We start from the raw sequence: 72089 nt of genomic DNA, 5'->3' as shown, positions 1-72089 counted from the left end.
TATCTTAACTTTTTTTTTAGTTACATTATTTATCTAAAAATCTTTTAAAAAATTAAAAAAAATCAATTTTTTTATTATATTTTTTACTAAACGAACCATCTTTCTATACATAACACACGTAAATAGAAGCTTTTACAATAAAAAAAACTCTAGGATTTTCAAGTTAATTAAATTTGGATTTTATTATTTTTAATAATGCGTGTTCTCTTTCTATACTCATATATAAATATAAAATTTTTGAATATTGAAAAGAGTCATTAAAATTTTTAAAAATTTCCTTCTTTTTTTTTAAAAGAAAAGATCATTTTTATGATGCGTTATTTGAGGAAATTCATCAATATCACAACGTTATCTTATATAAAAACATTTTTATTATAAAGTTTATGGTTTTAAATTATTTGGATTGCATAATGTTTGAATGAATATGAGAACATTGTAATACACACTCGAGGATTTCTTAAACTCTAATATTATAGTCATATTAGAAATTAATAACCACAACTATAGTTGTAGGGATAGCATATTCGAGCAACGAGTTAATGTGTGTGAGTTAATGTGTGTTGTATATACATCAACAAATGTTATTCTCAACTATATACAAGTATTTAAATAAGAATTAACATCAATACATCAATGATTTATGCATCATACTAAGAGTTTGATCAATGTAATGAATTATGTCCTATGATAACAAAATAAAATGTTAAAGAAATAATTATATATCAATAAATAATATATGTTAAAGAAATAATTATATATCAATAAATAATATATTATCTTTTTATGGCATTGTATATATTAATATATCATATACGCTTTTAGTTACGTAGTGTTAACTTTACTATGGTGATGCATTTAAGTGTTGAATTAAATATGAGTATAGAATCATCTAGAAAAGGGGTTGAATTGACTTTTAATCAATTTGAACAATAATGTCTAGTCACATGTGATTCTAAAGTAAATAAAACTTAAACATGCAATTTTATATAAAAAATAAAAGAGAGGATAGAGAAAGTGCACACTGATATTTATACTAGTTTGTGCGTCGTCGCTTACACCTAGTCTAGTCTCCAATGATAAGCCGTTGTAAATTGTTGAGTCTTGCACTAACTTGACAATTTATAAAGTGTATTTAAATGTAATAGATAATTATAGAAAAACTTAAAACTTAAAATTGCTACTAAGTAACAAAATCTAATTCTTAATTCTTCTTTTGAAGTATAGAACTCACTAGGCTAGAAGTCCTTCAAGCTCTTCACTCACCTTGAATCAGTTCACCTTATTAGAATCAAAACACTTCAAGATTTCGTCCGCAAAAATATTCACTCAGTTCTACAAAATTTCCCTTATCTGGGTCTTTGAATTGCCAAAGAAAAAAGAAACTCCAAGAGTTTTTTCATATCAATCTTCACTTTATCCTACCAAAATTTTCTTGGGGAAGAAACTCTTATTTTTCTTCACTGGATGCCAAGTTTCAAAAATTAGAATCACAATCTAAATTCTTCAATCTGAACAACAAAAATCTTCACAAAATATTAGAACACTAATGAATCCCTTCACTATTAGATCTCACACTCTCTCTTAGAGTTGAAAAACACTCAACAATGGTTTTTTGGCTAGAGATCGAAGATGAAATTTCTCATGACGGTTCTCACACAAACTTACTTCAAAACACACGAAAACAACAATAGAAATGAGTTTTCTTCATGACTTGAATTACATGATTCGAGACATGACTCGAATCAAACTCATGAAATTTTAATTTTCTTATCTTGAAAATTAAGATTTCACATGTTTGCTCAGAGCTATGTAATTTGAGTCAGTCCAATCTATCACTCTAGTCAAATTTCCTAAAGTGAATTCCAAATGGAGAAAACTAGTCATGATTCAAGTCAGGTGAACCTATGACTCGAGTCACATAACCCTTGAAAAAAATATATTTTTCTAATCATGTTCATGATTTGAGTCAAGCAATTCTCTTACTCGAGTCATATTTCCTTAACCAAAACTCTGGGAAACATTAAAGTTTATGATTTGAGTCAATATTTTGTCTGACTTGAATCATTTTATGTTGACTTTTGGTCAAAGACATATTTTATGCATGCAAAATACATTTTAATGAAAAATGGTAAATCCTATGAGATATGAAAAGAACCTAATGATGAGGAGACGCAACTACTAAAACGATAATTAAATAGATTAACATCAAAAAAACCTAAAACCTCAACGATACCATGGGAGCAATTTCATATTGCAATTTCCTAGGATTAAATGACACGATTGAGATTACTATAATATAATGCATCAAGAAGAAAATACATCAAAATTGAAAGTTTTAGAATTAAAGCTTATTAAATATCATATTGTGCATACACCTTTGAAGTTTCTCTCTACAATTGCAGCTATCACGAGCATTGGTACATAATGTACCATCCAATCAAAAGAATTACATATTTCCATTCTATCATTTCTATTGCAATGTGAACAAACACACACTAATCTCCATCAAAAGAAATAAAATTGGGTTAAAGTTCTCTGTCAATCCAATATTTTCAAAACTTTTTATTTTCAATAACATACCAAATAGGATTATCCACAACTAGGGGTGAAAATGGGGATATCCACCTTTTTAAGATCCGCCTTGCAAAAGCCCACAAGAAAACAAGGCGGGGCGGGAATAGTTGAGGGTGCAGACCTAAAACCTTGGCCCGTTGTGCAAAAAATGAGGGTGCAGAAGGGCGAGCCCGTGTGACTACATTTTTTAAGCACAAAAGTGCAAAAAATCATGTTAATGCACGCGCCCACAAATAAAGGACATGATGGCCATTAGAGGGTGTGAGCCTAAAACCTTGGTCCTTCCTGCATTAACTCGTCTTGCAAATCATGCCATAACATACGACTTCATACCAATAGAAACATAAATTACTCTCTCCACTTACTTATGAGAAAGTTGTTGTATCTCGCTCAACATCCATTCGAGATTGATTCATCAAACTCGTTGATAATAATAATCACCACACACACATTAACTCGTTGCTTGCATATTCTATCCCTGCAACTATAAGCATATGTTAAAACAAGATTTTATGTCTACAATTCATCTCTAAAGTTTTGAGGATAACAAAGGATGAAATAAATTGGTACCCTAACGAATTTATCTAAGTGCGCAGGACTCCAATAGAAAATGGAGCAGATACACAACATCTGACAGCATGCAAGTCCATAATAGCTGACTTAGAGTCAAATTAAAGCAGTCGCTCTAACTCTGAAGACAACAATGTTCACAGCGCTTGAAGGTTGTAAACTCAGATACTCTGAATCTGAAGAATTCCACACAGTTACTCTGCTGATTTGTACATCTGAAGAAGGTTCTGCAGAAGACATATCAAGAGCTTCTTAAGAAAATCAATTTTGAGCAACTATATAAAGAATACATGTTTAACAAGAAGATATGGTTTCCGCACACTCTGACTCAAGTCAAGCAGATCAACCACAAGACTTAATAACGAAATATTCCATATTTGGTATGAATCCTTATTTGGAAAAGAATAAACACTATTCGAAATTGCTATGGAAAGGACAACGAGCTTAATGTCAATTAAGTTCCATCATTGCCAAGATACTACATTAATGCCTCGGCCAACAGTCTCATATTCAAAGCATTATATAAAGGCAGAATCATCATCATACCAAGCACGAAGTTATCACACAAAAATACTACAAACTCAATTCTCTATTTCATTCATTCTTGTTCAAATTTGTTCACACGAGTTATTGCTCTAAGTGTGAAATCTTAGTGTTCTTATTGTGTTCAAATTGCTTATCTAGAAGCACCAAAACACTCTTTGTATTTTTCAAATAGTTGTTGAAAATTTCCTCAAGTAAGTTGTGAAGTCTATAGACTTAAGAGGGCTAAGAGATATTTGTTCTCGTAGATGCTTTTGCTATAATATTTCTAGATTATTGGATTAAGTCCTTGTTGGAGGCGAAATCACCTTGGTCGGGTGGACTGAAGTAGCTTTGAAATTCAAGCGAACCAGGATAAACGTTTGTGTTGATTGCTTTATCTTTTGTGTGTGTTTTGTTTGCAAAAGTTTTTATTACCTGTGAAAACAATTCAAACCCCCTTTCTTGTTTTTCTCTACCTCCAATTGGTATCAGAGCTTCAGCTCTGTTATTGATTTTCAAATCAAACACTTAATAGTGTAGAGTAGATCCAGTGTGAGAAAAACATAATGACTAACACCAATGAAAGAGACAGCTACAACGCTAAACCTCAAGTGTTTGATGGAGAAAAGTTTGATTATTGGAAAGACAGAATCAAAATTTTCTTCCTCGGTTATGAAGTTGACCCATGGGACATAGTTACAATTGGATATGTACCACCTGTATTTGATGCTGGTATTGCTACTGCCAGAAATAAAATGACTGATGATCAGAAGCGTGATTCCAAAAATCACCACAAAGCAAGAAAAATACTGATGAATGCCATATCCTATAATGAATATGAAAAGATCACCAATAAGGAAACTACTAAAGAAATACTCGACTCTTTAAAGATGACCCACGAAGGCAACTCTCAAGTCAAGGAAACAAAGGCTCTGGCTCTAATTCAAAAATATGAAGCATTCAAGATGGAGGATGATGAAGCTGTAGAGGTAATGTTTTCTAGATTTCAAACTTTAATTGCAGAACTCAAGGTTTTGGATAAGGGTTACACAACTGCAGATCATGTCAAAAAGATTTTCAGAAGCTTTCCAAAGAAGTGGAGACCTATGGTCACTGCTTTGAAGCTATCAAAAGATCTGAACAACATAAGCCTGGAAGAACTCGTCAGCTCCCTTAGGAGTCATGAGATAGAACTAAAGGAAGACAAGCCCCAAAAGAAAAGCAAATTCGTGGCTCTGAAGTCTAGATCTGAAAGACGCAAGCCAGAAAGGAATAAAGCTCTCCAAGCTGAAGAAGAAGACAATGATGACTCTGAAAAGGATGATTTCGATGATGAAGAAGAGCTATCTCTTCTAACCAGAAGATTCAAACAACTTTGAAGGAAAAGGAATAATAACTTCAGAAGACCAAGACAGAGGGGAGAACATTCAGAATCAACTTCCATAAGCAAACCAAACAAAGAGGTAACATGCTATGAATGTAAAGAACCAGGACACTATAGAAACTAATGTCCAAAGGTCAAGAAAGACAGTTCTATAACAGAAGGATTCAAGAAAAACTCCTTCAAAACTAAGAAGGGACTCATGACTACCTAGGATGACTCTGAATCTGATGACTCTGAATCAGACTCTGAAGAGGAACAGGCAAATGTGGCATTCATGGCTACCACACCGGGAAACACATTTGAAAGAGAATCTGATCCTGAAGAGGTATTTTCTGATCTCTCTCGCTCTGACCTTGAGTCTTGCTTATCTGAATCTGTAAGCTCCTATCATAAGCTTCGACAGAAATTCAAGGCTTTAAAGAAAGTCCTTGAAGAAACTGTTGAAGAATGTGATAAGCTTGAGGTAGAAGTTTCTGAATTAAAAGGCAACTAAAACTTGAATAAGCTCTATCTCAAACTCCACAAACTTCTAACACAATCATATACAAATATGAAAAACATTTTTTTTTGAAATATGGGCTAGAAAGAAGCAGAATGGCCTTTATGGTTTATGGAGTTAGTCATAATAAGAAAAGAGGAATAAGATATGACTCTGATGAAGATGAGAAAATACCTTTTGCAGATAATAAACCTAAATCTCCTTTTTCTTATCACTACACACACGCTCAAACACAAAATTTTACTAATGCCAGAAAATCCAAGGTTTCCAGAAACCCTGGGAGAACTAATCACAAAGGACCCAAAAGATTCTGGGTACTAAAGGATAAAATAGTCTATGTTGCAGATATCCTATGCAATAGAGTTAAGACACCAATCATGGTACATGGACTCTAGATGCTCACGACACATGACGAGAAGAAAGCATATGTTCCAAAGCCTGGAACTTAAAGATTCTGGCTTCATAGGTTTTGGAGGAAATCAAAAAGGAAGAATCAGAGGCTCCGGAACAATTAGTAATGGATCTTTTCCCTCTATCTCTGATGTTCTCTACATAGAAGGATTGATGCATAACCTGTTATCCATAAGTCAATTAAGTGATAACGGTTATGATATAATCTTCAATCAAAAACATCCAAAGCAATTAATCAGAATAATGGGATAGTTCTTTCCATTGGCAAGAGGAAGAACAACATTTACAAAATTAATCTTTCAGATCTAAAAGATCAAAATGTAAAATGTTTAATGTTTGTAAATGAAGAGCAATGGGTAAGGCATAGACGCTTGGGTCACATTAGCATGGGGAGGATTTCTTAGCTAAATAAACTCGAGTTAGTCAGAGGTTTACCTAAACTGAAGTTTTTTCAAATGCTCTTTGTGAGGCATGCCAGAAAGGAAAATTTTCTAATACATCCTTCAAAAATAAAAGTGTTATTTCTACCTCTAAGCCTCTGGAACTCCTTCACATTGACTTCTTTGGACCTGTTAAAACAACTTCAGTCAATGGTAAGAAGTATGGACTGGTCATTGTTGATGATTATAGTCGCTGGACATGGGTAAAATTTCTAAGACACAAGAATGAGTCACACTCTGTATTCACTAGTTTCTGTTCAAAAGTGTAAAAGGAATTTGAATCTAAGATCATCAGAGTCAGAAGTGATCATGGTGGAGAATTTGAAAACAAACTTTTTGATTCAAATGGAATATCCCGTGATTTCTCCTGTCCTAGAACTCCACGACAAAATGGGGTTGTAGAGAGGAAGAATAGGACTCTCCAAGAAATGGCAAGAACCATGATCAATGAAACGAATGTGGCTAAGCACTTTTGGGCTGAAGTAGTAAATACAGCTTGTTATATTCAGAATAAAATCTCTATAAGACCTATTCTGGAGAAGACTCCTTATGAACTGTGTAAGGGAAGAAAACCCAACATTTATTATTTTCATCCTTTTAGATGATCCTGTTTTATCCTAAACACTAAGATAATCTGAAAAAGTTTGATTCAAAAGCATATAAAGGTATTATGTTGGGATACTCAGAATGCTCTAAGGGCTACAAAGTATACAATACATAAACTAAAATTGTGGAAGAATCAATACATGTAAGATTTGATGATAAGCTTGACTCTGAAAAGTCAAAGCTAGTTGAAAAACTTGCAGATCTGAAGATAACACTTGCAAGTTCTGACGAAAAGACTAAAGAATCTGAGGAAGCTGGAAGGCAAACCCCAGAAACAACGGAAATCTCAACTACATAGAAAAGATCAAGAAATAGACTAAACGTCTCTAAAGAATTGATTCTGGGAAACAAGGATGAACTTGTCATAACAAGGTCTACAGTCAAAGTATCTGAGGAAACCCCTCTGGGATTAGGGTCTCTGATAAAGCCAACATCTTGTGATAAGGCACTTTAAGAAAAAGAATGGATTTTGGAAATGGAAGAAGAACTTGATTAATTTCTAAAGAACGACGTTTGGGATCTTGTACCAAAGCCAAAATGTACCCACGTTATTGGAACAAAATGGGTGTACAGAAACAAACTAAATGAGAAGGGAGAAGTGGTCAGAAATAAAGCACGTCTGGTAGCACAAGGTTATAGTCAACAAGAAGGCCTTGACTACAACAAAACCTTTGCTCCAGTCGTCAAGTTAGAATCTATTCGTTTACTTGTATCTTTCGCTGTAAATCATTCCATCAAATTATATCAGATGGATGTCAAGAGTGCATTTATGAATGGATATATTTATGAAGAAGTGTATGTTCATCAACCTTTGGGTTTTGAAAGTTCAAATTGTCCAGACATGTTTTTAAATTGAAAAAATCTCGGTATGGTCTAAAACAAGCTCCTAGAGCTTGGTATGAAAGACTCATCACTTTTCTTATGGAACATGATTTTATCAGAGGTAAAGTTGACTTTACACTCTTTTGTAAAAATATCCGAAATGACCTCATGATCTGTCAGATATATGTTGATGATATAATCTTTGGTTCTGCTAACCCTTCTATTTGTCAAGAATTCTATGAGTTAATGCAAGTAGAATTTGAAATGAGTTTGATGCAAGAACTAAAATTCTTTCTGGGAATTCAAATCAACCAAGCTTCAGACGCTACATATGTATATCAAAGCAAATACTTCAAAGATATTCTGAAGAAATTTGAAATGTCAGAAAGAAAACCAACAAAGACTCCAATGCATCCTACCTGCATTCTGGAGAAATAAGAGGTAAGTCAAAAGGTTTGTCAGAAGCTCTATCGTGGCATGATAGGCTCTCTTCTCTATCTGACTTCTACACGGCCAAATATTCTCTTCAGTGTTTGTCTCTGTGATAGATTCCAATCAGATACAAGGGAATCTCATCTAACAGTTGTTAAGAGAATCCTAAGGTATCTAATAGGAATACCTGGTATTGGCCTGATGTATGAGAAAACATCAGAGTATAGACTTTCTAGATATTGTGATGAAGATTACGCTAGAGACAGATTGGAACGTAAAAGTACATCTGGAAACTGTCAATTTCTGGGAGGAAACCTTATGTCTTGGGCCAGCAAAAGAAAATCAACCATAGCACTCTCTACTGCAGAAGCGGGATATATTTCAGCTTCATTATACACTACTTAGATGCTTTGGATGAAGAATCAACTTGAAGACCTTCAAATATATGAGAGTAATGTTCATATCTTTTGTTACAATACTGCTGCCATATGTTTAAGTAAGAACCCTATTTTGCACTCCAGAGCAAAGCACATAGAAATTAAACATCATGAGCAAATCACATAGAAATTAAACATCATTTTATCAAAGGCTATGTTCAAAAAGGGGTAATTACCTTAAAATTCATAGATACAGACCACCAATGGGCTGATATCTTCACAAAACCCCTAGCTAAAGATAGATTCTCATTCATTATGAAACATCTAAACATGGCAAATTTCCCAAAATGAGTCAAAAATATGTGCTTATCTGAAATGGCAAAATAGGCTCTAACTTAAAACTTTTGGCATCTGGATCTGACTTTGATATTTCTACCAGTTAGAAGTTTTCTGAATCAGAAATCCTCAGGACCCAATCTCTTGGTATTCCCGACGATTAGATATATCAACATGTGGCCTCTCTTGCATTTAACCTTGGATCTTCTAGACAACTGTCTAGCACAGAACTGAAGAGCCAGACTATTGAGATCTCCTCGAGCAGTATGCAAATTTTTGGGATTAGACATCCATCATAAGCTGTAACTAATTTTCCCACGTGTGTCAACTCAATTTCTATGCTATTAATTAATTACTGTTTTATACTCCCATTAAGTGATATCGTTTTGCATGCTAACTTTGTGTATATATACATGCCATAACTCTCACTTTCACACTTTTCACTCACATCCAACACAAACCCTTGCTCTCAACCTCTCTCTCTCTCTCTCTCTCAATTCTTCGGTATTCTTCAAGCGTTCTTCATCTTCTTCATGAATTCACAACAACAACAACAAGTGTACAACTTCTCTCAGCAAATGGAATCAACGGAACAACATACAATTGTTTCCCAGTAAACCTCCACTATAACCACTGCTATATTAACTCCAATCTACAAGGAACCTCACATCTTGGATCATCCACCTCACATTCATCTTGCAACTCCTTTCGACAAACTAGAAGTTCTTTGTAAATCTTTGGTAGACTTTGAAAATATGAAGAGAAATGGTATTAACCTAACGAAGGAATTGAGAAAGAAAGGGTGGGAAAACTACTTTCAGAGACTTTATTGTCCTATCTACACCTATCTGGTCAAGGAATTCTGGAGATTTACAGATTCAGATGACCATCACATTGTGTCATACATTCTAGGGGTGAAGATGGTTATCACTGAGAAGTCCATCTCTAAACTTATGAATATGGAGAAGACAGGGGGAAGAAGAATCTACAACATCAAACCTAGGGCAAAATATATATCTCAGGAGATTATTACCACTATCTTCAAGCAGAGCGCAAAAGGAAAATCCTCCAAGAACAAAGAACTTCACCAGAATCTAAGGGTTTGGCTGAAGATTATTCTGGGGACTATTCATCATCGCCCAACATCAAATTCATCAGATTACATAGACACTGACCAGAAATGCATCCTTTATTGACTCCACAAAGAACTCAAGCTGAATTTGCCAACTATTTTGTTCAAGTATCTGAGGGACTCCGTCACGGACACCAGAAACAACATGAAGCCCAGAAACTACATTTCTCTGGGAAGGTTAATCTCTGATGTTCTGATAGAAAGCGGATTGGTGGATCATCTGATATCTCACAATCTGATGGAAGATGTAACAGTAGACACCGGTGGGCCTCTGAACTCAAGGAATCTGAAGAGCACGGGTATCATTGAGAAAGTTCTGGTCAAGCCATCTCTGGACACCTCCTGGGAAGCTTTGAAGGATCAGAGGAAGATACCCAATGGTCTCTATCTGTTCTCTAAGATAGACCCCCGGAGGTTATCGCCCACTATATGCAAGACCTGGCTAATTAAGGGGTAGACATTTATGACTTTTCAGTGGATTGGCTACCTGAACATCCACCCAATTTCATGAAGAGGATGCGAGATCCATTTGAAAGAAAGTCAAAGAAGAAATCTCAGATGTTGGGGGAACCTTCTGTATCCAGACCACTTGTGCCTCTGGTCTCCTCCTCCTCCTCTCCAAGTAAGTCTCAACCCTCTGACTCTCCTACTTTACATTTAATGAAACTGTCTTGTTCCTTACATCAACCATCCCCTATATACACATACTCTGAACCCACAACCTCCACCATAAATCCTTCTAAAACTCATACCTCTAGCCCATGCTTACCTCCCCTTCAAAAATTCAATCTAACAACCACAAGACTACCAATATCTGAGGCTTAACTATTCAATGAACCCATATCACCACCCTTCTCCACTCCCTCATCTCCATCCTACTACAACATTTCATATGATTCTGATCAATCTGAACCATCTGACCCTCAATCCCCCACTCTTGCGCAACTCCAAGCTCACGCCCTCTCCACTCAAAACCCATATGAGCCAAAAACCTCCATCCTTTTTCCATCTGAACACCCAACAACAACACCCTTTGGACATCTCACCGAAAATCCCTTTGAAAACCCTGTCACCCAAACATATAACCCTCCCACTAAAACCATCCCCACACCACCAGAACCTATCCCTTCCACCTCTGAACCAGAACCTGAACCTACCTCTGAACTTGAACCCACCTTTCCCACTCTGGAAGAAGCAATCACCTTATTTGCTGAGTCTTCAATGGATAAGCTCAGATCACTGTCTTCAAACTCTAAAATCAGTGATGATACCTCTACTGTAAGGATTCACTAGAATAGAGTAATCAAATGGATGACATTTGTGGCTTTCAAGCTGAAAGGCCTCTCTGAACAAGTCAAAAACGACTTTATTAAAGAAGCTGGAGAGAGGTTAAGCCAGAGAGGAAGAGGAAAGAGCTCGTAAAGAAGCTAAGGAAAATGCTCGCTTAAAAGAAAAAGAGAAAGCAAGAGAACCTATAGAAAAGGTCACCACTGAGGCTGCTGCTGAAGCTGAAGCCAAAGCTAAGGCTAACATATAAGAAGCAACATGCATTTCTGTGGAAGAGGCTGCCAAGGCTAAGGATGTTATTCTGACTCAGGAAGAGTTATCTCACTCTGATTTCTCTCCATTTGTGTTGAAGACTTTGGAAGAACTACAGAAAGAGAAATATATCGTGAGAGAAAGACTGGATCAACAGGACTCTGTCAACTCCAACATTCAGAATCCGCTGACTCAATTGTTGCAAAGGATGTTGCCTCCTCCGAACCCTTAAGCACACTTAGGATTTTTTTTCTATTTCTCTAAGTGCTTATCTTCTATGTTTTTCTCGTAAGTGTTTTCTTTCTCTTTTATTCTCTTCTGTATTTGTCTCTTATCTATGACATATGGTTTGCCTTAATTACTTTTCTAAGTCTTTTTGAGTCTGACAAAAAGAGGGAGAATAAACTAAACAGCCTCTGATGAAATATTATCTAAGTATCATAATGCATTGCGCACATTTAAAAACTATTATTATGAAATCTAAAGCTCTGCAGGAAGCATCTGTGTAAAAACATCTGAAAAACAAGCTATACAACATAGGGAGATCTGGTAAGAACATCTAAAACTTCTTAAGCATCTAATTTAGGGGGAGATTGCTTATCTCAGGAGGAGTCCTCATACATCTAACTCTGAGATAACTCCTTTAAATTTTTATGAAGTATCATTGTTTCATCATCAGTCTAAAGTTTTTGTCATCATCAACATGGGGGAGATTATTAGAACAAGATTTTGTGTCTACAATTCATCTCTAACGTTTTGATGATAACAAAGGATGAAACAAATTGGTACCCTAATGAATTTATCGAAGTGTGCAGGACTCCAACAGAAAATGGAGCAGATAGACAACATCTGACAGCATGCACGTCCAGTATAGCTGACTTAGAGTCAAATTAAAGCAGTCGCTCTGACTCTAAAGACAACAATGCTCACAACGCCTGAAGGTTGTAAACTCAAATACTCTGAATCTGAAGAATTCCACACAGTTACTCTACTAATTTGTACATCTGAAGAAGGTTTTACAGAAGATATATCAAGAACTTCTGAATAAAATCAATTTTGAGCAACTATCTGAAGAATACATGCTGAACAAGAAGATCTAGTTTCCGCACACTCTGATTTAAGTCAAGCAGATCAACCACAAGACTTAATAACAAAGTATTTCATATTTGGTATGAATCCTTATTTGGAAAAGAATAAACACTCTCCGAAATTGCTATGGAAAGGACAACGAACTTAATGTCAATTAAGTTCCATCATTGCCAAGATACTACATTAATGCCTTAGCCAACGGTCTCATATTCAAAGCATTATATAAAGGAAGAATTATCATCATACCAAGCACGAAGCTATCACACAAGAATACTGCAAACTCGGTTATCTATTTCATTCATTCTTGTTCAAATCTGTTCACACGAGTTGTTGCTCTAAGTGTGAATTCTAATTGTTCTTATTATGTTAAAATTGCTTATCTAGAAGCACTAAAACACTCTTTTCATTTCTCAAATAGTTGTTGAAAATTTCCTCAAGTGACTTGTGAAGTCTGTAGAACTAAGAGGGCTAAGAGATATTTGTTCTCTTAGACGCTTTTGTTATAATATTTCTAGATTATTGGATTAAGTCCTTGCTGAAGGTAAAATCACCTTGGCCGGGTGGGATGGAGTAGCTTTGAATTTCAAGCGAACCAGGATAAACTTCTGTGTTGATTGATTTATCTTTCGTGTGTGTTTTGTTGGCAAAAGTTTTTATTACCTGTAAAAACAATTCAAACCCCCTTTCTTGTTTTTCTCTACCTTCAGCATATACCGAAACACATCACTTTCTTTACCATTACAATTTTTTCCAATATTTGACCTTGCAAAGTCCATTAAGCCCTTAATCATTTCTAAAGATCCTTTTCTTATTTGTATTCTTCTTATTTTTCTCCTTGTTCAAGAACGATGAAACACAAGATGATAACTCAGAACCAGACGATGATGGTGGTGGAGATGAATGAGTGTGAATCCATAGTAATTGAAACTTGGAATATACGAAAAATCTAGAAAAAGATAAAATAGCTCACACAGAGGCGCAAAAAATAAAAGCTCTTCTTCCATATTAAAGGGTATGGAAATTAGAGAAGTTAACTCATTGATAACTTTGACAATGGGTGTTACTGTTTCCAAGTCTGCAAAAAGTTTCAAATCTAGGGGAAATATGATCCATGTACCTAATGAAAGTGTCATTATGGGGTTCCAGATTAATGATGATATACTCATCCTAAAAGTATGTAGACACCACATCATATATATATATATATATATATATATATATATATATATATATATATATATATATATATATATATATATATATATATATATATATATATATATATATATATATATATATATATATATATATATGAAGTTTGAGTCTTCACATGGCCTGATAGTTTGAGTCTTCACATTATTTTTATGTTGTTGATGCTATTATATATGGTGCACCAATATATTTTTCCCAAAGCTATTTTGAGTGTGGGTGTTAAACCGATCAAAGTGGAGCATGATGTAAACCGAATGAAGTGAATGGTGATCTTAAACCATATGAAGTGAATGGTGTTGTTAAACTGGGTGCTCAGCCAGTTGTTGTCGAGCTAGATGTCCGTGCATAATTTAAAAATAAAGAAGAGTTTATTGTTCGTGAACATATGCTATAATGGGTTTGCATGGAGGGTGAGAAATTGGGGATTGACATTGTAATCGGAAGGTCCTATAATGGTTCGGATAGAAGATAAGCATTTGTAACAATGAGATACAAAAGAAGTGGCACATACCAACCACATATTAGGAAGTTGAAACGAGATGACACTGGATTGAGGAAATCTGAGTGTATGTTTAAATTGCACGGATACCATATGATGGACGAGGCATATAAATTTAATGTGATTTATGGTATACATAATAATGCCTTGATCGACGAGTTAGTCAGTCATCCCATTATATTTCACCTTGTTTCGGAGAAGGGGGAACTTATTTCAGACATGACATTGGAAATGGTGGCGCCGAAAAAACATACTCGCATCTTTGAAATGGAAAAGACCTCTAAATGTTTCAAATATAAAGAAAACATATAACATGCGTGCTCGAGACAACAAGGCGGTAAGAAGACCATGATCCTAGATGTAGAAACTGTTAAAGCTTTTAGAGAATGACGACTATGTTTCTAGGTACAAAGTTTATGAGTATAAAGTAATAGTTTGAGATATGTTTTGGAGTCATCCTGATTCCATCAAGTTGTTCAGCACATTTCCCACTGTTCTCATAATTTATTCACCATACTAAATAAACAAGTATAGACTTCCACTCTTGGAAATTGTTAGTGTTACTTATAAAGAGATGACTTTTTCAGTAGGTTTTGCATTTTTGGAATTCAAAAAAGAGGACAATGTTACATGGGCTTTGGAAATGTGAAATACCATGTTAAAGTACCAAGAAAACATGCCACAAGTCATGATCAGCGATCATGACACAACACTGATGAAATCGGTTGCAACAATATTTCCTACATCATCTGTATTACTTTGTAAGTATCATATAACCAAAAATGTAAGAAGTCGAGTGAAACCTACAGTTAGAACGGAATAAGTCATATGTGAAGATGAAAAAATTGTCAAACTTGGTATGGTGGTGAAAAATATAATGGATGCATGGAATTCTATATTAATGGATTTGAAACAACGGATTTGAAACCATCGCCAGAATCGGTTAAAATAAAGGGTGACCATAAAAAGGTCAAACTGACACTCAACAAAGGATCTGATTGAAGTGGATGTGATGATTCAAAGATTACTTAAAGATATTATAAATATGTTGCAACGTCTTGAACCACGCGTTTGTAATGACCTGTAATGTTAAATTTATGTTAATGTTAACAATTATTTGTGTAATGTTTATTTCGATGTTAATGTATGTTATTTTTACATTCTTCCATTGTCTCTTGTTGTTTATTATTTGAACTAACAAGGTATATTCCGGAGTTAAATCCGAAAAGATCATTGAATACTGAACTAAGAGTTTTTACGGAGATACATCTCCTTGTAGCGGTAAATTCATGATCATTAAACTATGGATAAACTTAACGTCAACAAAACCAAAGTCACCACCACACTTTTATTGTTTCCAAGGGAAAAAGGGAAAAGTACGAACAAAACCCAAACATAAGAAGTTTTCAAATCAAAACTAATAAAATGCCAGAGATTAAAGGTAAGGGGGGTTGGTTACACAGAGGGAAGGTGTTAGCACCCAAAGTGTCCTAGGTACTTCTAGGGAGCCCTTTTTGTGTGTATATGTGTTTGTGTACAAAATGATGTTTGAAATAAATAGAGTGTGGGGATGAGAAAAGAATTCATTAATTATATTTTTGTGTTTGACAAGACCTTAGGACTTGTGCCTACGTACCAACATAAAATGAGGGATCAAAACGTCGTAGTTCGTGGTATAAATTTCAAAGTGAATGAGTTGCTTTTAACAAAATTTTAAGTTTAAAAGAGGAACAAAAGGCCTAAAAAGGTTTGAATGGGTGTTAGTTCTTTTTGTCTTTTGAAGTTTTAAGTCAATATGATTAAGTTCATTTACAAGTTTGATTAAGAAGAGGAGTTTAAAAATGCAATGGCATAAGGCCAAACTTTCTAATTTGCAAAAGAGTCTAAGTTTAGAAATCACAAGAAAAGAAGATTTTTAAACAGAGGGAGAGATTTGAAACTAAATAAGTGGGAGGAGATGAAGAGACTAATCCTAAGCAAAAATTAAAAGTTAAGAGTTGAAAAGATCTGACCAATGGGATGGAATCCAATAGACAAAAATGTCATATAGAAACCCAATTTTCCATTGGATTTTAGAATCAAACAATATCAATACACAAATAGCAATATGAAGAGCAAGATATCAAATAAAGATGGCCACATCCAAGCTAGCAACTTCATGATCTTCTTCATAACTCCCATGTATCAGATGACAATACTCCTTGAACGGCTTAGAATAGTGCATTAGACACAGGTTCACAATAACAGCTTCAATAAGACCATGTAGCATATGAACTCAAATGGGATCTCAATACTTGCATCAGATGAAAGTTTACTTCACAAACACTTGGTTTCATGAAAGTTGGCATTAGCCAAGTCCTTTTACATATGGAGTGTTTCCTAATTCTAAGTCCAATGTCTCAAATCAAAACCAACAGTCCACACAAATCCTTTTTTAGGGATTTTATTGTTATTATATGCATCAAGATCAAAATACCACAAAACCAAACAAGATACACAAACAAATATATACAATCACAATATAATCACAAGATATGGCTCAAGTGAGCAAAGTGAAAATGGCATTAAAATAAACAAGTTAAATGGTATGAATAATGACAAATGAATAAAGACTTAAAATTAAAGTACATAAAAGTAAATGACTTTAAATTAAATGTTAGTTAAATGTTAGTTGATTAGAAGTTAGTATTGCTTTTTCTTTTGTTGTTTTAAGTCATTCTTTGGAGAATACTCAACCCTCTATTCACAAGCATGGATCCTTGAACCAAGACATCTTCCAAAGGAAGGAAAAAAGGCCAAGTTTCCACACAATACCATGAAATAAGGGAGACTTACAATCTCACTTACTAGAATGTTATGCCTTTTGTGTCAAAATTTAGCGCTATGTTAAGCAATCGTAATTGGACTTATGTAGAAGACACAACTATTTGAGGTCGGGTAATAGAATTTTTAGTGTTAATGCATGTTAGAGACATGGTATTATGAACCATACTTCTAAAACATACCACACTTAAAAGAAAATGGTAAAGGGATGGACCTAATCTCATCCATACTTATGTTCATTTTGCAATCAACTAGCCTTAGGATATAGAGATATCATAGGTCCATGAAATGAATGAGAATAGAATGGGATTCATATGAAGAGGGAGGGGAAATAGAATCAACACAAATTGGTCAAAGGAGGACTTTTATCAAATTAAAATCATTCATTCATTTTGGGAGATGAAATGGATATTTCATCAATCCCCTAAATCCAATGATTTTAACTCAACAAAGTCAAATCAACCTTGACCAAGGCCCAACAACTATAGTCAAACTCAATAAGTCAACAAAAATAGCTCAACATAATTTATTTACATTTAAACAATTAAAATCTATTAAAAATACATTAAATTAAATTATGGTTGGTCAAAATCCTAAAACCTCATCAAAACACCAAATAAATGGCCATGAGATTTATCATAGGTCAAACAAGGTCAAAAGACCTTTTAGAAAAAAATTCTTTATTTTTGGAAACTTAAAACTATTTTTAAACAATTAAAAATATGCACAAAAACAATTAAATCATGAAAAATATTAATAGTGATCCAAAAAATAATTTTAATTCAGAAAATGAAAGAGGAATTTATTTGAAAATATTTGGTGAAAGTCCCATATTTTTTGGATCAATATTAAAATTAATATGAATTAATGAAAATAAAGCAATTAAACTAAAAATAAAAAAATGCTAAAATACGTGGACCACTTGATCTCCCTCATTAATTGAGGTGGCAGATCAAGTGGATCTCAGCGCGCGTTCCATGATGGACCTAAGTCAATGTGCTACAGGGATGGTAATCAAAACCAACGCGTAAGATTAAAACAAATTGGATGGATCATGTGGTTCAGAAGCGTGCCAACACACCACCGGAGCTACAACTCCGGTCTTCTTCTCCGGTGAACCTCACCGGACTGGTCCACCCTAAACCATCACCAAAATGAAAAAGGAGGACATGAATCTAAAGTAAAAATGCTCAGGAGCTCGAATATGGCCTTAATTTCATCTAACTCCAAGTATATAAAAAGATACAGGGAGTTGAACTTTAAGGATCATGATCTGAGTTGCTTCGGTTTGACCTCAAAATAACTCAATCTTCTTGCCTACATTGGTAGGACTTCAGACAACCAAAAATCAAGAAGAATTATATAGAATTGAGTGAGAATCGAAGAGATAAAAAATTGAGAAATTCACCTTCACTGCAGGTTCAGATGGCCACGATCTTGCTCTCAATTGTACTTAGCCTTGCTCTGGATGCTTGATGGAGTGGAAATGGATCAAGAAAGAAGCAGGACTCTTGGATATTTAAATCTCAAAACAGTGGAGACTCAAACTCGATTTCCAATGGAAATCCTCAAGGTTATCCTCTGAATGAAGGTGCATAAGGCTAGGGATTTAAAGCTGGCGTGCAAGGGTCCTTAATTCTGATCATAGACATTTCTATTTATAGCCAAGGCATTGTTATTTTCACACTTGTTTCAAACTTTCAAAAATAGCAATTTCACATTGCATGGATGCATGGGCGTGTGATAGGCACAAGTAATGATTCATTCGGGTCCAAAATCATGTGTAAGCATTGACGAAGTCATGTTAAGAAGCCATGCATTTGTGTATGGAAGATGGAAGTTCAATTATGCCAAATGGTGATCCAACTTTAAGCCATGCGCAAGTCACTCATACTTTGTCCAAATGGGATGAATTTATACTTTTTGGAAAGGTTAGATCAATAGGAAAAACTTTCATGTTGAACACTTTTTAATTTGAAGCTTGAATCATGATGAATTTTGAGGTGAAAGTTTGGAAAATCAAACATATCAAAAACATTTCTAAGTACTAAGTCATATGTTCACTTCTTCCACCTTGGGTAACTTTTTCTATAGGCTTCAAATGAGAAACTTTTATTCATCAAAGTTGTAACTGTCTCAAATTCCTTCAAATTAGTCACAAATTTTACCTCATTTGGATTTAGCATGAAGGAGTTATGCATTTTAGAAGTCGAGGAAAATCACTTGTTCAATGGTATTGGCCTAAAATGACCTATAATGTTTCCTCATATCACATGCATTTAAAAGTTGAATTTTCTCTTCCTCCAAACATAAAAGTTTAAGTACACATCTTGAATTTGATCATGCAAATTTAATGGCTTTTATCTCATAAAAATTGAGCAAATTATGGTCTTGGAAAGTTGACCTCCAAATTAGGGTTTAGACAAAATGACATATAATCTTTCACCATAAAAATGACTTTCCAAGCAAAAATAGCTCTAGACCTCAACATGAAAGTTGTTTGAAATTTAACTTAAAGTAACTTTACTCTTGTAATCATTTTCATATGACAAATATTGTAGGAGATAGGGTCTAGGGAACCCCAGTTTTGACCAGTTGAATTCCTCTGGTCAACCACCATGAACCAACTTGCTAGCTTGCTAATCTCTTGACGTTTGGGACTCATGGAGGATCATATATGCATAAGATGATGAAATTTGAAGTATCCCTTGAAATATCTGATCAATTGGTGAAGAAGCTTGTTGAAGAAGTTACACAATATACCCAGATGAGTTAGGGTTTCCAAGGCAAACCAACTCCAAACTCTTGATGCTTTCTTGATCAAAATAACATGTGAAGAACATGGGGATCCATATATGATATCTAGAGTCATAGTAGACCAATTCTTGATTGAACTCCTTGCAATGAGGGTCTTAAACCCTAGATATGAGCTTGATAGATCAAAGGTGAGCATGCACACTACCTACAAAATAGTTAGACTATACAATGACATATTTTTGGTTAGTAAATAAAGAAAAACAAAGTATATACAATCAAATGGTGCTTGGTGATCTCTCTCAATGCAAACCAATGAATGAGGGGTGAAGAGTATGCCAAGTTGTAATCCCAATGCTAATGCATATGATGATAAAAGCATGAGATATCTTAGGGTCAAAATTGGGGTCTTACACTCCCGATTAACCTTGTATGCATGCAGAGATGCATCTTCAGACTAAATTTTAACAGAATAAGGGTTTCTCAACAATTCCATATGAGGTGTGTGTGAAAAAAGTACACCTGAAAATGCATCTCCAGATGCTATGGGCACTTGAGACATTTCATGGTGGTGGGGGAGAACCCATAATGGTAAAAATAGCAACACACTTACTAATGGTTCACGTATCCCAGTTCCCATTGATCATAATAAAGATCCAGACCTCATTCCTCTAAGCCCAAAAACAAGGCCCGTAATCAATCTCTTCTTAGAACTCCAGATGTAGAAGAATTAGGGAAATCCTTCCCTTCATATATTTTATCTCTCATGGTCAACAAGCTCAAGCCTAAAAACCTTTCCATACCTCTATCAAGTTCAACTTCAATGGATGAAAAATTCTCAGGTGGCTCAACATTATGTTGTAACTCTATCACATTTTCTGATGTGTTATAGGGAAATACCCCCTTTTGGGAAATTCAAAAGGAGGGAACAACTTGCAAGGTATGGAATATGGTGTCTTGTTTAGGCATTTCAGGAAAGGGTGAAGAAGAGAAACTTGTGAAGGAAATCAAAGAGATGGAGATCAGGTATCAAGTTAGAAAAAGGCTAGGGGTGGAAAATTGAATGGTAAACTAGGAATATTATGTCACTCAATAGCAAAGAGTGCGAGAATCAGACCAAAAGAACGAGACTCCAATAAATCAGCAATTTAGAAATGGTGGATGTTTGCTTTCTACAAGTGACAAATTTAGAGGCTATAAATGATCTTCAGGTGGCCTATCAATGGGGAAGCAAAGAGGTTGAATGGACTACTGAGTGGGTGCAAGCAAGATCAGGGGGGTTGTTTATTATATGAAAATCAGGCTTGTTCACTTGTTAGCATAATTCAGTGCATGCAACACCTACGTCTAGGGGTGCACTCTACCCAAGAAATGAAATCCACTCTTTAATAATATTAGTACGAATTGTCTTAGATGAACAAACCCATTTCTCAATGCCCCTCTTCTTAATTATCCCCCGGTGTACTTCTATTTAGGACTTCACCTAAATATGAGGACCCCATCACACTTTATCCGGATCACTAACCCTAGTGATCAATAATAATAATCAAAATGATCAATGTTTAATTTACAACTCAACTAAACAAACCAACTACTACGCCTTATGATATGAATGAAGCAATATCGTGGTGTACAAGAAACACAAACAAAAGACTCAAATAAACCCTAGCACAAAGATATTCAATCCTAGTGCACACACCTAATGATAAGATGAGAGTCTCCTTAAATAGAAATGCAATTCTGGGCTTTTTCTTCTTTGGATATTTGATTTGATTTCGTCCAGAATTATAGCTGATGCAGTTGGACTTGATTTGCTCCATAAAATTCTCCAATAAAAGATATGATTTGTTTTTAATTCAAATTTAAATTTAAATCTCCATTTAAATTGATTTGATCTTCAAATAGCTGTTAAACAATCACGCCTCACATTTCTAAAAGATAGTAACAAAACTCGTTGCACTATACCGTAGAAATACGTGCCAAACCAACAACGACCTTGTCCTGCAGACAAGGGCCACATTATGGAACATATTTTCCCACATGTGTCTTTTCTTCTCAAAAACAACTTAAACACTCCATGTTGTTTTTCATAATGTAGCCAATCCAAAAAGAACAACAATTTCTCCCTTTGGAAAATTTTGGCAAAACAACTCTTCAAGGCCTAACATAACTGAGTATCATCAGCAGCCCATACTCAAAACAAACATCAGCAACATCGAAAATCAGAGCAGCGACAAAAAATAGTAGCATAGTCAGAAGTTGAGTAGTTCGTTGCTACACATCAGTTAGTCAGACACACAATGAGGCTCCCATAAACAGCCAAGATATGCAATCATTCATGATCACTTAGTCATATAGGCACACACAATTAGTTGTCAAGTCAGAATCAACAGATACTATTAACAGAAACATATCAACTCACACAAGGGTCAGATGCCATCCAATATGCTCTAGCATGTGAGCACACAACATTCAGATCTAAGTTAGTTAGTACTAATCACACAATCAACAACATATATCAGTTAACTAGGACTCATACACCACAAAGTCAGTAGTCACGCCACTCCACTACACACCATTACTTCCTCTTTTTTCCATAATTTGGCAAAGGTATGACCCATACAAATTAGTAAGCCGGTCAATATAGATGTCAGTATGTTAGCACATATATACAACAAATCAAGAGTAGACAAACATCAACCAATATCACAAATGTTGAACAAGATACTAGAGCATCAAGACAATTATTTACAACAAAACCATGAGGATATCAAACAATTATAGATCCAGAACAAGGAAACAAAACATGCCCAAATACAAGGGTCAAACAAACTAAGCAAAAGCACCTAAAATCAACACCCTTCGGACTTGATATCCAGACCATCCTCTTGAATAAATGAAGGTAACCCAGTCTTCATCAATCTAGCCTCCTTCAGCAGATTTATGATCTCTTTCCACTCAAGGACATTTTTTACTCATATATCTTTCATAAGAAATCCTTCTTTGATAAACATATTTGCACTTCTGAACACTTGTTTAAGAAGGAAGGATACATTATCCAGTGGGGCAACATCTATATTCAAAGGATTCCTTTTTCCACCAACTTTTCTCTTGATGATGGACACAATATCCTAGGCATTTTCTTTAGCATCTGTCTCGGAGTCACTTGACTATACAATATTTCTCTTTATAGACTTTTTCTCATATGATTTATCTTCAATCTTTCTTTTCTTATTAACATGTAACTTTTGAGGAGTTTCCTACTTCACAATTTCAGTTCTTTTCAGGGAGGTTTTGGGAGGAATAATTTTCTTCTTCTCTTTCACTCCTTAAGCCATAAACTTAGCTATACTTTTCATCACTTTAACAACAGGTTGTTCATCATATTTAGTCTTTTCATCTATACTCACCACTTCTCTAGCTTTCACTTGAGAATTTTTTTCTTGAGGTTTGGACACACTTTCAATAATGTTCTGCATGATATGAGCAATGGGAATCTCATCATCACCAGCCTTATCATTTCTTTCCTCTTGACCCTTATCCTCTTAATTTTGAGGATCCTCATTTCTCACTTCTTCATTTGGCTCATGATTTCCATCCAGATTTAAGTCAACAATATGAGTATTAATGGTTTGATATTCTTGACCATTCTTACTTTGAACTTCATCCTCTACATTTTGATGGTTCTCACTGAGGATATCACCAGCAAAATCTTCAGAGGAAACCTAGTTATCATCCAAAACATCATCAACAAGCTTATCAATGTCAAGAGTGTCAATAGGATGACCATCAACCATGACAAGATTCACACTAGTATTTTCTTTAACATGTGTTTCATTAGTGGATTTAGGTGATTTACCAATTAGTTTAGAAGTAGGTTCAGCTTATGGACAACCAGCTGTTGGAACAAATGTGTTAGGTTTCAACACGTGGTTCCATATTTGGTCCCTCAAACATGGTTTCATCATGATCTATGTCTTTCCTACAAGGGTTTGAATCAGCTTCCATATCAACATTCACATTTTCAACAGTATTTTGCACTGAGGTACTAACCATATCAACTAGAACAATCATCTTCAAATGTTTTGGGTCTAGAAACATGATAGGTTCATCATCAATGGCGCTGAAATCAGAAACCCTACACTTCTTTGAAGTTCCCTTGTCGCCTATTTTAACTCCAAGCATCTAAACCCCGTATGAATTTGTAACAGACTTGGGTTCATCAGATGTAGCATCATTTGTCTTTTGGATCATTTTGATACTGGTTTGAGAGAGATAAAATGGAACAAATGTGTTAGCACGATAAAGAGAGGTAGTTAGCTTGCTCTTGCTTGTGGGGAAGGAGTGACTGTGAGAGAAATTTGAATTTGAAGGGATTTCTCTTATTTTACGCACTACAATGATTCCAAGAGAGAGTACTTTTCCCTTTAGTCTTGCATGCTTCCCTTGAATTAATTTCCATAAGATTTCACATATACAAATACTGGTTACACCCATTAGTAATTAAACCTATACATTTTCTAAGGTCTTGGAACAAATTTCTCATAGAAGCTTTACTTCTAGGTCAAGAAAGTATGTGAAACTTCCTACAAGAGTTATCTTAATTTCAAACTTTAAATGTTGAACATAATGTTCAAACATCTTATCTGACATATCAAACCCAAAGTCATAAAGGATTTCCTTTATTGTTCTTCACACATAGATTTCCATTTCTTCTAAACATGCCTTTCACTTATGTGGATTGCATGAGATTCATAGAAAGTAACTTCGGACTTTTAATGAATGTAGGATGTTGAAGCATCTTGTGGAACATCTTTCCTATTTGGAACACTCCACATATTTTGTCTTTTTCAATCATGAGTTTTGGATCTCTTTTTATAGTATCTTCAGATATGATCTCCTTCATGCTCTTGATCTTGGACGAGGGCTGAGAGATCCACATATAACAATTGTCTTTGGATCTTGAACCTTTCATTAACACCTCTTAATCTTTGCTAGAGACAATATATTTAAACTTTTTGTAGCTAACATTGACCTTGATCACATAGTTGACTTATATTGATCAAGTTTGCCGACAATCCTTCTACCAGCAACACATCATCAAGACAAGGGAAACCTAGACTACCCAGTTCGCCCATGCTCTTGATTATTCCTCTTGCTTCATCATCAAAGATGACATAACTATTGGAGTAGCGCATCGAATCTTCTAGATAAGTATTTTCACCAATAATGTTTCTTGAATATCGACTATCAAAATACCAAATTTCTCTTAAGGAAACTCTAAGGAATGCATGAGATATAAGACAAGGGACAATTTCCTTAGGTTTCCTCTCCTTCTTTGCTTGAGTTTACTTCCATTTCTTTCTATTGGACTTTGGCTGACTATAAGACTAAGGATATCCATACAATTTATAGAAAAAAGTATTATATGTTCATATCTTCCACAATGGTGAAACCTCCAAGATTTCTTGTTGCCTTTGTTGTGAGGGTACAAATGTTAATCAGGATGCTGGAACATGTGGTCCTTCATCAGAAACTTAGGTTTCTTTTCAGAAGAAACAAACTTCTTAAAAGGGATTTTGACTTTCTTTTTCATGGAACTGTAGTAAAGCCTTATATCCTTCTTCTCCCCAATATCCAATCTCTCATATAACATATCATAACCACAGTTCAACATACGTACAAATTTAGTCATATTGTCAAGTTTGGACTTTAACAATGTGACTTCCTCTTCCAGGCCTACAATGGTTGAGCCAAGTTTCTCTTTTTCCAGATGAAGAGCACTTATGGTCTTCTTTTATTTCTCTTCTTTCATGTAAGATTCCCTCCACTCAGTGAGAAACACTCTATAAGTTTCAACAAGCTCTTCTGCTGAGATATCTTCATTATCAGACTCACTACAAGAGTTTTTACATTGAAGGCCATCACCTTATTTGTATTTCTTTTTCAATGAAGGTCGTCACCTTATTTGTATTTCTTTTTCACTCTCATCCTCATATTCAAACTAAGTGATTGACATACCCTTTTTCTGCTTCTTCAAAAATGTGGGACATATAGCTTTAATATGGCCAAATTCTTCACATTCATGACATTGAAATCCTTTTAATCGGTTAGGTTTGTCTTCATATTTTCTCTTGCTCTAGGAACTGGTGTCTGACCCTCTGTCTTGGACATTTTTCTTCCATTGCCTGTTCAGTCTTCTCAAAGATTTATTGATTTTCTTCCAATAAGTGTTATAACATATGATAGGCTTTCAATTGATCTTCATCCTCTTTAGTATTTGATACAAAGGAAATGCTTTTGTTCTTCTTTTCAGGTCTATCACTTATACCAATCTCAAAGGTTTACAAGGAACCAATGAGATCATCAACTTTCATGGTGCTTAAATATTAAGCTTCTTCAATAGTTGTTACCTTCATATAAAACTTCTTAGGCAAAGATATGAGAATTTTTCTGAAAAGCTTCTCTTCTGACATCTTCTCGCTTGATTCAAAAGAATTATTGGCTATATCACAAAGCCGAATATTGAAATCAGATACAAATTCATCTTTCATCATTCTCAAATTTTCAAACTTGGTGGTGAAGAGCTGCAACCTTGACATACACATTTTGGACGTGCCTTCATGAGTAGTATTGGGAATTTCCCAAGCATCTTTAGCTTAAGTACATGTGTTGATTAGTTTGAACATATTCTTGTAAATTCCATTGAATATAACATTCAAGGATTTGTCGTTTCCAAGAGCATCATCATCTTCATCTTTGAACCAATTAACTAACTTTAGACTTTAAGCTTGTTATATCATCTTGAGAAATGATCACAAATAGTTTCCAACCATTAACCACAACCTTCCAAGTTTTGTTGTCTATAGATTTAAGAAAGAAAACCATCTTAGTTTTCGAATAATCATTGTTAGCGTCATCCAAGACAGGCGGTCTATTGAGTGACCCTTCATCCTTAGTGTTGTCCATTTGAACAGAAAATATCTTCCCTGAAGATCACCCAAACAGAATATGATGCTTACTCTGATACCAATTGAAATTTTGTTCCTTAGGGGATAAATGTTACACTAAATGTTTGGGATAACTTGCTCAACTTGTTAAACCAAATTTAACACCCTATAACAAAAATAATAAATCAAAGCAAAAACAGTAAAGGACACAAAAGGATTGTTATCCAGTTCAATGAAAACAACACCAACGTTTAGGGGCACTCTACCGAAGAAAGGAAATCCACTCTTTAATAGAATTAATATAAAGTGTCTTAGATGAACAAGCTCTTTACTCAATGCCCCTCTTCTTAGTTCTACTCTCAATGTATTTCTATTTAGGACTCCTCCTATATATGAGAACCACGGCTCAGTTTCTCTCAATCACTAACCCTAGTGATGAACAACAATAATCATAATGATCAATGCTGAATTTACAACTCAACTAAACAAACAAACTACTATGCCTTATGATATGAATGAAGCAATAACGTGGTGTACAAGAAACGCAAACACAAGACTCAAATAAACCCTAGCACAAAAATATTCAATCCTAACGCACACATGAGGTGAAAGTCTCCTTAAATAGCAATGCAATTATAGACTTTCTCTTCTTTGGATATTTGATTTGATTTCGTCCAAAACTATAACTGATGCAGTTGGATTTGATTTTCGCAACAAAAGTTCTAACAAAAATATGATTTGTTTTTAATTCAACTTCAAATTTAAACATCCATTTAAATTGATTTGATCTTCAAATAGCTTTTAAACAAATCACGTCACACATTGCTAAAAGATAGCAATGAATCTTGTTGTACAAATATGCGCCAAAACAACAACAACCATATCCTGCAGACAAGGGCCACATGCTGGAACATTTGTTCCCACATATACTCTTTCTTCACAAAAAATAGCCTGAGAGCTCCATGTTATTTTGTATAATGCAGTCAAACCAAAAGGAACGACATATAAAAAAATTAGAGAATTTCCTATTATATTAAGGGCTCATTGAAAAATGGAAAATAGGAAACCAATTTGTGGGGTGTAGAGACATATCAGATCATTGTCTGATATGCATCAAAGCAAACAATTTAAATTGAGGATCAAAACTGTTCAATGTGAATAATTGTTGGTTCAGGTATAAGGAGATCATCCCTTTATTGAAGAGTGCTAGAAATCGTTTGAAGTGCATGGAAATTATGCATATGTTTTGAAGGAGAAATTAAAGCTTCTGAGAGAGAAGATAAAGATATGGAAAAGGAGGTCTTTGGTTTGATAGATTTAAAGATTGAAGGATCTATCAAGGAGCTTAATGAGTTAGATGATTTAGTTGCGTCCGAAGAAGGAACTAGAAACATGAACATGGCAGATAAAAGACGAACTACATCAGATTTACTCTAAAAATTGTTGCAGTCAAAAGAAAGCCTACTTCGACAGAAATCTAGACAAAATTGGATTTTGGAGGGTGACTCATGTTCGAGGTTGTTCCATGCTTCGTTGAAATCCAGGTTGGAAAGGAATAACATAGCATCAATTAAGAATGACAGTGGACTGCTTGATAAGGTAGATGATGTCATGTAAGAGGCAAAAATCTTTTTTAAAAAGAGATTTCAAGAAGAGAATCTTAACATGCTGACTCTTGAATGGGTTGATTTCACTATGTTGTTAGAAGCATAGAAATAAAAGTTGGAAAAACCATTCCTATTTGTTGAAAATAAAGAGGTGGTGTGGTTAAGCCATGGGAACAAGAGCTCAGGGCTAGACGGTTTCAATTTAAGATTCCTAAAATGTTGTTGGGACGTTATTAATGATGACTTGGTGAATTTTGTGAATGAATTTCACATAAATGCGTCTATCCCAGAAAACAGCCACATAGGAATTTTTAACTTTGGTTCCAAAGGTAGAAAATCCCCAAGAGCTAGATCAATATATGCCAATCTGTCTGATTAGGGTCCTGTACAAAATAGTTGCAAAACTGTTGGCTGCCAAAATTAAGAGGGTGATTGGAACTTTGATCTCCAAATGTTAGTCTAATTTTGTGCCAAGTAGACCGATGGTAGATGGAATTTTGTGCTCTATAAATTAAACTTTACTATCTAAAAATATGCAAACTTCTTTTCTATTTAAATCCTTCAAAATTTTCAAAATCTTAAAAGTTAAATCCTTCAATTCCTGATCCTGAGAGTTATCGAACTTCAAAAAATTCAAGAATAGAACCATTATAATTCCCATAGTCTATCTTGCAATCTATGTATTCAACAACTTCTATACGATATTCCTCAGACATTAAAGAGGGCAAATACAAACTAGGCAGAGAAGCTCTACCCAACCGCCGAGAAGATACTGAGACAGGTTGGAAGGGTGAAATTAAAATCATCATATTCTTTGAAAATGCAGAGGAGAATCAAAACAGCTTCATTTCGGATTGAGAAAGAAGGGTGAAGTTGGAGGAGTTTCACAAGCTTAAAAGCAAAGGCATTATGGTAATGATGCGCTAGGAATTTGAATACAATTATAACTAAAGTCGTCCCAAAATAACTCTAGTAATCTAAAGAAATATGAAAGGCCGAAACAGGTCTTGGGACTTACCTACTCTTCTAATCCAAACAAAGCATAAGAAAACTACTAAATAACATCTTCTTAGAATGGAAGAAATCAATGTGTATGCAATCAAAAATGAAAATTATAGGCCTATTAGCTAAAATTATTAATGTAAACCTTCATTGTTTAGATTTACTTTCTTTAGTAAACAATGTTAATAGCTCTAGAAAAGATCCTTACTTCCAGCAAACTGTTTCAAACAGCTAATTTGAAACTTCCTCATTCCTTCAAGACTTTGCTTCCGGATCATTTCAGACCATAAGTCTACGCATCCTCACCCTCACCCTCAACTTCGTCCTCAGATGTCTCAACATGTTCCCGATATTCAGCCATCATCACCCTCACCCATTCACTACAACTATCATATCCAGCATCATATGCGTCTGAAAAGAACTCCTTAGCTCTTAAATCTTTGATCCGATTATACAATATTTCCAACAAACTTGCCCCGACTTTCAAATTAGAACATCTTTGGATGTTAAGAGATTCAAGAAGAGGACATGCATCAAGAATAGAAAACAATCCAACAACAGTTAGCGCGTTTCCATAAATATCAAGATAGGTTAGCTTAGGCATTGTTTTGGCAATAATAGAGGCCTCAGCATCCCATTTGGAGGGTTTTCCATACCACTTCCCATTAAATGTTAATGATTTCAAAAGAGGACAATTCTGACCGATAACTTCAAGAGATTTCCTAGATAGTTCGCTATTTAAAATGTGGATTTCCTCTAGCATCGAAAACTTCTTTACAAATTCACACCATCCTTCATTTGAAATTAACTTGCATCCATAAAGCCGTATGCACCTTAAAAAAGTAAACTAAAAAACAAACTAAAATCTGATGAAAAACATAGGGTTTCGGTAATCCCCTTCATGGTTTTAAATTGCAGTCATTAGGACGTGCATGGCGGTGATTTATGATTATGATTGAGAAAAGTTTGAAATCCACATATAAAAAATACTTAATGTATGATTTTTCAGAAGTCTGATATGATTTTTAATGTGAAAGGATGCATCACACAGCAATTGCAGTATGATGTGGCCGTTGAGGAAATTACCTATTGATTAATGATAATAACAAAATATAAAACCTATTGATTAATGATAATAACAAAATATAAAACACTAAATAGTTGGAGTATGGAAATAAAACTGGTATTACCTATCAGCAATGTGTTGGAGAAGATGATCAGTACCAAATTCACAAATATAAATTTCCTCTAAATGTCCACAACTTAGGTCAACAGCATATTTACAAAGCTTGGCCAAAAACTCATTATCAACACCACCATAACTAGTCAACTTCACGTAAGGTAGAAGATCCAACATATGAATTTGGCGCCACGTGACAGGATCTTTGCAAATGTTCCACCAATCAGGACAAACATTGCGTGCGTTCATCAGAATTTGGACGGCACCAAGCCTTTGAAGTATGTTTAATGTTATGTCTCTTGGAAGTTCAAGCCAATTAGGGTTTGTTGCTGTGCTCTCATGTTTCGCTTTCTTCGACTCATAGGAGGAAGACATCGTTTTGTGTGTGATCTGGAAGTTAAAACAGCAGCGGAAGTGTTGGTGAAGTTTTTCTTTTAGGTTTTAATATAGGGTTAATTAGGTTGTGATTTAATGATTCAACATATTTGATGATACAGCAAAATAAAACGCGTTAATCTTGGGTCCACAATTTATATATCCATACCAATCAAAAATTTCAAGTATTTTTTTAAAATTTTGAGTTTTTATATATTTTATTCTCTAAAACAACTTTGTTTAATAATATATAAAAATTTAATTAATACGACTTTATTTTGATTAATATATATTCTGACATAAAATATATGATTTAATTGAAATACACCGATAGTATAAAAGGATTTTACACCGTCAGTTAATCTTAGACGTTGGATATTAAAATAAGTTTGACTTTTATTTTAAAAATCTGTAAAGTAATACAAGGTGATGAATCGTCAATGTAAATCATTTTACACTAACACTGCATACTAATTAATTCCAAAAATATAATATTAAGTAATAAAATAAAATTGATTAATTGAACATGAAAAAATTGATTAATATAGTTTATATCTTGGTTATTGAATATCCTGATATCAAAAAATAATATTGAATTAATTTTGATTAATAATGTGCATAAGATTGGTTAGTTAATGAGTTCTCAAACATAAATAAGTTTAAATATAAATAATAATAATAATATATTTAGTTGTAAACGTGGTTAATAAATTATAACTAAAATGATTAATAGTATGTATTTGTGTGGTTAATACAATGATGAAATTGCTTAATATACAATATTATATTTATGTTTTAAAATAATTTTTAAAAATTATATTTTTTTATAAGTAATATTTTTTATTTAAAAAATAAAAAAATTATCCTATAAATATAGTAGGTTTAAGTATTTTGGGTATCATTTAGTGTCAATATAATTTAGTGTGAACATAGAAATGTTATATGGTTAATATTTCTATTCTTTCTCTCCATTATCAAACAAAACAAAAGACAATGTTAATTTTATTTCTGAATTAAGAACAAGAAACTCAATGGTTAGTTTTATTAAAATATTCTGCTTCTCGGAGGAGGGAATGGTTTCGCTACCATAGCACACACATTGAAGTGGGTTATTCTCTCTAAAAATAACTTCTATTCTATTCCGTTTTTTATTATAAATCATTTCTATAAAAATATTTTGTAGCACAATCTAAAATATAAATTATTTTATATTATTAATAAATTATTAATATATTTTTTTATTATTTTTTTAAATATTTATTATTTTTTTATTTTAATTATGTCAATTTATTTTTTCAATATAATTAATGAAACGACAATCATATGAAACCCTCCATAATTTTTTTTTTCCTGTTATAATTATTATATTTTTTAATATCTCTAAAAAAATCAAAAACGACTTATAATAAAAAACGAATGGAGTAATTTATAATATAAGAAAGTTAATAGTGATGAAAAATTTTAGTTTACCCCTATTTTAAAATCTGACACATGTACAAAATGGAGATTTTTCATGTCCACAATTTTAAATTGCCAATTAATTTGGTTTAGTTTGGCTCAACAAACTGTTTTCTTTTGATCTAAAATTAATATTGTTTCTAATCTGTCCAATTTAAACACAACATTAGTAATAATCATTTACTTTTATAATAAAATATAATTATACTGTTTAATTTTCAAAATTTATTGGCATTTATTATTGATAGGTCATATGCATCTTATTGTGCTTTATTATGAAATTGCACATTAAAGAGGAATTGAGGAAGATTGTCTACCCGAAATAATTGATTTGAAATTAATATTATAAAGATGTTGCAACGTCTTGAACAACCGTTTGTTATAACATGTAATTTTAAATTTATGTTAACGTTAATATTATCCATCTAATGTTTTTTTTTATGTTTTCACTATTAGAATATGTCATTTTAGCCTCCTAGTTTAGAGTCGGCCACCGACACGGACACTATTAGTGTCGGCTAAGCCTACGTTAACGGACTCTATCTAGGTACATCTTTTAAGACAGGTTATTTTTTTTATTAGAGTCGGCCAAACCGACTCTACTTGTTCTGTTATCTTTGAAGAATGTTTAATTAATTTATTTAGAGTCGGTTCGACCGATTCTATCTAGTAGCATTATTTTTTAATTACTATTTATTTACTTAGATTCCGCTTAGCCGACTCTATTCTTATAACATATACATTATATATATATATATATATATATATATATATATATATATATATATATATATATATATATATATATATATATATATTTTAGGTTTAAGTATTTTATTTATTATTTAGAGTCCGCTTGGCGGACTCTATGGAATTTTCTATTTCGAACCAAAAATTACACAACAACTTATTTCCCTCTTTTCTTTTCCCTCGTCATATTTCACTCTCCCTCCATTTCATTTAACAAAACCAAAACCCTAATTCCATGGAGTTTTGGTTCGTCAATCCCTAATTTGTGAATCCCTTTTTCCGTTAATCACTTTTTTCCCTATTTCGTGAACTGATTCGTGAATCCCTAATTCGTGAATCCATTGAAGAATCCCTAATTCCCTAATTCAAAATCCCTCGTTAAAGGGTTTCTGAATCATCAAAGGTAATGCATATTCATCTCAAGTCATTTTCATGGAGTTTTGGTTTAATGAGTATGAGATAGTCATATGTTTTATGTTTTCTGAATGTAGGTTTTCCAGAACCATCGGCTTTGTGGATGCTGGAAACAACTTTTCTTTGCAAGTTTAGTATTGTTTCCAAATATGTTTAAAGTCTCCTTTAAGTCTGAAACTACAAAAATCAAATTATTTGCTAATTGGTTTTCTGAATGTAGGTTTTCAAGAATGCTCATCTTACTTAGTGGAGGCAGTAAGCAGTTGTTGAATGCAAGTTAATTTGGAACCGAAGCACTATATCATCCGGGATTTTGCAAAGACAACTATTTCTCAAGGTTAGTCATCCCTATGTTAATTTGGAACCAAACTGAACAGTTAGTGTTTGCAATAGTTAGTGTTTGCATCAGTTAGTATTTCTCAAGGTTGGGGTTATAATTTATTTTGAAGGAAATGTTTTTTCTGGACTCAAATTTATTAACTGTTTGCATCAGTAGTGAAAGTTGTGTTTGTGAAAGCTGTATAGTTTCTATGATACTCCTGTTATGAACATATGTGTGGTGTTAAATGTGATTTTGATTGCTCTGCTATATAGTTTCTACTCGTGTTTGTGAAAGTTGTATAGTTTCTACTTGTATCTTATAAGCATCACTTATTTTAACCATGTCCTGATATTTATACACCCAAGGCCATAGTTGCTGAAACTTATAATCTAATCCAAAACCTCTTCAGGGAGTTTTAAGAGGTTCTTTAAAAATGTGTTCCATTATTTTAACTCATTTTGTAAAGTGTAACAAACTGTTATTACAATTGAAAAAGGGTTCCCCTTTGAGAGAATAATAGAAAATTCTGTTATTCATTGGTTCTTTCTCTTTTCTTGTTCTTTCTTTCTCTCCTCCTTGTTCTTGTTTAACTCTTCAAATCCCTAATAACTCAAGTTCTACCAGACATTATCATTATACAAATTACTTTATTTGGGATAAATATATAAAAGCTAAAAGTTTCAACTTTTCAACACTGTACAGTGAAGAAAAAACAAGGTATCTTACTGAACTCTGACCCCCAAGAACAAGATAAAATGTTAACACTCAAAACGATAAATACAAAATAAGCTGAGATTTACCTAACTTGAATATTTCAGGATTTTTTTAGTAGAGCAGAATATTTTATGGTTTGGTTTAAAGGGCCTAGCAAAATAGAAAGGTCAAAGGTACTTACTAACTAAGCCATTATCATGTGTGGCTGGAGCAGGATGTACACATCTTTATCAAGAACAGTTATAATTTGACTCTCACTTACAAGTTCTTCCCATGGTTGTTTTAAAGGAAACATCCATCTCTGATATGCAAAGATAATCGTCAGCCTCGCTGCTTCCCAGTTTCTTTCTTTACTTTTGCATTTCCAGCAGTTAAGGATGTCTTATCATTATTCTGGTTGTAAAAATTATTATTTTACTTCTTTTACTGACAGGAAAAAGAATGTTTACTAGCAGCCTTCCCATAAAACTATTATTCCTTTGGAACATGGTTGTCATTGAGTACATTATAAACATAATGATTTTTTTTAATTATGTGCATGTTTAAAATAATAAAGTCTTAATAGCACTAAGCAAGCATAGTAATGTATATTTTCGACAGTATTGTCTTTAGTCCAAATGAGGTAGCATATGCTCCATTTCAAAAACAAATTTCAGAACATATTTATTATATATGGTTCTTCCTTGTAGTTGTAGGATAATTATATCAGCCATTCATTTTTGTCTAATATATGTTTTAATTTTCAGTGGTTGACGAGTTAATTGTTTGCCTTATAGAAAATGGATCGTACTTGGATGTACGATAGAGTATATTCCAATAGACACAGATTGAAAGAAGAGTATGTTCGCGGGGTTAAAGACTTCGTAAAGAGGGCTTTGAAACAACCTATTTGTAAATCTGAGGGAGGGATAAGGTGTCCGTGTATAAATTGCAAGTGTTTCAAGATAAGATTACCAACTAATGTTAGACTTCACTTGTATCGAGATGGATTTCAACCAGACTATTGGATTTGGACTCAACATGGAGAAGTAGAGCTCAATGTTAATACAAGGAATGATTAAAATAGTAGTGAGCATGTGCATCATGATGACCAAATTGAGGCAATGAATCAGATGGTGTATAATGCTTTTAGGCCTTATGGAGTATTCTCTCACGTGAATGATAACATAGAAGTTGAGGAATATACGGAGGATGAGTTTCTCAACGAAGATGCCAAACGATTTTATGACAAGTTGATATCTTTCAACAAGCCCATTTATGAGGGAGCTACCCAATCAATATTATCAATATTGTCAATATCTACTCAACTTCTTGAAATTAGGTCTAATTAGCATGTTCCACAAAAAGGTTTAGATTTTGTTGCACAAATGCTTAAAAGTGTATGTCCAGTTCAAAAATGCTTGCCCGAGAACTATTACCAAGCAACACAGTTGGTATCTAAGTTAGGGCTAAAGGTTGAGAAGATTGATTGTTGTAAGAATGGTTGTATGTTATATTACAAGGATGATAGCAAGTTATCAGAGTGCAAATTTTGTAATGCTCCTAGGTTCATTCCTCGCAAGACTGGCATGGGAAAGTACAAAGATATCCCAGTGAAGAGAATGTTCTACTTCCCAATCATTCCCAGATTACAAAGATTGTATGCATCAACTGAGTCAGAAACTGAAATGAGATGGCATCACATGAACAAAAATAGTTCCAACATCCTTCGCCACCCGTTAGATGGAAAAGCATGGAATGAGATTGAAACATATTATGCATTAATGTTCTACATAAATGCATCAATGTTCTACATATTACACTTTATTATACACTGTATTTGAAACATATTATGCTTGAAACATATTATGCATCAATGTTCTACATAAATGTTACAGCAGAAATTTTCACTTGTGTATAACAAACATAAATATGTACATTTTGAGGAACTGTATTTGAACACAAAAGAGAAAAAGAAATTAATAAAAACTTCACACCAAACTAATTATAAGAATGTTTCCAAAAGTGTTATCAATATCGCCACCACAAATTTTGAAATTAACACTAGTATTCAATACAAATACATTTATTATGTAGCTGTTAAGTATTCCTTGTGCTTGAAACATGCTTGAAATAGAAAATACATATATGAATGATACAGTTGCTTGTGTTATCTTGCTGTTAAGTATTCCTTAGTTTTTCTATTATGCAGAAGACTTTTAAAGAGAAGTTTGATGCAAAACTTCAGCCAACTGAAGAAGGGAATGGAGAGGTTGTTCGAGTGTTAGATGGAGAGCGTGTAAATCAGTTATGGACAGAGGCTGCTGGGGGCGTAACTGTGGTCGGGTTTATGGCGCTGCAGATTTAGCTATTAATCTAAAACGTGGATCAAAAAGTTTTACCCAACAATCTCAAACTCCTCAACACTCTATGTTTGGGATGTCATTAGAAGCTGAAAGAGCAGCTAGAATTAGAGCTGAACAAATTGTCGAGGCTACAACGACCCAATTACAAGAGGCTAACGAAGCAATGCGAGCTGCTATCGAGGCTGCAAAAGCTGCTACCGATACTGCACAAAGGATGGAGAGGGAGATGAATGCTTGGAAGGAATTTATGATGAAGAAATTTGACACTTCAACTTTTGTATCACATTCTCATCATTATGATGACGATTTGGATGATCAGTCATTAGATGAAGATTGATCTTGTACTTTTAGTAGAACGAATTAATCTCGGATGTGATTACTTTTTGTGTATGTTTTTTGAAAGTTAATGTGGGTAGAACTTTTGTAGTTTCTTTCACGAATGTTTGAGATTGTTTCCAAATGTTTTACCATAAATATGATATTGTTCGGTTGATGGAGTGGATTGAAAAAATTTGTTTGAGTGAGGTTGATTTTCTTCGAAGTTGAAGTCATGTTGCAACCCGACTCTAAACATCTTTATTGTCCTTTTTTTGTTGACTTTAGAGTCGGTGTATGCAAGGCTAAATATAATTATTGACTTTTCTATGTTGACTTTAGGGTCGGTGACAGGGACGCTATATGTTTTTTCTAACAAAAAATGTTGACTTTTGTTTGTTGACTTTAGAGTCGGACAGGGCAACGCTAAGCATAATTATTGACTTTTCATGGTTTTGAAACAATATAGCATCGGTCCCATTAGTGTCACCTTAGCCTCAGTTACACCGAGGCTACGTAGCCTCGGTGTATCTTTAGCCGACGTTACCCAGTAGCTTCACAACTTTTATTCAAGGCCCGACACCGACGCTAACCACATATTAGTGTCCGTTTTTTCACCTATAGCGTCTTAAAGTGGCCGACGCTAATAACTGTTTTTCTAGTGGTGTTTGTACGTTGGTTTTCCATTTTGTTAATGTCTCATGTTATTTGAAATTTTGTTCCTTAGGGGACAGATGTCGAACACAATATCCTAGACAACTCGTTCGACTTTTTATAACATAATCCACACAATTAACACAATTTATCTTGTACTGTTGGTGTAAGCCCTAGAGGCCAATACTTTTGGTACTTGTATCGAATTAATAAAAGGCTTTTTCTTTATTATGATTGATTAATAAAGTCCCTAGAGTAGATAGTCTGTTTAATGTATCAAGTGTGACTTGATCATGAGAACGCATTAAACATAAGGCCACTATTCTTAAAGTATCCGTAGTCGAGCTTTAGTGTGAAGTGGGATAACACTAAAGCATTAAGACTATTATGTTTGTAGACTGATGATCACATCTCATGGATCATGGATAAAGAGTTATCAAGTCTTAAACATAGGTATGAATATTAGGAGTAATATTTATACCGGATTGACCCGCTATGAGAATACTATATAGAAAGTTATGCAAAGTGTCATAAGTTATTCTCATGGTGATAATAGTGTATACCACTCTTCGACCTGAAACCACTATGAATCCTAGATGTAGAGTCGAGTGCTTTATTGCTGATCCAACATTGTCCGTAACTGGATAACCATAAAGACAGTTGATGGGTATTCCACAAAGCATGCTGAGGGACATGAGTGTCCTAGATGGAATTTGCCCATCCTGCGTAACAGGATAAATGTCTATGGGCCCAGTATTGAACTGGACAAGGATGACACGGTTTATACCTTGTGTTCAATATAGACATAAGGGCAAAAGGGTAATTATACACATAAGTATTATCACAGAAGGAATTGTCAGATCACATGACATTTTCGCGTCTTGGGTAGTAGTGATGTGTTGCTAGATACCGCTCATTGTTTATTATGTTAAATACATGATTTAATATAATTGCCAACGCCGCGAAAACCTACAGGGTCACACACAAAGGACGGATTGATGAGAGATAGAGTAACTAAGGAATACCGTAAGGTACGGTGCCCTTAAGTGAGTTATGGAACATCGTAAGGTACGGTGTACTTGAGTAGAATACGAAATATGGTAAGGTACCATGGGCTTAAGTGATTTTGGGCATATTATAAGATATGGGCCAAAATACACTTAAGTGGGCTTTTAGCTTGAAGCCCACACAAGTGGTTCTATAAATAGAACCCTTGTGCAGAAGCATTCATTGCGGTTGCATTATTTTCGTTTTCTCTCACTCTCTCTCTCTCACTCAAAGCCTTCATTCGTACCAGCTAGCACTAAGATTGAAGGAATCCGTTCGTGTGGATTGAGTAGAGACGTTGTCATCGTTCAACGTTCGTGATCGCTCCGTGGATCTGCATCAAGGGTTTTGATCGTCACAAGAGATCTGCACCAAAGGTTTCGATCATCACAAGAGGTAAATATTCTATCACTGATCATGACCATTCGTAAGGATCTCTAAAGGAGAAATTTTTAATTTCCGCTGCGTTTTGGACCGCAATTCTCCTTCATGTACAATATGATGAAGTAGAAGATACTTAAAGAACACAATAATTGGTAACTCAGTTAGATGCAACAACGCCTACGTCTGGAGGATTGGATTCCAACCCAAGGAAATAAATTCACTATTAGTAGTTTAGTATGATTAGTCTTGTAAGCAACAACAAGTCCTATGTGGTTCAATGTCTACCCAGTGACTTTCTATTTAGGATTCCCCTAAATATGATAATCCCTCTCACTTTCTCTCAATCATTAAACTCTAGTAATTGGTGGTTAACCCAATTATCAATGTTGAATATTACAACTAAACTAGACAAACCTTTATACCAAGTTACTTAAACATAGAGATGTACATAAAGATGTTGAATCTACAACTCAACTAGACATACCTACAATTATGTCAAGTTAATGAAATATTATGTGTTGTACATATAATAACAAGGACTCTTGTAAATCATAGCACTCTAAAATATTCAATATTAATGCTTGTCCTCCAATGTAGGTTTGAGCTCCTTATATAGTATAATAATTCTAGGTTTTTCTCCTCAGGTCCTAGCTTTAATTTTGTCCAGAATTATTGCAGAGTTTGTTGGATATTATTTGTTCCATAAATCTCTCCACCAAGATATGACTTGTTACAATTTAAATTTTCATTTAAATATGAATTTATCTTCATCCATTTGTCAAACAAATCACCTAATCATACTGTTAAACCAATAACAATGAAATATGATGCAATCTTTGATCAAAAAATCTTCCAAAATGTAACAATGTTGACATGTTGCGCATGGCTCAGATGTCGTACCAACATGCTCTAACATCGCATTGAACATGTGTCCCTTCTGCACCTCCATACAACTTAAGCAAGCTAGATTAATCTTGAATACTTCTCCATATTATTGTTTTGTAAAACACATTCAATCCAAAATGAAAAATAACCCCCTCCCCCTTTGGCAAATTGAGGCAAAACAACTCTTTAAGATATATCACTTATTCAAACAAGAACAAGTGATAACCAGTAAAAGACTATCAGAGTATACACTTTCATCAGCAACAACTTTCATCATGGTTATAGCACATCAGCGGAAAATCAACAGCATAGATGCATGCCACACAAAACAATGCACTATGTATTCGTAACCAGAGTACTCATGGTTACGAAGCATGTATTGTGTCTCCATGTCATTTTGTATCAATGACTTATAAAACTTGACAGAGTTATTTTCTGAAAAAAAAGGTTGTTGATAAAAAATTTGGGACACGGGTTGTCTTAGTTTGGACTCAATCTTCCTTTTCAGATAAGAGAAGTCAGCTCCTCTATTTAGACAAAACCGAGTGCATTCGGTGTTTCTAAATAGGAAGCCAGACATATCACATTCATAAGTCTCACCATTGACGTGAGCTTTGATTTTGTATTGTGAAGAAGATGACATGTTTTGTGAAGGTTTTGTGAAGATTGCTGTGAAGATATTGTGAATGTTTTGTGAAGATTGCTGTGAATATATTGTGAATGTTTTGTGAGGATTGCTGTGAAGATATTGTGAATGTTTTGTGAGGATTGCTGTGAAGATATTGTGAAAATGTGTGTGAATATTTATACTGCAAGATTCCCACACATCTTTGCATGCATGTCTTCAACCAAGTCTTCCCCAAGAGCAACGCATGCATGTAATAATTTTGACACGTCTACTGCCTATCCATGAAATGTATTCTCCACCTAGTCTGAACTTAGTCTGCAAGATTCCCACGCATGCCAACACTACCACCTAGCCTGCACCTATTCTGCAAGATTCCCACCTAGTCTGGCCTGCACCTATTCTGCAAGATTCCCATGAAATGTATTCATAAATTAATATATATATTACTTGAAATGGCATGCTGTCAATGAACATGATTTTGAAAAGGAAAGGATCGAACATGATTTGAAAATTGAATTTTTTTTTTTAATAACCAGAATTTTTTAAAAAAATTTCAATGTCTAAAAATGAAACAGACTCTAATTATATTTTATTAAAATTATAAAAGAAAATTAGACTTTTTCTAGATTCTAAGTAGAAATAAAACTTCTTGATATTTGTTACATTTATTTATTTATTAGTATTTATTTTTAAATTAATAAATGCATAATAATTGAATAGAATAAGAATTAATTAATGATTAATAGGATTCAATTAATAATTTATTAGATTATTATTTTACTCTTATTCATGATGAATAAGAATTAATTCATAATTGATTAGATAATTTTGTTAATGCCATAATTTTGTATGAATTCAATGTGTTATAAACTACTATTATTATTTCCAATAAAACTATAGACAATATAACTCCTATCAATTATGGTGGCATGTTGTTGCATTTGATAATCTCTTACTAATTTTTTTAAATATATTTTTAGTTCTGATTTGATTAGTTTCAAAATTTTATATTTATTTTATTTTTAAGATAAAAACAAGATTTTAATCATATTATATAGATGTGAATAATCTTTATCACTCTATTATATAGTTCTAAATATTTTTTAACACTCTAAATAAGGGTAACATGGTACAAATGTTTGAAATTCTAAAAAAAAAAAAAAACATATTTAAAAAAAAAAAAAAAAAGATTTAAGGATAGGCGCCACTCCTAGTGGCGACTTGCCCTACCCTTTAAGGGTAGGCGTCAACTAGGGTGGCGCCTAGGTGTATATTAGGGCAAAAATTGCCCATTTTGGTAATTTTTTGGAAAAAATTGGTATTTTTGAAATTTTTTTAAAAAATCTGGATATTAAAAAAAAAATTCCTATCTTGCAATCTATGTATTCAACAACTTCTATATGATATTCCTCAGACATTAAAGAGGGCAAATACAAACTAGGCAGAGAAGCTCTACCCAACCGCCGAGAAGATACTGAGACAGGTTGGAAGGGTGAAATTAAAATCATGATATTCTTTGAAAATGCAGAGGAGAATCAAAACAGCTTCATTTCGGATTGAGAAAGAAGGGTGGAGTTGGAGGAGTTTCACAAGCTTGAAAGCAAAGGCATTATGGTAATGATGCGCTAGGAATTTGAATACAATTATAACTAAAGTCGTCCAAAATAACTCTAGTAATCTAAAGAAATATGAAAGGCCGAAACAGGTCTTGTGACTTACCTACTCTTCTAATCCAAACAAAGCATAAGAAAACTACTAAATAACATCTTCTTAGAATGGAAGAAATCAATGTGTATGCAATCAAAAATGAAAATTATAGGCCTATTAGCTAAAATTATTAATGTAAACCTTCATTGTTTAGATTTACTTTCTTTAGTAAACAATGTTAATAGCTCTAGAAAAGATCCTTACTTCCAGCAAACTGTTTCAAACAGCTAATTTGAAACTTCCTCATTCCTTCAAGACTTTGCTTCCTGATCATTTCAGACCATAAGTCTACGCATCCTCACCCTCACCCTCAACTTCGTCCTCAGATGTCTCAACATGTTCCCGATATTCATTCATCATCACCCTCACCCATTCACTACCACTATCATATCCAGTATCATATGCGTCTGAAAAGAACTCCTTATCTCTTAAATCTTTGATCCGATTATACAATATTTCCAACAAACTTGCCCCGACTTTCAAATTAGAACATCCTTGGATGTTAAGAGATTCAAGAAGAGGACATGCATCAAGAATAGAAAACAATCCAACAACCGTTAGCGCGTTTCCATAAATATCAAGATAGGTTAGCTTAGGCATTGTTTTGGCAATAATAGAGGCCTCAGCATCCCATTTGGAGGGTTTTTCATACCACTTCCCATTAAATGTTAATGATTTCAAAAGAGGACAATTTTGACCGATAACTTCAAGAGATTTCCTAGATAGTACGCTATTTAAAATGTGGATTTCCTCTAGCATCGAAAACTTCTTTACAAATTCACACCATCCTTCATCTGAAATTAACTTGCATCCATAAAGCCGTATGCACCTTAAGTTACTTGCCCTGTAAGAATAAAAAGTAAACTAAAAAACAAACTAAAATCTGATGAAAAACATAGGGTTTCAGTAATCTGAAACATAGGGTTTTAAATTGCAGTCATTAGGACGTGCATGGCGGTGATTTATGATTATGATTGAGAAAAGTTTGAAATCCACATATAAAAAATACTTAATGTATGATTTTTCAGAAGTCTGATATGATTTTTAATGTGAAAGGATGCATCACACAGCAATTGCAGTATGATGTGGCCGTTGAGGAAATTACCTATTGATTAATGATAATAACAAAATATAAAACCTATTGATTAATGATAATAACAAAATATAAAACACTAAATAGTTGGAGTATGGAAATAAAACTGGTATTACCTATCAGCAATGTGTTGGAGAAGATGATCAGTACCAAATTCACAAATATAAATTTCCTCTAAATGTCCACAACTTAGGTCAACAGCATATTTACAAAGCTTGGCCAAAAAATCAATATAAACACCACCATAACTAGTCAACTTCACGTAAGGTAGAAGATCCAACATATGAATTTGGCGCCACGTGACAGGATCTTTGCAAATGTTCCACCAATCAGGACAAACATTGCGTGCGTTCATCAGAATTTGGACGGCACCAAGCCTTTGAAGTATGTTTAATGTTATGTCTCTTGGAAGTTCAAGCCAATTAGGGTTTGTTGATGTGCTCTCATGTTTCGCTTTCTTCGACTCATAGGAGGAAGACATCGTTTTGTGTGTGATCTGGAAGTTAAAACAGCAGCAGAAGTGTTAGTGAAGTTTTTCTTTTAGGTTTTAATATAGGGTTAATTATGTTGTGATTTAATGATTCAACATATTTGATGATACAGCAAAATAAAATGCGTTAATCTTGGGTCCACAATTTATATATCCATACCAATCAAAATTTTCACATAGGGTGAACAGTAATTTTTTTAAAATTTTGAGTTTTTATATATTTTTTTCTCTAAAACAACTTTGTTTAATGATATATAAAAATTTAATTAATGCGACTTTAGTTTTATTAATATATATTCTGACATAAAATGTATGATTTAATTGAAATACATTGACGATATAAAATGATTTTATACCGTCAGTTAATTTTAGATGTTGGATATTAAAATAAATTTGATTTTTATTTTAAAAATCTATAAAGTAATGCAAACGGATGATAGTGATGAATCGATAGTCTAAATCATTTTACACTAACAGTGCATACTAATTAATTTCAAAAATAAACTATTAAATAATAAAATAAAATTGATTAATTGAACATGAAAATTGATTAATATAGTTTATATCTTGGTTATTGAATGTCCTGATATCAAAAAATAATATTGAATCAATTTTGATTAATAATGTGCATAAGATTGGTTGGTTAATGAGTTCTCAAACATAAATAATTTTAAATATAAATAATAATAATATATTTAATTGTAAAAGTGGTTAATAAATTATAACTAAAATGATTAATAATATGTATTTGTGTGGTTAATACAATGATGGAATTGCTTAATATATAATATTATATTTATGTTTTAAAATAATTTTTAAAAAATAAATATTTTTTTTATAAGTAATATTTTTTATTTAAAAAATAAAAAATTTATCCTATAAATATGGTAGGTTTTAGTATTTCGGGTATCATTTAGTGTCAATATAATTTTGTGTGAACATAGAAATGTTATATGGTTAATATTTCTATTCTTTCTCTCCATTATCAAACAAAAGACAATGTTAATTTTATTTCTGAATTAAGAACAAGAAATTCAATGGTTGGTTTTATTAAAATATTCTGCTTCTTGGAGGAGGGGATGGTTTCGCTACCATAGCACACACATTGAAGTGAGTTATTCTCTCTAAAAATAACTTCTATTATCATTATATGCCGGTTTTTTATTATAAATCGATCTATAAAACTATTTTGTAGCACAATCTAAAATATAAATTATTTTATATTATTAATATTATTTTTTCTATTATATCTTTAAATATTTATTATTCTTTCATTTTAATTGTGTTAATTTATTTTTTCAATATAATTAATGAACGACAATCATGTAAAATCCTTCATGATTTTTTTTATATCAGAATTATTATATTTTTTAATATCTGCGAAAAATCAAAAAGGACTTATAATAAAAAAACGAATAGAGCAAAATTTTTCATGGACAAAATGGAGATTTTTCATGTCGAAAATTTTAAATTATCAATTAATTTGGTTTAGTTTGGCTCAACAAACTGTTTTCTTTTGATCTAAAATTAATATTGTTTCTAATCTGTCCAATTTAAACACAACATTTAGTAATAATCATTTACTTTTATAATAAAATATAATTATATTGTTTAATTTTCAAAACCTATTGGCATTTATTATTGATAGATCATAGGCATCTTATTGTGCTTTATTATGAAATTGCACATTAAAGAGCAACCGAGGAAGATTGTCTACAAGAAACAATTGATTTGAAATTAATATTATAAAAATGTTGCAACGTTTTGAACAACCGTTTGTAATAACATGTAATTTTAAATTTATGTTAACGTTAATATTATCCGTCTAATGTTTTTTTTGATGTTTTGTACGTTGGTTTTCCATTTTGCTAATCTGTCATGTTGTTTGAAATTTTGTTCCTCAGGGGACAGATGTCGAACACAATGTCCTAGACAACTCGTTCGACTTTTTATAACATAATCCACATAATTAACACAATTTATCTTGTACAATATGATGAAGTAGAAGAGACTTAAAGAACACAATAATTGGTAACTTAGTTAGATGCAACAACGCCTACGTCTGGAGGATTGGATTCCAACCCAAGAAAATAAAATCACTATTAGTAATTTAGTATGATTAGTCTTGTAAGCAACAATAAGTCCTATGTTGTTCAATGTATACCCAATGACTTTCTATTTAGGATTCCCCTAAATATGAGAACCCAATTATCAATGTTGAATATTACAACTAAACTAGACAAACATTTATGCCAAATTACTTAAACATAGAGATGTACATAAAGATGTTGAATCTACAGCTCAACTAGACATACCTACAACTATGTCAAGTTAATGAAATATTATGTGTTGTACATATAATAACAAGGACTCTTGTAAATCATAGCACTCTAAAATATTCAATATGAATGCTTGTCTTCCAATGTAGGTTTGAGCTCCTTATATAGTATAATAATTCTAGGTTTTTCTCCTCGGGTCTTAGCTTTAATTTTGTCCAGAATTATTGCAGAGTTTGTTGGATATTATTTGTTCCGTAAATCTCTTCACCAAGATATGACTTGTTACAATTTAAATTTTCATTTAAATATGAATTGATCTTCATCCATTTGTCAAACAAATCACCTAATCATACTGTTAAACCAATAACAATGAAATCTGATGCAATCTTTGATCAGAAAATCTTCCAAAATATAACAATGTTGATCTATTGCGCATGGCTCAGATGTCGTACTAACATGCTCTAACATCTCATCGAACATGTGTCCCTTCTGCACCTCCATACAGCTTAAGCAAGCTAGATTAATCTTTAATACTTCTCCATATTATTGTTTTGTAAAATGCATTCAATCCAAAATGAAAAATAACACCCCCCCTTTGGCAAATTGAGGCAAAACAACTCTTTAAGATATATCACTTATTCAAATAAGAACAAGTGACAAACATTAAAAGACTATCAGAGCATACACTTTCATCAGCAACAACTTTCATGCAAACAATGCTCCAAAGTCACACAAAACAATGCTCCAAAGTCAATCAGACATACATGCAAACATTCACAACTTAGTCATGCACATCACTCAGTCAACTCATAGTTAGTAACATACAATCCTACCAACTAACAATTATTAGCATACAATCATTCACATACTTAGTCATCCATAAGACAAACAATTAGCAGGTAATAATATGGTATGCAAAAATCTACCAACAAAAAAGTTCACTCCAAAAAAAGCCAGATGCCTTGCCCGATGCTGCAACATATGAGCACAACATTAGCACTTACCCAAATGGTCAGTACTAAACAATTACATGTGCTACCTCAGCAACACCATATAACTCCCTCCTTTTGGCATAATTTGGAAAAAGGGTTAGTACATCAAATAACACCTAGAGGTCAACCATGCATAAGTTAGTATGACAACACATTGTTTACCTTGGATCTTGGTAAACAAGTGCTAGTCTTCCAAAATTAATACTTTGGTTACTTACAGGATCAACTAGATTGTTCCTAGGACATATGAATATAGTTTCTTGTTTAAAGTTTTTCCTACTAGTAAGTTCTTCGACGATAATGTTGAATTTAAAAGTAATGCAAAGAAGATTTGTGAAAAGTATAAGGAAATAAAATAATTTCGACAGGAATGTAAATGGAATAAAAATGACTTTAATAAAAATATATTGACATTGAATGAAAATATGGTGTTTCATACGTACATATTTTCATAAACTCTTTTCTCAATAACACTAGATACTTTGAGTGATTAAGTTTAAATCTTCAACAATGGCGTCTTCAAAAATCAAGAACAACAAAGTTGGAAAACAACAAAAGGATTTCTTACCATCTGTAACCCAGATTACAAAACCATCACTGGTAGGAAATCAAGAATATGTTCCTGAACCTCCTCTCCTTGAAGAAAAGAAAAAAATCTATCAATCCAAGGTATTGATTCCTCTCACTATTGCTGGTAAAACTTATGTGTATATGGGTCATTTGTCTGACTCTAATATTGATGATGAAAAACTCAAAAAGTTTTTCCCTACTTATCATCGTACAAAACCCTTAGCTAGTAAGCCAATAACTAATGATGAAGATAGTGTTAAACCTGATTCTCAGGTGAAAATTGTAGATGATAATCAGGAAAAGTCTTCGACTGAAGCCTTAAAAACAAAAAAAAAATTATTAGTCTAATTTATATGAGTGACGCTCTTAGAGCGTTTCGCTCTTTCCCCTTATCAAAAGAACCTGAACCCTATCTCACTTGGCTTACCAAGGTTGAGAAAGAGAAAGCCCAATTTTGGAAAGAAATGGATATTTATGACATGACTCAACTGTCAAAAGTAGGTCCAGGATATAGTCAAAACATGTTAATAGCCTCATTATATTTTTGGGATAATACTCACAACACTTTCCATTCCCCCTGCGACATGTTGACTCCTACCCTTTTTAAAATTGTTGTTATCGCTGGTCTTTGACCAACTAGAGAAGTCTTTGACCCAAGCGATATGAACAAAAAACACCAACAACTTCAATACCAACAAAGCCACTTTTACTCACTATATATCTAACCATCACCTCACTAAAAATGATGAAGTTTCCGATGAAAACATATTGCCTTCCTGGAACTTTGGTTATCACGCTGTATTTTCTGCTCAAAGTCTCTTCAAGTGGCGAAGAGATTTTTAACCCTGACGAAGTAATTGCATGTTGGACGTAACATCTTCCCGAGTCAACTGATCCTAGGTTCGCTTTATGAATCTTTGGGAGAAGTTGTCGAAATTCTATAGATTTATCAACCAGGGACAAACCTGTTACTGGTTGGCCCATACTGGTTACTTCTATTGTGGTTAAATGCCACTTTTGAGCCTTCACTCTCAACCCACAACACCATTAATGAAGGAGATTAAGAGATTAAGGACATGCAAGTCGAAGGGACGCGCCTGGTTTATCTGACCCCAAATAACAAAAGATCAAGCTTACAAACTTCTTTTTCTGGATATGTGATGATGTTTGCCAAACGCTATAACTTCCCTCCTTCTATGGCTCTCTTCGCCAACAGAACCCATGGCCCTGAGTGGTCCACCAGAGAATTCCCTTTCTCTTCGACCGATTAGGAAGCAGAATCCTTGGCCATATGAGAGGAGTTTTTCACCCCTAGGTTGATTGCCTTCAGATTCAGACCGTCGAAGAACCAGATAACCCTGGTTAGCTATCATCCAAATCTTGTTTCTCGATAATTTGGCCTCATTCAATTAATGCCCAAATCCCTTTTATGATAGTAAAAACACTCTCTATCTTTATAGCATGTGGTTCACTGAAGATGAATGTGACAAAAATTTATTTATGTATGCCAAAGTTACTGAACTCACTCCCATCTCTTTTCGACCATCATTCTATTGTACACAAGAATTTGACATTTGGTGGAGAAACTACTACACCAACAAAATCTTTGACGTCCCTTCCTTTACTCAACATCTAACTAATACTTCTACTTCTAGACAGGACATGCGCAAGAAAGGTATAACAACTCATATAAAGGAGATTCAAGCATTCCCGAAATACTTTGAAACTGCTTCCATGCCTGATGGCCTTGTGAAAGAATTCTTTAACTTGAATTAACTTTTAATGATAGCAAATTGTGTGAACATCATCCAAATTGGTTGTGCATTGCATTACATGATATAATTGTGTTTTTACTTTGTGATTCATCCCACTCTATTGTTGCATAACCACACATATATATGTACATTGAAAAAATTCCTTAAAATAACTATTAAAATGCATTTTGTAACAGTATGTATCAATACATGAATCTGTGCATCGATACATGCAGCCTTGATTAATGTCAAAACAAATTATGTTCAGTATGCATCGATACACACGAGCCATGCATCGATACATGGAAGGGCAAAAACTCTGTGCATCGATACACACGACTTCTGCATCGATACATGACCACTTGAGATAGCCTGTGCACCAATACATGAGCATTAAGCATCGATACAGATTAGTGTAAATACCACATGCATCGATACACACGACTCCTGCATCGATACATGATTAATTAATTTGACCAAATTTCATACAACTTACAGTATGCATCGATGCACACTCCTGTGTATCAATACACAAGGTTGTTTCAAGTCATAACAGAATCTGTTTTGCAGCACATATATACAGGTTTCAACAGCAAATGAGGAACACGAATTCATTGAGCAAAAAGATAATTGAACACAAGATCAAAGTAGTGTTGGAGCAATTGTCAGTGAGCACATAGAAACCTGAAAGAGACTTCATCTTCTTCATCTTCTCAATCACTCTTCTTTCAAGAACATTTATACATAACAATTCTTGTTCGTTGGATCAAAGAAGCATTGAGATAACGTTCAGTGGTGTGATCAAGGATCTAGCTGTGGGTTGCAGTGGAACGATCGAGGATCTAGCTGAGTCGAAGATTGAAGGGGGTTTCTAGGAAAAACCTACTGGTTTGTCCTTCAAGAACTGGTGCGTTCTTGAGGGTTTTGGAGTCACATTTGCAGAACAGATTCAGCCGCAGCGTTGCGTTTGGAGATCGAGGGATCTCGCAAGCAGGTCGTGGAACCGGTGAATTGTTTGCAACTTTGTGCAGGAAAATCTTGATCAAGCTCAGATCAAGTGAAGGTTCATACAAGAAGAAGTTCTTAGAGTTTAGAATTCTGTCTTTGTATCTTAACCTTGTAACAACGGATTCGGCAAAAATTGATAATCAAGGTTCTCAATTTCATTTGAAATTGAGAGGGAGACGTACCCACACGCGAGGACGACGTGGGGAACTTCCTTAACAAATCTCTGCGTATCGTATTCTTACCTTAAACTTCTTTACGTTTTCAAAACTGTTTTAGCAATTTCTGTTAGTGTGTGGTGACTGTTGCTTTTGCAAGACAGCAGTGGTAATAAACTTTCTATTCAAACTCCATTGCTGTCCACCATCAATCATACACACACCAACTGTTTGATAAAACGGTTAACTTGTTTATATTCATTGGAAATAGTCTTTAAGGATAAGTGCAGTCAATTAGTTAAAATTCTGTGTGAATTATTCCTGTCATTCTCATTAAAATCCAGCAACTATACTTGCGTGTCCGGCTTTCTAGTAGCGGTTCAGAATAGACGGGAGTCGATTCGGGACCAATTTTTTCCGCCAACTTTGAAAACTTTGATAAAACTTTAAATCCGTTAAATTTTAAAGAGGTGATCTATTCACCCCCCCTCTCGATCACTAGCCACACCGTCTAACAAGTGGTATCAGAGCGCCGGTTCGCTGGTGCTCTGTGGCTGCCTGTAACAGTATGGATTCTGAACCAAAGGGGGCGTATAATAGAGCGCCTATTTTCAACAGTGAAAATTATGGCTACTGGAAGGACTGCATGCGAGTTCATATAAATTCTGTGGATAGGTTAGTATGGGCTGCCATTGAAAACGGTCCGTTTCAAATTACAATGACAAATGCGGCTGGCGCCATAGTACCTAAACCGGAAGATGATTGGAATGAGAAAGATGAGAAAAAGTGGTCGTGTGATTGGAGAGCTCGAAACATGTTAATTTCAGCACTTGGTGTTGATGAATATTATCGAGTATCACATTGCACGACTGCTAAAGAAATGTGGGACGCTTTAGAAGTTGCCCATGAGGGTACTACTGAAGTAAAACAGTCCCGCATTAACACACTCAATCAGGAATTTGAGCTCTTTCGCATGAAACAAGGAGAATCCATCTCCGACATGCAAAAGAGATTCACCCATCTAACTAACCGATTGAATGCTCTTGGAAAACCTATTTCCAATGAAATTGCTACTAATAAAATTCTCAGGTGTCTTAGCAGGGAATGGCAACCTAAAGTTACAGCAATCAAGGAAGCCAACGATCTTACAAGACTTACGATTACAACACTGTTTGGAAAGCTGGAAGAACATCAGCAAGCCTTGGAAAGTCTTGAAAAATATGAGAATAAAAGTAAGAAGGAGAAGGAAAAGAAAAGAGACAAAGAGGGAGAGAAGAAGCCAATAGCTCTTGTGGCTTCTAGCTCTAAGTTCTCACGAAAAGAGCAAAGCGACAATGATTCAAGTAGTGACAAAGACTCGGATGATGAGGAAATGGGACTGTTTGTAAGGAGATACAATAGATTCATTCGAAAGAATGGAGTCAAGCATTCCGACAAAAATCTCATGAAGTTTCGAAAACAATCTACAAACTCAAAACAAGAAGAGAACAAGAAAAGTAGAGGAAGAGGATCCTGTTTCAATTGTGGTAAATCCGGACATTACAAAACGGATTTCCCTATAAAGTATAAGGATCAAAGAAAGGATTCACCAAAAGGGTACAGCAAACAAAGAAGAGCGTACATTGCATGGGAAAGTGATAGCGACTCATCATGCACACAAAGCTCAAGTGATGATGATGAAGCAGCAAATCTATGCCTCATGGCTCACACAAAAGTTCTGCCCTACAACAAGAAGAAAAAAAATGACAAAAAGGTAAAACAAGCCTACTATAATAACTTTTCCTCTATGTCATTTTCGGAACTAAAAATAGCTTTTGAAAAACTGCATAACGAAGCGGTAGATGCTTTTAAACGACTATCTTCCGACAAACATATCTTTTCATTTTTGGAAGGTAAAGTAAACAAAGCTGAAATTGAGTTAGAAGCATTGAAGGCTAGTATTGCAGAAAATTCAAAAGATATTGATATTGACGGATGTAGCAGAGTTAGGTATTGTGACGCTTGCTATATTTGGCAAAAAGAGGTAAACACTCTTAAGGTCAAATTAGAAAAAGCGCTACAACCTAAAATTGCTTATGCCGTTGATCCTAAGTTGTTTAAGAAGTCATTGAACCCTCCATATGCAAAATACTCTTTTATCCTAAAGGATTCAATGAACAAGAAACAACAAACATATCATCATCGTTTATGTCATTATTGTTGCCATGCTGGCCATACCATTGAAAAGTGCAAATTTAGGAGATTTCTTGTCCCTAAAGGCATTTATCGATGGAAGCCAAAAGGCAACCATGTTAGCACTTACCCACTTGGACCCAATGAAAATTGGGTACCAACTTCTCTCTTTTGATGTTGTAGGATGAGTGCCTTGCCTCCGCGGATAGAAGGTGGTTTCTTGACAGCGGCTGCTCAAGGCACATGACCGGTGACATATCGCTTTTTATAGACTTCAAGGCAAAGAAGAAGGGATATGTTACTTATGGAGACAACAACAAAGGAGCCATACTCGGCAAAGGTAGTGTAGGTAATCCCTCCACCACTACTATTTCAAATGTCCATTTAGTTGAGGGACTTAAACACAACTTGTTGAGCATAAGTCAACTATGCGACATGGGCTATAAAGTTTCGTTTTCAAAAACTTGCTACATAATTGAACATGCTGAACAAAACATTGTGTTTAAGGGTGTAAGAGTAAACAACATCTACATGCTTGACTTGTTTGATGTACCGTTAACAAACACTAAATGTCTAGTCACCTTGAATGATGATTCTTGGCTTTGGCATAGACGTTTAGCTCATGTTAACTTCGATTTGCTAAACAAAGTTGTATCTAAGGATCTAGTAGTTGGTCTACCAAAAATAAAATTTTCAAAAGACCACCTATGTGACGCGTGCCAAATGGGAAAGCAAACAAGGGTGTCTTTTAAATCTAAAAATGTAATTTCAACTTCACGACCCCTTGAGCTTCTCCATATGGACCTCTTTGGACCTTCTAGGACAAAGAGCCTAGGTGGAAACTACTATGGCTTTGTAATAGTTGATGACTACTCTAGATTCACTTGGACTATATTCCTTCATAGCAAAGATGAAACTTTTTCTGCTTTTAAAATTTTTGCAAATCTGTCCCAAAATAAAATGAATTCCAAAATAGTTACAATTCGTAGCGATCATGGTGGTGAGTTTCAAAACTATCACTTTGAGAAGTTTTGTGACAAGCACGGCATTGAGCATAACTTTTCAGCCCCTCGCACTCCACAACAAAATGGTGTTGTGGAGCGTAAAAATCGTGTTTTAGAGGAGTTGGCAAGAACAATGCTTAATGAGGGTGGATTACCAAAATACTTTTGGGCTGATGCTGTTAGCACAGCCTGTTATGTCCTAAACAGAATTTTAATTCGCCCTATTTTGAACAAAACTCCTTATGAACTTTTGAAAGGAAGAAAACCAAACTTGTCACATCTTCACGTATTCGGTTGTAAATGTTTTGTTTTGAATAACGGTAAGGAAAACATTGGGAAGTTTGATGCAAAAGCGGATGAAGGTATTTTTCTTGGTTACTCAATGTCAAGTAAAGCATATAGAGTGTATAATAAGCGTTTACTTACTGTTGAAGAGTCGGTTCATGTTTCTTTTGATGAGTCTTATCCGAAAAATGTCGGAAAAGGTATTTCTTTTGATGACGCAGGTGTATCTACGGAAGACATACTCAAGGAAGCTGTTGAGGAAATTGATCAGTCCAAAACAGCTGCCCATGAGAAGGAGGAAGATACAAGTCATGAAGAAATTGAGGAAGAAAAGACAGCTGAAGTGAATGATCTTCCAACAGCTTGGAGATCCTCAAAAGACCATCCCATCGACAACATTTTGGGAGACATTTCAAAGGGAGTAATGACCCGGTCTAAGATAAGTAACTTTTGTTCTCACTTCGCGTTTGTTTCACAAGTTGAGCCTAAAAATGCCAAAGAGGCCTTGATTGATGAGTTTTGGCTAATGGCCATGCAAGAAGAGCTTAATCAATTTAAAAGAAATGACGTTTGGGAACTTGTCCCTCGTCCGCGAGATCATCATATCATAGGCACTAAGTGGGTTTTTAGAAACAAACTTGATGAAAACGGAGTGATTACTAGGAACAAGGCACGCTTAGTAGCACAAGGATATAACCAAGAGGAGGGCATAGACTATGAGGAAACTTATGCTCCAGTTGCTCGCCTCGAAGCTATACGTCTTTTGCTTGCCTATGCGTGTTCTAAGGATTTTAAGCTTTACCAAATGGACGTAAAGAGTGCCTTTCTTAATGGTGTCATAAATGAAGAAGTATATGTTTCACAACCTCCCGGTTTTGAAAATGCTGAAAATCCAGATCATGTTTACAAATTAAAAAGAGCTTTGTATGGTCTTAAACAAGCCCCTCGGGTTTGGTATGAAAGGCTTAGCAAATTCCTAATTGATCATGGATATTCAAGAGGTAAAGTGGACAATACTCTCTTTATTAAACACAAAGGGAAGCACATTCTTTTAGTTCAAGTTTATGTCGACGACATCATATTTGGTTCAACTAACATACACTTGGTCGAAGAATTTTCTAAGGTTATGCAGGGTGAATTTGAGATGAGTCTAATGGGGGAGCTAAACTACTTCCTAGGACTGCAAATAAAGCAACTTGATGAAGGTACTGCAGTATGTCAAACAAAATACTGCAGAGAACTACTCAAGCGCTTTGGAATGAATGACTCAAAATCAATCGACACTCCAATGCCTACCAACGGAAATCTAGAAAAGGATGAGCACGGTAAGTGTGTAGATGTCAAAAGATTCAGAGGTATGATTGGATCTCTCTTATATCTTTCTGCTTCCAGACCCGACATCATGTTTAGTGTTTGCATGTGTGCACGCTATCAATCAAATCCTAAAGAATCGCACCTAAAAGCGGTGAAGCGCATATTTAGATATCTTCATGGAACATCTAAATATGGGCTTTGGTATTCTAAAGGAAGTGATTGTAGCCTAGTAGGGTACTCCGATTCTGATTTTGCGGGCTGCAAATCAGATAGGAAAAGTACAAGTGGTACGTGTCACCTATTTTCAAACTCCTTGGTCAGTTGGCACAGCAAAAAGCAAGTTTCTGTGGCTTTGTCAACTGCAGAGGCTGAATACGTTGCAGCCGGTAGTTGTTGCGCTCAGATTTTATGGCTGAAGCAACAACTACAAGACTTCAACATTCAACTCAAACGTATTCCTATCAAATGTGACAACACTAGTGCCATAAACCTTACTAAAAACCCTGTTTTACACTCACGCACTAAACACATAGAGATTAGACATCATTTCCTTCGTGATCATGTTGAAAAAGAAGACGTTGTCTTTGAGCACGTTGACTCCAAAAATCAGCTTGCTGATATTTTCACTAAACCTTTGGCAACGGAACCTTTCTTCAACATTCGTCGCGAATTAGGAATCTTAGATCTATCTCATTTGATGTCATAAGCATGTTACATCTTAATTATATTATGCCTCACCGTGTGTGACAAGCACTGTTTTAGATGTCAATTATCCTTCACAAGATCTCTCCAATAGAGGTAATATCAATCCTTTCTACAATTTTCTTATTGATTAGTGATTGTGTTTGTTAGATCAAATGTGCTTACTCTAGTTGATATAAAGTTTGCTTGAATATACTTCCTGTCTATAATGTATGCTCATTAACACTCTGATTTTTGAGCAAAATTATCATGACATAGTGCAACTGCATAATCATACTGCATTAAAATCCATTAAAAACCAGTTCAGCATCAGTATGTATCGACACCTACGAAGCCTGCATCGATACACATACTCTGAAATTCAATTTTTGAAAAACTGCTTCAGTATGCATCGATGCATCTATCGCATGTATCGATACACAAGGCAATTGTAAACCCTTGGCATCGACGCATCCATCGTATGTATCGATACAATGACAATTTTCAAATACTTGGCATCGACACATAACTCTCTGCATCGATACTTACTGCTGTCATCTGAATTAAATGCATTTCATTTTATTTGGTTGCACATTATATATTCTAGCTTATGTAACTCCTAAACTCGTTTGCAAACTTTAAACGCTTTTAAGTTTCTGTTTATCTCTATTCGTTATTGCCCTTACTGTTTGAATGATTCTTTGTGAATGATTCTTTAACTTGCAGCTTCTTTCTTTGTGATTGATAGCGTATTATCCATCTTTGCCATGCCCTGCTTCACTTTCTACTTGATAACTATAGTTCTTCCTCTTTTTGATGTTGACAAAGGGGGAGAAAATGCAGATATGCACAAACTCAGGGGGAGTATCACACATCTTGCCAAGAATTTGCCATCATCAAAAAGGGGGAGTTTGTGAAAGAATTCTTTAACTTGAATTAACTTTTAATGATAGCAAATTGTGTGAACATCATCCAAATTGGTTGTGCATTGCATTACATGATATAATTGTGTTTTTACTTTGTGATTCATCCCACTCTATTGTTGCATAACCACACATATATATGTACATTGAAAAAATTCCTTAAAATAACTATTAAAATGCATTTTGTAACAGTATGTATCAATACATGAATCTGTGCATCGATACATGCAGCCTTGATTAATGTCAAAACAAATTATGTTCAGTATGCATCGATACACACGAGCCATGCATCGATACATGGAAGGGCAAAAACTCTGTGCATCGATACACACGACTTCTGCATCGATACATGACCACTTGAGATAGCCTGTGCACCAATACATGAGCATTAAGCATCGATACAGATTAGTGTAAATACCACATGCATCGATACACACGACTCCTGCATCGATACATGATTAATTAATTTGACCAAATTTCATACAACTTACAGTATGCATCGATGCACACTCCTGTGTATCAATACACAAGGTTGTTTCAAGTCATAACAGAATCTGTTTTGCAGCACATATATACAGGTTTCAACAGCAAATGAGGAACACGAATTCATTGAGCAAAAAGATAATTGAACACAAGATCAAAGTAGTGTTGGAGCAATTGTCAGTGAGCACATAGAAACCTGAAAGAGACTTCATCTTCTTCATCTTCTCAATCACTCTTCTTTCAAGAACATTTATACATAACAATTCTTGTTCGTTGGATCAAAGAAGCATTGAGATAACGTTCAGTGGTGTGATCAAGGATCTAGCTGTGGGTTGCAGTGGAACGATCGAGGATCTAGCTGAGTCGAAGATTGAAGGGGGTTTCTAGGAAAAACCTACTGGTTTGTCCTTCAAGAACTGGTGCGTTCTTGAGGGTTTTGGAGTCACATTTGCAGAACAGATTCAGCCGCAGCGTTGCGTTTGGAGATCGAGGGATCTCGCAAGCAGGTCGTGGAACCGGTGAATTGTTTGCAACTTTGTGCAGGAAAATCTTGATCAAGCTCAGATCAAGTGAAGGTTCATACAAGAAGAAGTTCTTAGAGTTTAGAATTCTGTCTTTGTATCTTAACCTTGTAACAACGGATTCGGCAAAAATTGATAATCAAGGTTCTCAATTTCATTTGAAATTGAGAGGGAGACGTACCCACACGCGAGGACGACGTGGGGAACTTCCTTAACAAATCTCTGCGTATCGTATTCTTACCTTAAACTTCTTTACGTTTTCAAAACTGTTTTAGCAATTTCTGTTAGTGTGTGGTGACTGTTGCTTTTGCAAGACAGCAGTGGTAATAAACTTTCTATTCAAACTCCATTGCTGTCCACCATCAATCATACACACACCAACTGTTTGATAAAACGGTTAACTTGTTTATATTCATTGGAAATAGTCTTTAAGGATAAGTGCAGTCAATTAGTTAAAATTCTGTGTGAATTATTCCTGTCATTCTCATTAAAATCCAGCAACTATACTTGCGTGTCCGGCTTTCTAGTAGCGGTTCAGAATAGACGGGAGTCGATTCGGGACCAATTTTTTCCGCCAACTTTGAAAACTTTGATAAAACTTTAAATCCGTTAAATTTTAAAGAGGTGATCTATTCACCCCCCCTCTCGATCACTAGCCACACCGTCTAACAGGCCTTAGTCGAACCATCTATGAGGCAACATTTATTTTAAAAGACAAGTTTATACAAAAACTTCCTGACTTAAAAATCCCTTTGCGCATCAAGCCCAAAAACAAGTATGAGCTAGCTTTTAGACTCCAACCACCAAAATTCCCATGATTGCCAAGTGCTGATATCGACTTGGAATTTGGACCTCCATTCCCATAATGGTTCGTCTGTGAGGAATCAATAAAATTCCTTCGACAAGATTCTCAAAATCCTTCCAAACGGGTGGTTCCGACTAAGCTCACTCTGAACAGTTTCAAAGGTTTCCTTCATGTTGATATAGAACATGGTCCCATCCTTACTCCAATACTTGAAGGCGTGGAATAAGAGGATCCTTCGACTTGTTTCTTTTAAAATTTTCTCGTATACGTTCCCCTGACTTCGATCTTTTTGGTTTACCTATTTCTCGTCTCAGCTATTAAAATCAAAACCAATGCTATAAAGGAAACTACTACAGCGAAGAAATTTGTTGCTTCAGCCAAAAGTGGTGACCAAAATGAAGAGACCAATCTCACGAAGACCACAACAAAGGCATTATTCACATTTTTAAGGCTTCATCATTTATACGTTTAATTTAAACTGTGCTAATACCTTTGTCATTTTTAGTTTGTTCGAAAGCCTCCTCCAGCTCCCAAGAAACAAAAGCTCATACTGGTCAAATCAGATCCTGAAGATTTATCGCCAGATACTTCTAAGTCTGGCAAGTAGAAGAAAAAAATGGAAAGTATTTGGCTCCGCTCCCCCACAGAAATCCAACGCAACACCCAAGCCAACAAAATCAATTGCTCAAAAAGTCATCGATGTTAGTCATAAGCCAACCACTTATGCGCATGAGCATGTTGAAAGTGACAACTCTAGTGCAAAAGGACTCGAGGTATTTCAACATTGCCTTACTTCTTTTTCGTCACACTTTTATGTTCAACTGATATTAATGATTTGGTTTCTTCACTACGCCAAATAAGGGAAAAGAGGGCGCTTATTTTGGCCTATAACAGCGCTTTTAAGCGCCCTCTAAAGTGGCGCTGGCATAGGTAAAGACAGCGCTTTGTTTTCCTGGAGAAAGCGCTGTCTAAAGTGGCCACATTATAGTGCGCTTTCAGAAAAAAGCGCCCTCTGGAGTGGTCCATAAAGGGACACCTTAGAGGGCGCTTTCTGGAAAAAGCGCCCTCTAAAGTTATCAATGTAAAGTGTTTAGAGGGCGCTTTCAGGAAAAAGCGCCCTCTAAAGTTGTCAATGTAAAGTGTTTAGAGGGCGCTTTCAAGAAAAAGCGCCCTCTAAAGTTGTCAATGTAAAGTGTTTAGAGGGCGCTTTCTGGACAAAGCGCCCTCTAAAGTGTTAGTTATTTTTAAAAAAATTGTTTGAAAAACAGTGGATATTTAATTGGTAACCTGTTCGCATGCTGCAAAAGTGTAAAATTCATATTGATTTCATCCTTTAATCCAATGTTATACACCATTAATCCATTGATATATACAACATGAATCCATTTATATACAACATTAATCCTCCATATATACAACATTAATATATGATTCTTTGATCAACAATATACAACAATATATTCATGATTTAGTAAAAGTACAACAACAATATACAACATATATACAACAACAGCATACAACAACAACATTCCATACATATATGTACAACAATATACAACCTAGCTATATGATTCTTTGATCAACAATGAATTGACACAATTCATCCTTCATTTCATCCAAATGAGCTCTTGAGTAAGATTTGTATTCCTCAAAGTACTACAATTAAGAGAATAAAACATATTCATGATTTAGTAACAAATTAGATGAAATATCCGATAATATTAAAATAAACCCTAAGTTATTATTCCATACCATTTTTGGGATGTCTATACGATTCAACGCAATGATATCTCTCATAAATCTCAATACAAAAAATCCGCAATCGACCGAATTATTTTGCTGAGGACACTACACAGAAAAACAAACAATATATATATAGTTAATTTCTTACAAACACTATTATAAGCAAAAAAACAAACACTATTATAAGCAAAAATAAGATACTTAATATATACCTGAACTCTGACCCAGGTAATGTCCTTCCTATTACGATAATTCTTTTTCGATCTAAATTTTATTATTGCCCTAACAAAATAAAAACGTATATTGAGATCAATCTGACAGACATAATTAAATATAAAAATACACACGAATATTTAGGGGAATTTCACTTACGCGTCAATCGTCTTCTTCATACTCGGATATTTACTCCAATCACCCGATAACGAATCGAGATAATACACTATTAGTCTCGAAAGATCCATAGCGACCAACACCCAGTGACCACTGTATCCAAAAGCTGTCTAGTAGTTCTAACCAATACTAAACAAAATAACGCCCATCCACCCATGGTGGCAAACATGTTCTGTATATCCAAAAGTTGTATAGTAGTTCTATCGCACATCCATACAAAATAAGGCTCAACCAAAAAAACAGATGGCAGCATAAGTAGTATATCCAAAAAAGGCATGGTGAATATCCTAACTCCCAAATCTATCCTCGAAGCTTGTACGACAAATCAAGATCAATAGTAAAACATTACTTCTTTGACGTTTTCCAAGATAGATGGCAGAGTCGACACAAAGTTGGTGGCACTCCTATTTCCACTTGCAGAACCAGAATCAGAATTTTCAACTTCACTTATGTAGTATCTAGCGCGGAAAGCTAGCAAGTGTGCATAATAGGCAGGAGGAACTGCATACAAGATAACATTTTTGTTAAACTAAAGTTTTGTATAGCCTAAAACAAAAACAAGCAAAGGGAATCGAGTAACAAACCTATTGAGACAGATCGAGTACACCTCACATAACTGAATGGAAAAAAATAGTATCAGAAGGCTTCTAAAATTAAATGAAAACAGTACAAGTTTAGAAAACATTAATTAAGATTAAAAAAGCAAATCATATCATTACGTGTAGCACAAGTTATTGGTCAAACTCTGTAGCTGGTCTGCAGTGAATTTATTTTCATCATACAGCACATGATAATGCGTTGGTCGACTAGTCCCCTGCAAAAAGAACACGTCCAAATGCAAATAACACAGAACTGTCAAAAGGCGATTGAGCAACAAATAGTAAACAATGGCATAAAGTTAAATGACATAGCTAATATTACCTGAATTCCTGCATGGCTGTTAAGGTAAAAATCAAATTCCCTAGGGTGACAAATGCTGGTGTCTACCACGGTTCCTTTGACAATTTAGAACAACAAAATCAGCAAAAAGTGATAAATTCAAATGATAATATATACCAGCTGCGTTGAGAAATATATTGAAAAAACCTGGCATAATATTTCCACTTCTATCGGTCTCTTTGGGGTTGACAGGAAAGAGACGGGTGTGATGTCTCTTTTGGACCACTACAAAAGTAACTTTAGGTAGATACCCATCCTCTATTGAGACACAAGCCTGATGAAAAAAAATTAAAAATTAAACGCAGAGAATTTAGTGGTGTATTTTATGAACGACAAAGCAACAAGAAATCAACTTTGAGAAGTCCTAAATTCTGCCTACAATACAGGGCTGCAAAGTTGATGCAACAAAAAACAGAGTGTTTCTGTGTTCACCGTGTACAGCAGCAGTATTCTGCTTCAACAAATTTTCCTTCCTCATCCTTGAGAAATTTGTTGGACAAAAAGGATCGAAATCCTCGGAGTCTTTTTCCGGCCAATTGAATACAATATTTTTGCCGGCTTTCATCGATGTGAAAGGATCTCTAAAAAACATACACATAGAGTGTGTTATTATAAAGTAATATTATAACAATATATGGTCAACAAATAGTCAACAAAAAAAAACATATAACAATATATGGTAAGTACCTGTATCTCCGACCATATTTTTTCTTTGCCAACCTTCAAGTCCGTACTTCTCCAATTATCACATGTAATCGGAATATATTGTCGAACAAGAAACCAATGTAACTTGCCAACATTGAACCGTTAGGCTCAATTAGTTGGTCTTCAGCACTCCAATGTACTTCAAATTTTACACCCTTGTCTCTTGCACGAATGATTGACTTCATAACAGTCAATCCTCGTTTGATTTCTTTTTCAACATTGTTATGTGATCCATTCGCGTCATGGGTATCGTCTTGGTTAGCCATTTTATCTGTAATATAGAAATGATTCAATAAGACCCAAGTAAGACAATGATTCAATACGTGAACACATTCATATACCTTCCATTTCTCTCATGTTACAACAATCTAAACTCTTTTTTTTTTTTATCATTATTGAATACAAACTCACACACACCTACTGCATGCAAAAGACCAATGCAAACTTATGGTGTTTGGAACATGAACAAACTTGCATCCATAATCATCAAACTTCCAAGCACAAGCTCAAACACACTTCAAATGATATCAGTTTTCAATCAGAAATAAAAAACTCAGTTTGCCCTAAACAACATTAATCAACATAATGCACAAAATGTAAAACTAAGTTTAGAAAATGCCCTAATCAAACACATGAAGAAAGTGAACGGTAACGATGAAGAAGAGAAATACCTTCAAGGTGACGGTAATGATGGAGAAGAAAGTGAACAGTGACGGTGGACGCAGATAACTCAGTGAACGTGAACACAGCAGCAGAAAAAGGCGACGGCGACGATGACGGTGAGGGAGGGAGAACGAACGGAGGACGAGAGTAATCGCAGTAGAGAGTAATCGCAGTAGAGAGAAAACCCAGTTACGTAAACGAAATAGCTTATAGAGAGGGAAAATAAAGAGACATGCAGTATATGCTATAATTTTAATGTTTACTAAAGGGGACCTTAGAGGGCGCTTTTGTAAAAAAAGCGCCCTCTAAAGGGGGCCTAAGAGGGCGCTTCTAAAAGCGCTCTCTAAGGCTTTCCAAAAGCGCCTTATAAACTGGAAATGTACATGGACATAGAGAGCGCTTTTTAAAAAGCGCCCTCTAAGGTTACCCTTAGAGGGCGCTTTCAATAAAGCGTCCTCTATTGGTGTCCCTCCATTTCCTCATTATTTTTTCGCTTCACTTTAGAGTGCGCTTTGTTACAAAAGCGCCCTCTAAAGTGCGCTGTCTATTCCAATAGTATGCTCCTTATTTTTTCTCTTCACTTTAGAGTGCGCTTTTGTAATAAAGCGCCCTCTAAGGGGCGCTGTCTATTCCAGTTTTTGGCGTAGTGCTTTCTCTATTTGCAGGATGATCAACTTGGTACTGAAACTTCCAGCATCAACCATGAAGTTCTGAAAAGTACCAGTACTCCTTCTGTTCTTCCTATATCCAATAAAGGGTCAAACAAAGGATCGACTAGTGAAGTTAACCAACTTGTCGAGGTTCAACAAGACAAACTTACAAACCCTATCTTCCCTCAACAATCTCACTCAACTACTTCTGAAAGTGACAGTGAAGCTACAAAACATAACGACACAGAAATCCCACACATAGAAGGGCATGCACAAGCAAAACCAGATGACTCTTCTCCAAAAATTCTCAATCATGACGAAGATGGGCAGAATGACGAATATGAAACCACATCCAACGTCGATGAAGAGACTCAGGGCGAAGAAGGTTCTCACAAAGATAAAACCCCAATGGATAATGTAGACACTACTAACCCACCTACTGGGATGGTTAAGGAAGCCATAATATCTTTGAATGTCACCAATATTCCTCTTACTCAAGAAGAATTAGATAATCTGAAGAAGAACAAGCCAAGTGAATATTTGAAGGCTATAATGAGCAAGCTCTACTGAGAAAGGCTCTAGCTCTTCAACTCCTTCTGGTAGTCTCTCTATTGTCAAACCCGCTGAGCAACTCCTCCAACGAATAGGAGAGCAAGCTTTCGATGTCAACCTGATCCAAGTGCCGGAGAGCAACCTAAGTGTTAGTTGTGGAATCAAAGATTTGCTGAAAAGGTTGACATTTTAAGCATTTCGCCAGAAACTGCAGATTTTATAGTGGAACTTGGGTTTCTTATTGATCAAGTCTTTGCGGATCTCTTGCGCAAGCAAGATGCTTTGACCAAAATTAAGAAGAAAATGGAAACTCAAGCAGCAGAATGGGATGCAACTATTGAATCCACTGTTAAGGTTGAAACAATAGAGAAATCCTTCTCTCAAAATCAAAAAGAGCTCGACACATGTGTTGCCAACATTTCTGCTTGGGAAGAACATATTAAGGAATTACAGGCTAACATTCAAAAGGCCAAGAATTATTAGAACGATATCAAAAATCTTGATTGCCAGCAGCTTGACGAAGAGATTAAGGTGGGCATCTACCATGTTGAACGGGCTCAACAATTGGGAACCAAAATTGATACCCTTACTCTTGGCAAGTCTGTCATTGAACGCCGCCTACTGGTGTCCACTGCAAAATACAATCGAATGAAGGCTTATCTCCCAACGGATTTCTTCACTTAGTTGGACGTTAAAACAAAAATTTATTTTATGATTTAAAAATTCCTGAATTATAATCTTGTAATGAACAACCTTAGCCATTTTGGCATTTTGTTTTACCATTTTGGCTTCTATTTTCCACATGCAATCATTTTGTTAATATCTTAACTTCCTGAAGTATAGGTTTAAAATTTTCAAATATTTCCCATTTACTCTCAGGAGTCTTTTATCTTCCGCTAACTCTTCGATTTCATAAGCGTTATTCGAAAAAACTTGGATGATTTTGAAAGGCCCTTCCAAATTTGGGGACCATTTAACCAACATTCTATCTTTTCGATCCATAGGTAGGATTACTTTCCATACCAAACCTCCAGTCTCAAATGTTATAATTTTGACCTTTTTATTATATGCTTTCTCTACTCTCTTCTTTTGTCTTCTTAATAACTCTAAGGCTTTCAACCTTTCTTCATCTAAGTCAACTAGTTCATCAATCATCATATTCCAATACGATTGAGACGAAATCTCGCATTGCCTCTAAACTCTAGTTAAACGAAGACAGATTTTGACTGGTTAAAATGTGTCATGCCCATAAGTCAAATGAAAAGGCGTAGCATTCGTGGCTTCCTTAGGAGATGTTCGACAAGCCCAAAGAATTTGATCTAAAGTCTTATGCCAATTCTTTGGCCTTTTTCCTCACATGCTTCTTTATTAACCCAATCACTACCTTGTTTGCCACTTCGACTTGTCCATTCACCTGGAGATAATAAGGCATATACATTAGCAGTTTAATCCTTATTTCTTTAGAAAATTCTTGCATCTTTCGACCAGTGAACACTGATCCTTAATCAGTTGTAATGGTCTCAGAGATTCCAAACCTATAAAGTATGTACCTTTGGATAAATTCAATTACTGCTTCTTGATCAATGTTCACCAAAGGTATGGCTTTGATCCATTTAGTAAAGTAATCAACACCCACTAAAATGTACCTTTGACCTTTAGATGAGTCTGGTCGAATTTCACCAACAAAATATAATGCCCAACCTCTAAAGGGCCAAGGATTTACTATGGAAAGTAGTTCGCTTGCAGGAACATGTTGAATGTCTGTATTTATTTGACACTCTTTGCACCTTTTAGAGAGATCAATGCAGTCCTTCAACATTGTAGGACAATACATTCCTTGTCAAAACAACAACCACTTCATTTTATGGCCAACTTGATGAAACCCGATGCCCTGCTATGGACATTTAACAGAGCCAAATATGCCTCACTTTCACTAAGGCATTTGAGCAAAATTCCTTTTGGGGTCTTTTTGAATAATTCGTTTCCCATAAGAGTATAACTTAAAGCATGATACCCGACTTTTCGCTCAGTAGATGATGTTGGGTTTTCCAGATAATCTACTATTGGCTTTCTCCAATCCGTGTTAGTCAAGTTATTTATCGCTAATATTTCGAAATTCTCTCCGTCTGCATATCCCAACTTTGTCATTTCTAAATCTGATGGTGATAACTTGGTTGCCATTACTCTTCCTCGAACATCAATTAAATGCTCTAATTTTTCTTTCGATACTTTGTACCTAGAAGCAATTTGGGCCAAATCATTAGTCTCTTGATTTTTTAGTCGAGGGATGTGTCTAATGTTCATGTAGTCAAACTTTCGTAGCAATCTATTTCCTATCACGAAATATACGATCAGATTTTCTTTGACGCATTTGTATTCCTTAGTTATCTGTTTGATAAGCAGTTCAGAGTCACGACTTATTTTGACTCTAGTTGCCCCTAATTCCAACAAGATTTCGAGTCCAGCTATCAAAGCTTCATATTCAGCCTCATTGTTCGAGCAATAACCCTCTATCTGGTACTTGAATTTTGTTGGAATTTTTTTAGGAGAAATGATTAGAACTCAAATCCCAGTTCCTTCTTTATGAATAGAACCATCGAAATATAATTTCTAAGGTTCAAGTTCTACAAAGGCTTGGGGCGTTTCGACCATAACATGATCAACGATAAAGTCTGCAACTATTTTCCCTTTCATAGCTTTCAAAGGCATGTAGCTCAAAGAATACTCAGTTAAAGCAAGTGCCCATTTCCCAATTCTACTATGTAAGATTGGCTTAGAAAGCATATGTTTTATTATGTCAAAATGAGATGAAACACACACGTCAACAAGATTTATATAGTGCTTTAATTTAGTGCAAGAAAAATACAAACACTGGAACAATTTTTCAACCATATTATACCTAGTTTCTGCATCATTAAGGACTCGACTAAGATAATAAATGGCTCTTTTGATGCCATTTTCATCCTCTTGAGCAAGTATGCTCCCTATAGTTACATCGAGGCTCACCAAATTTGGACCGAAGCTTGTACACCAAGATGCATGACTCTCAAATAACATGCATTAACACAACAAGGTTCACCTAAAGGATCCCCACACACATCTCATCATTTATGCATCACACTTTTCATCATGCAACAACCAATTCATGTTACCACATGAATAATATCAACAAATAACAACAACTCATCAACATATTAACATCATCGACATAACAACATAATTATCCTACAATGATATTACAACAATGCAACGATTCATCAACCAAACGTATAAACCAATATATTTATCAATATAGTAGGTATGTGAATATTATTAAAACATATCAACAATCACTACCATGTTTTAGGTATGAGAGTTAGCTTTCTAACACTTCAAACGCCATCAAAATTAGACTTACGAAATGAAAGTTATGACCAAAAGCGTCGGGATTTGTCAACAATTTATTAACCGAACGTAAGAATAAAAACTTCACCAATACAGTAGGCATAAGAATAATACTCAATCAATTCACTTATCACCATCACATTATATCTCTTAGAGTCACATTTCTAATTCTTTAACCCCCAACCCAAAATGATTCATGAGTTGAAAGTTATGATCAAAACCGTGCACGAAGGTGTTACTAAAAAGTTGTTGTTTTCTAAATTTTCCGGCATAACTTTCATCTTCTTCAACCCCAAAAACGTCCATGAAATAATCTCCAAAATTATTTTACTCCCGAAACAAAGTTATAGCCCTCTATTTCAGATATCCAACACTTCAAACGACACTCGATTTGGACTTACGGATCAAAAGTTATGGCCAAAACGATTTCGACCAAAAAACACAATAAAAGGCTCGCGATTGTGACGGACATAATGCATAATTTTTTGCGTTTTTCATCGTTGGAGGCCTTCCGCACCTCCGAATTCGATTCCGTAAAAAGATAAACGTTCAGGAAATTATAACCCATGCAATACTATAATTATCTAAGACTAATTTACAGTTTTAACACAATTAAATCATCTAATCATTGTTTCAAGATTATGTTTAAGACCTTTAAAATTGCAACAATGGTGGATATAAGTTCAATCATCAAAATAGAAAATTACACACATATAAGACATACGAAATTCAACATATAATCATCATAGCATCCAAATTCAAAATTATGAATCAAAACACCCAATCCTAAGGAGGTTAAGGGTTCCTCCATTCTATCCTTCTATCATACCCTTTACTATTGGAACAAGTTCTCACTCTTACCTTAAATTTTCCAACAAGATGCACACTTCAAGCTCTAACAATGGAGTTTTCTTTTAGCCTTATCCCTTTCTTCTTCTCACCACAAAATTCTATTTTACGTAAAACCCTCCAAACTCTCTTACTAACCTTTTTATTATTAACCTAATCCCCCTCAATTAGGAACTTCCACCATTGCCCTCACTTATCATCTTATTTACCACCATACCCCTCTTAGCTCTAATTTTCTTTTAATAAAATAATACTAATAATATTCTTCTTTTTCTCCATACTATTTCTACTCTTCTATTTTATTCCAACCAATTAAATAAAATAGTTATAGACTAATTATTAAAAATTCTCATTATCCCCATTAAATAAGTAAAATAACTAAATTTCATTTTTTAATTAAGATGCTCATATTCTAGATTATTTATTTATTTAATTAATTTGAATAAAACACTATTTATTTTAATCACTAATTAAAATTCTAATTAATTATCAACAACTATACCAAACTCTTACTCCCTCCATACTTCTATTTCAAGGATACATACCCCCACAATCACACACAATTAATTTAAAACATCCATTAATCATATAAAAATCAAATAATTCTAATTAATTAATCAATTAAATTCGGGGTGTTACAACTCTCCCCCACTTAAGAAATATTCACCCTCGAAAATTACATGAGAAAAACATAGTCGAATACGACTCCCTCAGCTGCTTCTCACGCTCCAAAATCATGCTCCCACCAGCTGGTCCACCCCAAACTACCTTCACTAAGGCAATCTCTTTACCATGCATCTGCTTCATTTCCCAATCCTATATCCGCACGGGTGATACATCAACAATCAAATTATCTCTCACCTGTACATCATCCACATGCATCACATGAGATGGATCCGAAATATATCTCCTCAACTGAGACACATGAAACACATTATGAAGATTAGCAAGCAGCGGCGTCAAAGCAATCCAATAGGCAACCTCTCCTATCCTCTGTAAAATCTGGTAGAGTCCAATAAAATGCGACGTGAGCTTTTGAGACTTCAAAGCTCGACCAAGATCAATTACATGTGTAACTCTCAAAAACTTGTGATCTCCCTCCTAGAACTCAAGTGCTTTCCTCCTCTTGTCATGGGAACTTTTCTGATGACTCTACAACGCTTTCATCATTTCTTAGATCATCTTGATCTTTTCAGTCGTCTAGTGATTAATCTCAGGTCCAAGCACAAAACGTCGCCCGACTCATACTAACATAAATAAGTTTTACACCTCCTACCATACAATGCCTCATATGGTACATTCTGATACTAGACTAGAAACCATCGTTGTAGGTAAACTCAATCAATGACAAACAACTATCCCAAGTACCTCCTTGTTCAGGCATACAAGCCCTCAACAAGTCCTCCAAAGACTGGATAGTCCTCTCTATTTGACCGCTCATCTACGTAAGATAAGAAGAACTCAACTTCAACGTAGTACCCAAAGTAGCCTACAAACTATCCTAAAACCTCAATGTAAATCTCAGATCTCTATCTGACATAATACTTGAGGGATTACCATTTAGCTTCACAGTCTCATTAATATATAATTCATCCAGCTTCTACAAAGGATAATTGATCCTCATCGGTACAAAATGAGTCGATTTGGTCAATCTATCCATAATCACCCTAATTGAATCTCATCCCTTTGAAGTCTTCGATAAATCTGTTACAAAATCCACGGAAATACTATCCCATTTCCACTATGGAATATTCAATGGTTGCATCAGACCCAACGACTTCTGATGTTCAATCTTTGACTTCTGACATGTCAAACAAGCATACACAAATTTAGCATCCTCTTTCTTCATTCTTGGCCATCAAAACATCTTCTTCAAACCTTGATACATATTAGCATCAGGATAAATACTCATTCCACTTCTGTGACCCTCCTCAAAAATACTCCTATTAAATTCGGGTACATTAGAAACACAAATTCTATCTCTGAACATTATCACACCATTTTCATTAACTCGGAAATCACATATGTTACCTTGGTTGATTAATGTGAGACGATCTATCAAACTTAAATCAGATCTTCGACCTTATCTGATCTCTTTAAGGATACCACTCGTCAACTTCAACATGCCCCACTTCACATTGTTAGGAGTCTTTCCACCCACTAACTCAAATCTTTGAATTGCTCAATCAGTTCTAACTCTCGAGCCATAAGCATCGACCTGTGTAAAAACTTCATACTCATTGCATCAGCTATAATATTAGCTTTACCCGAATGGTAACTCAAATTAAAATCATAACCCTTTAAAAGTTCAAGTCATCTCCCCCACCTCATATTCGACTCTTCTCATCAAATAAACATTTCAAACACTTATGATCACTGAACACTTCGAATTTTGAGCCAAATAGGCAGTGCCTCCAAATCTTCAACATGAATACCACTGTTGTCAACTCAAGATCATGCGTAAGGTAATTACTTTCATCAAATCTCAATTGTCTCTAAGCATAAGCCATAACCTGACCATTCTACATTAACACACCTCTTAGACCCATCTTCGAAGCATCACAATATATAACAAAGGACTCACTTGGATTCGGAGAAATCAAAACTGGAGAAGACATCAACTTCTTCTTGAGTTCTTGGAAACTCTTTTCATAATGCACATCCTAAACATACGCCTGACCCTTTCGAGTCAACTGAGTTAACAACAATGCTAAATTGGAAAAACCTTTAATGAACTTCCTTTAGTAACCAGACAATCCAAGAAAAACTTCTAATCTCAGTGGCATACTTCAAAGTCTCCCATTGTAACATGACATCTATCTCCGATATATTCACAACTATACCACTACTAGAATCACATGATCAAGGAAACTCACTTTCTTTAACCATAACTCACATTTGGAAAAACTTTGCGTATAAATGGT

The 72089-nt window shown here is 34.6% G+C and overlaps 2 protein-coding genes across 2 annotated transcripts; both read right to left on the bottom strand.

Moving 5' to 3' along the window:
- Positions 1 to 29747: 29747 nt before the first annotated feature.
- On the bottom strand, positions 29748 to 31178 carry LOC127080126 (putative F-box/LRR-repeat protein 23). Its single transcript, XM_051020459.1, has 3 exons — positions 30774 to 31178; positions 30670 to 30702; positions 29748 to 30416 (listed from the first exon to the last, which is right to left on the bottom strand). Exons 1-3 carry the CDS (start codon positions 31136 to 31138, stop codon positions 29876 to 29878), a joined length of 939 nt encoding a protein of 312 aa, XP_050876416.1. The 5' UTR covers positions 31139 to 31178; the 3' UTR covers positions 29748 to 29875.
- Positions 31179 to 43049: 11871 nt separating this feature from the next.
- Positions 43050 to 44358, bottom strand: LOC127080125 (putative F-box/LRR-repeat protein 23). Its single transcript, XM_051020458.1, has 2 exons — positions 43971 to 44358; positions 43050 to 43605 (listed from the first exon to the last, which is right to left on the bottom strand). The coding sequence occupies exons 1-2, from the start codon at positions 44333 to 44335 to the stop codon at positions 43050 to 43052; spliced, it is 921 nt and encodes a 306-aa protein (XP_050876415.1). The 5' UTR covers positions 44336 to 44358.
- Positions 44359 to 72089: the final 27731 nt, after the last annotated feature.

This window comes from Lathyrus oleraceus, chromosome 5, assembly GCF_024323335.1.
Source record: "Lathyrus oleraceus cultivar Zhongwan6 chromosome 5, CAAS_Psat_ZW6_1.0, whole genome shotgun sequence".
Lineage (NCBI taxonomy): Eukaryota > Viridiplantae > Streptophyta > Magnoliopsida > Fabales > Fabaceae > Lathyrus > Lathyrus oleraceus.
The sequence above is the reverse complement of the archived record's forward strand: the minus strand, read 5'-3'. Positions and strand labels throughout refer to the sequence as shown.

Coding starts and splice junctions, on each gene's coding strand:
- LOC127080126 (XM_051020459.1), bottom strand. CDS start 31,138: ATGTCTTCCTCCTATGAGTCGAAGAAAGCGAAACATGAGAGCACAGCA. Junction 30,703..30,773: donor CTCCAACACATTGCTGATAG/GTAATACCAGTT, acceptor ATTAATCAATAG/GTTTTATATTTTGTTATTAT. Junction 30,417..30,669: donor TTATTATCATTAATCAATAG/GTAATTTCCTCA, acceptor TACTTTTTTAAG/GTGCATACGGCTTTATGGAT.
- LOC127080125 (XM_051020458.1), bottom strand. CDS start 44,335: ATGTCTTCCTCCTATGAGTCGAAGAAAGCGAAACATGAGAGCACATCA. Junction 43,606..43,970: donor CTCCAACACATTGCTGATAG/GTAATACCAGTT, acceptor TTATTCTTACAG/GGCAAGTAACTTAAGGTGCA.